General features: G+C 41.6%; 1 protein-coding gene and 1 long non-coding RNA gene across 2 annotated transcripts; both read right to left on the bottom strand.

Annotated features, from left to right (window-relative positions):
- Positions 1-32187: 32187 nt before the first annotated feature.
- LOC117257403 (high choriolytic enzyme 1-like) lies at positions 32188-34038 on the bottom strand. Its single transcript, XM_033627579.2, has one exon. It carries the CDS (start codon positions 34036-34038, stop codon positions 33268-33270), a length of 771 nt encoding a protein of 256 aa, XP_033483470.2. The 3' UTR covers positions 32188-33267.
- Positions 34039-52071: 18033 nt separating this feature from the next.
- LOC144459309 (uncharacterized) lies at positions 52072-69643 on the bottom strand. The gene is made up of 3 exons (XR_013488320.1): positions 69512-69643; positions 64108-64188; positions 52072-52403 (listed from the first exon to the last, which is right to left on the bottom strand). It is a non-coding gene; the product is annotated as an uncharacterized LOC144459309 (long non-coding RNA).
- Between the last annotated feature and the right edge of the window lie 2446 nt (positions 69644-72089).

Raw genomic sequence — 72089 nt, 5'->3', positions numbered from 1 at the left:
AGTGCATCTTTATTGTATTGGTTTTTATACACTAAATTGTTGTATTTTATTGCCTCTATTATCTTTCTTCTTTAGAATCTAATGATTTGATGACTTTTCTGTTTTATTGTGATGAACTTTATAACCTGGATTGTGAAAACTGCTCTATAAATAATATTACTACTAATATATATATATATATATATATATATATATATATATGTATACAGTACAGGCCAAAAGTTTGGACACACCTTCTCATTCAATGCGTTTTCTTTATTTTCATGACTATTTACATTGTAGATTCTCACTGAAGGCATCAAAACTATGAATGAACACATGTGGAGTTATGTACTTAACAAAAAAAGGTGAAATAACTGAAAACATGTTTATATTCTAATTTCTTCAAAATAGCCACCCTTTGCTCGCAAGTTAACAGCAGCTCAGATCAGAAACCAGATGAATGCCACACAGAGTTCTAGCAGCAGACCCATCTCTAGAACAACTGTTAAGAGGAGACTGCGCCAATCAGGCCTTCATGGTCAAATAGCTGCTAGGAAACCACTGCTAAGGAGAGGCAACAAGCAGAAGAGATTTGTTTGGGCCAAGAAACACAAGGAATGGACATTAGACCAGTGGAAATCTGTGCTTTGGTCTGATGAGTCCAAATTTGAGATCTTTGGTTCCAACCACCGTGTCTTTGTGAGACGCAGAAAAGGTGAACGGATGGATTCCACATGCCTGGTTCCCACTGTGAAGCATGGAGGAGGAGGTGTGATGGTGTGGGGGTGTTTTGCTGGTGACACTGTTGGGGATTTATTCAAAATTGAAGGCACACTGAACCAGCATGGCTACCACAGCATCCTGCAGCGACATGCCATCCCATCCGGTTTGCGTTTAGTTGGACGATCATTTATTTTTCAACAGGACAATGACCCCAAACACACCTCCAGGCTGTGTAAGGGCTATTTGACCAAGAAGGAGAGTGATGGAGTGCTGCGGCAGATGACCTGGCCTCCACAGTCACCGGACCTGAACCCAATCCAGATGGTTTGGGGTGAGCTGGACCGCAGAGTGAAGGCAAAGGGGCCAACAAGTGCTAAACACCTCTGGGAACTCCTTCAAGACTGTTGGAAAACCATTTCAGGTGACTACCTCTTGAAGCTCATGGAGAGAATGCCAAGAGTGTGCAAAGCAGTAATCAGAGCAAAGGGTGGCTATTTTGAAGAAACTAGAATATAAAACATGTTTTCAGTTATTTCACCTTTTTTTGTTAAGTACATAACTCCACATGTGTTCATTCATAGTTTTGATGCCTTCAGTGAGAATCTACAATGTAAAAAGTCATGAAAATAAAGAAAACGCATTGAATGAGAAGGTGTGTCCAAACTTTTGGCCTGTACTGTAAGTAATATCTTTCACCAGGTTGTCCACTTTCATATATATATATATGAAAGTGGACAACCTGGTGAAAGATATTACTTCTTATTAAAGGAATCCAGGCTATCAGTCACAAAAGTTAAACAAAATGGTTGTCACCTTTGATCACGTTCATTATCCTGTCCACTCATATTTATCCACATGAATGCCACCTAGTATTATTGCATGAAAATAATTGTTAAAAAAACAAAGCATATCGTTTGTTTGCATAAAGGACCAAATGGTGCATTGCCTTGTGTGTTGCTGCCACAAGGGATTGTGGGATGGCATTATTTCCTTTCCCCTCATCAAGGATGGTCCAGTGTATCCTATGCCAAAAGAGATAAGAGAGAGAGGAATGAAGTTTCTTTCCTTAACATTTAGAGTTCAACCAACTCTTGGTCGAATTCTCAACTCCAGGTCATTTCACTCGCTTAGTAAACTATCCAAGCAAAAGAGACTATTTGACCGCAGCCACATGGTGTTTCTCAAAGTCAAGGAAGGATCCTTAAATGGCTGAATTTCAAGGAATGCTATGTCATCGAATCCCACCAAAGGACTGTTCCAATGTCAAGGATCCTTCGAATTCTACCAATGACTAAGTCCTTCCTTCAGAGAATTTTCAAGGAAGCATGTGTGTATTCTCAGTGGGCATGTAGTACCCACAATTCTCTGTGCACAATTTGCCAGAATTTAAGGCGGGGCCTCTTTAATGACCTACACCTGGGCACTTGCCAGCCTGTTCCAATGTGTGTTCACTGAATGCTGGGAAGGAGTCTTGCCTAGCCTCTGAAATACATGACTTGGAAGGGCCCATCCTCCCAAAGAAGCATCACTGACTCTATGGCAATATAATACTTCCTCCTTGCATCCCCAAAGCATTATGGGAAATGTACTTCCAAAATTAGAACATGATTATCAAACAATTAGAGGTAAGAAAAATATTAACAATAAAAGTGACAAAAGCCATAAATATACACTGCTCAAAAAATTTAAGGGAGCGTTTAATCATCACAATATAACAGCAAGTCAGTTTAACTTACGGGGATATCAATCTGTCCACTTAGGAAACACAAGTGATTGTGAATCTGTTTCACCTGCCTTGGTGCAAATGACAGTGACAACAGGTGCAATGGAGAGGCAAAGCGAGACAACCACCAAAAAGGGAATGGTTTTACATGTGGTGGCCAGAGACAGTTCTCTCCTTATCCGTCCTGACTGATTCGTCTCTTGTTTTGTGTGCTGCTAATATCCTTGTCACTGCTGGTAGCATTTGGAGGTACCTGCAGTCTAATCAGATTGCATTGGTAGTCCAGCTTCTCCAGGGTGGCACATTCATATGTGCGGTTGCAAGATGGTTTGCTGCAGTGCTTAATTTGTAAAATTAGAAGTAGGGGAACACTTTGGGCCTTTAAGCGGCGCCCGAGCCACCTCACTGCGCAACTCCGAATGGAATGGTTGTGACATCTAGTGTTGTCACGGTACCAAAATTTGGACCCACGGTACGATACCAGTGAAAGTATCACGGTTCTGAGTAGTATCAGGATACCACAGCCAAAATGAGGCAGATGAGCTTTTTGACATTTATAAAAAGATAAATCATTTTTCTATAATACATCAATGATATTTCAATGGAATAAATTACTTATTGACTTATTCATACTTCAAAAACAGCATCAATAAGTGATTAACATAGGGGGGATCAAAATAAAATTAATAAATAAAATTAAAATCAACCATCCACCCTCCTCCCCTGACAAGCAAAGAACAGTCCCTTCATAAGTAAAGAACAGTCCCTTCATAAGTAAAGAACAGTCTCTAAAGTGCGGTGAGGTTTGTGGACCGTTACCTGCCACAGAGAGAGAAATGTGAATGGCTCGTTTCTCCTCTGACACGCCACATACCTGTGTGCCGCCACGGCTCGATTGTCCAGGTACTACTGGGCAGTCATGACACCAATGAAAGAGGAAATTACTGTAAGCTGTTATGTTGCGGCGCAGAGCACTATGGCCGCCGTATCCTGTCTGTGACCCCCGTTCAACCACAACCGGCAGGATTTGCCTTTCCTTTCTGCTGCTGGTTGAAATCTGTACTCGTACAGCATGCTGAATGATTTATTTTGCTTGCACAAAATGCTGGCATGTAGAGCTCTGTGGAAAACAAATCACTGCCGACAAGTAAAAAGAAATAAATAATAACTTTCGCTGCTCAAAGATACTCACGTCTGGAAAACAAACCACAACAGCAGCATATTGAGTACCAGGTGGCCAGCGCGCCGTTATTGACCAGCGCGCGAAGGGATGGCGCTTGGACACTCACCCTCTTGCGACAGGACTTTGAACTATCATATGTAGGCTACTGTGGAGTTTTAGTACCGCGGTCTACCATTACCAGTATACCCTGCAACACTAGTGACATCAGCCAATACTGTATGTAGTTTTTAGATGCGAAAAGTTCTAGACCCATGCAAATTAGCTCCGGAACGCACCAGCGCCTTTTCTGAAAAGATCCTGGTATGCGTTCCAGTACTTTCCAGCTCAAATTAAGCACTGGTTTGCTGTGTCTCCCACCACAGTCTTAAGAGCATGGAGAAGATATAAGGAGATTGGCTGTTACACAAGGAGAGCTGGACAGGGCTGTAGAGGGGCATCAACCCAGCAGCAGACCCGGTATCTGCTCCTTTGTGCGAGGAGGAACAGGAGGAGCCCTACAAAATGACCTCCAGCAGGTTACAGGTGTGCATGTTTCTGACCAAACTGTCAGAAACAGACTCCATAAGTGTGGTTTAAGGGTCCAATGTCCTCTAGTGGGACCTGTGCTCACAGCCCAGCACCGTGCAGCTTGATTGACATTTGCCAGAGAACACCAGAATTGGCAGGTCAACCACTGGTGCCCCGTTCTCTTTACAGATGTAAGCAGGTTCACACTGAGCACATGTGACAGGCATGAAAGAGTCTGGAGACACTGTGATGAACGTCATGATGCCTGTTACATCATCCAGCATGACTGGTTTGGCGGTGGGTCAGTGATGGTCTGGGGAGGCATGTACTTGGAGGGTCACACAGACCTCTCTGTCATGGCCAACTGTACCCTGACTGCTGTTATCTACCCGGATGAAATCCTCAGAGCAATTGTCAGACCTTATGCTGATGCAGTGGGCCCTGGGTTCCTCCTGGTGCAGGACAATGCCTGGCCTCATGTGGCCAGAGTGTATAAGCAGTTCCTGGATTGATGCCATTGACTGGCCCTCTTGTTCCCCTGATCTAAACCAAATTGAGCACCTATGGGATGTAATGCCCTGATCCAGGTCTGGGAGGAGATCCCCCAGGAAACCATCCACCTACTCATCAGGAGCATGCACAGGCATTGTCAGGAGTGCATACAGACACATGGGGGCCATACACACTACTAAGTCACATTATGAGTTGCTGTGATAAAATTCACACAAGTTGGATCAGACTGTCATTTCAATTTTGTACTTTGATTTTCGGTGTGATTTTGAATCCAGCCCTCAGTGGGTTGATGATTTTGGTTTATAATATGTGGCATGCCTGGCTAAGTCATATAGTTACTCTGCTAGAAGCCTGTAAAAAAATGGAACGAAATCTAAACAAAGAAAAACAATGTTTTAAATAATCATTGTAACTTTAAAAGTACAAATCTTATAAGACATCAGTACATCAATAAACCTGCACACAGCCACTACATCTGATGTGTAACAAAAAGCAAAGTTTTTGATTTATCCCTGTCTGTGATGAATGAAAAACTTTGTCCGTAATTTGTGACACAAGAATTTAATGTGGACAAATAGGACAAATCAACAGCATCTCTGTTCGACTCTGTCGGAAGGTCACTAGGTGTCTCACACTGATGAAATGGCTTTTACAGTACATAAAAGTGCTGCATAGCTTTAATGTTAACCAGTGTTTGTGTGTCTGGTAGATATGCTACGAGTGTGTGTGTGTGTGTGTGTGTGTGTTTGTGTGTGTGTGTGTTGAGAAAATGGAAGCAGGGGACAGAAAAGACAAAAGAACATAAATTACGTGTTTGTGCATACATGCATGTATATACAGTTTGTGCATAAGTGAGAGTTTTAATTAAGTGTGTGTTTATCTGAGTGTTAGCCAAAGTGGGCTGGGATGATGCGGGAGAGGTCCTGCTGGGGAGCAGCAGCCAGGGAAAACATCTGGTCTTCATCAGGCACGATCAGGCACAGAGGCCGGGAGCAGGCTGGCAGATGGTGGAGAGGTCTCTACACAATAGGGAAAGCCCACTCTCTTCAACACCAGCGCCATTACCACTCACTTACACATCCATGCACATGTACAGAGAAATACTGTAGGTATATATACACACACAAATTTGCACTTGCAGACACATGCGCTCAGATCTGATGTGTCCTAAAAACTTTTCAAATCACAGGTATCAACAATGGAAAAGGCAGCAGCACCGAAGTGAGTCACACACTTTCGATTCAAGCTGTGACCCAATTGGCTGTATTTTATGACAACAAAAGTCATCTTTTTTTTCAAGCTCTATCTCCTACAAAATATTTGCTGTAATAACTTAAATACAATGCTTTAATGGAAACAGAACTACTGCCTGGACCAAATTCACTGGCAAATGTTTTGATTTTTTTTTTTTTTAATTCAGGAAGTGTGTTCAACAAATCTCCAGTGGTTAAGGTCGTGGCTGCAGCTCAGGATCATAATCTTTCTTCTGAAGTAATTATAGTAGATTTTGGTAGTGTGAATGTGCAGATACAACCATGTTTGCATGCTCCATGCAACTGGCTGAGCAAGCTACTCCACAGTTACCCCTGTGAGGTTGTTAGCTGTGCTAGGCAAGTTACTTTCAAAATGTAACATATTACACATTATATAATTTTAATTTGAAAGTAATAAGTCACTTTACAGTATTACTGCCTGGCTCAATCCCAATACTCCCCTTGTCCCTACCATTTGGAGTGCTGCGTATGGTAGGCTGGCTTGTTTCTTTTGTGGGATCGAGGGGTATTGGTATGCAGCCCTCCCGGTAGCCCTCCTAATGGAGTCCTTTCAGATGCAGACTCCAAACAGAGTGGTAGAAGAAAATTCCCAGAATGCTTTGCAAACTGTCAAACATTTCAGAAAAATTGCTATTATGTAAACAGCCCTGTCAGTTGTTTCAGATGTTCAACATTTATCTTTTAGCTAACTAATGCTATTTCAACTGCTCACTGGTTACTTTGAGCTAACTGTTTCAACCATTATCTATTACTTTAGGCTAACTATACTTTATTTCAGCCGTTTTAGCTAACTGTTTTATTCATCACTTTCAGCTAACTAATACTATTTAAATGTTCATCAGCTACTTTAAGCTAACTGTTTCATCTGTTATCTATTACTTTTAGATCAAGGTGCTTGGGAGACATGGATTAAGGTGAGGTACAGAAGTCTATTTTCCTCATAGTCCACTTGAATTACAATGCACTCAAAGCTCATGATGAGGTTTTTCAACCAAATTTGGACTTTCACTTGGGAGCACGATGTTTGTGTCCCATGTGAAACCAAAAGTCAATAGAAGTATTTTAATTACAACGTAGTGTGCTAGTATATGTAGCATACCATGCTAGTGGCTTATACTACATGATGTATATTACGTTACATTACATTTGTAACAAAACTTATTTTAAGCCACACCATGTTGTTTTTTCTAATTTCTAATCCTAGCCACATGCCTAAGGAGGCAAACCTAAGAACTGTATGCATTGAAGGAGCAGAAACTGTACGTTTCCTATGAAATAAGTTAATTTTGAAAAGACACAATGCACATAACGAGCGTACGTTGACATGTCAACCCTGAGTTTGAAAAACTGAAGCAGGAGGGGTACCAAGTGTGCATCACATTTTGACGTGCAGGGCCACCATATTTGATAAATTGGGACTGAGAATGTGTTGGCCCCTTCAGTACTCTAATGATCCAGACTCCCTTGTTTTTATTTATGCATTAGTATGACTAAGTTTTCCTTCTTTTAGGGTTTGTGTTAATTATCACATACAGTATATTTGACGTCTGAACCACCATCACCATCGACTCCCCATGTTAGTTCAGCTGTGTGCTATTAGGTTGTCAGCTGGGTGGGTATCACCTGTCAACAACCGCTGGGTGTTTGCCTGAGTCACTCAGCCTCCCACCAGCCTTTAAGTTTGTGCTGCTGTGAAGTGATTGATGACAGGTCAGCCACCAACGGCCTCGCGAAATTTCCAATTCTTCCACAGGGAAATTGCTCATTTCTTCACAAGTCTATTTCAATTTTTGCGACACGGCACCGTGCTAAGTTTATGCATTATGCTGGCACCTGGACGCAGAATTGTGATGAATTACGCTGCACGTTGGACAGAGTAGAAAAAAATATATATATTAATTTGTTTTACTTTATTGTTTGCTTTTCTCTCTTGGATGGCTTGTCAAGGGGGGTATTGTTGCAAGGTAATATAAAAGTAAGCAGGCGTGACACTCTTATTTAGATAACCACCTCACTCCCTCTCTCTCACAGTTTCTACAAGACTAAAACTGCCACTGTGACATTGTCAAGGGCTCTTTTTTTAAGTCCCCCTGCCTTTTTAAAATACAGAAATGGTATCCTATTTGCTGCGGTGCGGGCTTCAAAGAGGTTATTTGTCATCATACAGATTTATGCTGTCATTCAGGGACATTTATATCACTTTAAGCTCTCTGGGTGTTCCAGCTCTGGTGCTGGGCAGACAATTCTGCAGAGACCCAAGCATCTCTCTGTTTCATTTTCCTCCTTTTTGTATTCCTCCCCTTTACCAGAGAGGAGTGAAACTATAATGATTGTTACTGCTTCAAATGGCACATGTTGCAACAGCACTAAAACAAAATGGGATCTGGTTGGGTGAGTGTGGCCGGGCTTTACCTGGAGAGGCCCTCTTTGGTGATTAGTCTGTGACAGGTTCAGCAAAAACAGGACAAGGGTGTCTTTTTGGGTTTGATACCAACAAATATGGTTTTATCAACTCCACATAACAAGCACAGCACAGAGCATTTCACATTTTTATGATTGACTCAAGTGGCTTCCTGAGGGCAAAAAGTGTTTGTGTGAATGCAAGCTGGAACAATTGCAACACTTGACCTCCAGATCTTTCTGTCATTTTATTCAGTTTAACTCTTTATATTTTCATTTCTGCACTTCCAGTATATAAGGCGAGCTGTGTGTTTTGGACATCCAGTTGTTGAGACTTCCAAAGGATACTCACATACAATAAGCATGTGGAGCCCTGATCTGAAAGGATCCTAAGCTTCTATCCTACTGATGCTCTGATGGTGCCAAATCGATTTCTGACAGCCTGCCAGTAGAGTTCTTGTCATTCACATCCACCGCCTGAAAGCTACAAAACATGGCAGGCAGAACAGCTGAATTTTCATGGAGCACAGGGGGACTTATAAGGAAGCAAAGTGGACTTTGTACTGCATATTTCCATTTTATGTGCTGCATTGTATTCTACTGAAATGTGAAGTATTTGCTTAAATATTATTTCTGTGACTTCCAAGGTCCTAAATAAATGGAAACAGTTTCTGGAAGGAAAGCCAGTGGGCTGTACACAGTGTGCTTTGAATAAACCTAATGGCATCATGTATGCATTTAATGAAATACTAAAGACCTGGCCTTTGCACTCCAGCAAGTCAAGGCCGCTCATATTTGATGCCTGAGAGACAGAAAACGAAGTATCCTCTCTGATTATTGTACAAGTATGAGAGCACATTGAGCGAAAGGATGTACGTACACAATGTACCAAGATGGCAGGGAATTTTAGAGTGGATTCAAAGAAACGGTATCAGGGATAATCCAAGCACTTTTAAAGACACGTGGATGGTGGGGTTAGCTGATCACCCCCAAGTGGTCTCGAAAAAAATGCAGCAAAAGGTTCCTCTACCCCTATGGTAGATGAAATATGATAAAGTGCAGTCTTGGGTTGCCCCTTGTACAAGACAGCGTGATAAATTGTCCTCTAAGATGCCCTTCCAGTGAAGAAAACTTGATAAAGGGCGGAGAGTGCCCTTCAAATGGAAAATAACACAACACAGTGCCATAGGTTACGGGCTGTCCTACATGCTAGAAAACTTTGTACTTGTTGGCGCCCCACCTCATGCAGCTGATGTCATTTTGATTTTTATTCCACCCATGCCCCAGCTCAAACAGCCTGAGTCCACCACTGTTTATATTGATCAGTATTAGCTAAAATAAAACCAGAACAAAACCTGATCCTTTCTTTTCTGTATTCTACTGTGTTCTCCTTTACAGCAGCTGGCTCTTTACAGTGCAAGCATCCTGCTGCACGCAGGAGTAAACATTATTTAGTCACACTGGTAACTGACTCTGTTCTGATACTTGGGCTGGCAAAAGACAAGGATTTACTAAGCTACAATGCTAATTACCAGTAGCAATGAGCAGTGTACAAAACACTCAGGCATCAGTTTCTCATTTTTAGCTGCCACTGACCATTACTCTCAGGTTTAAAATGACAAACGCCACCAGCAGCAGATCATATCAGCTGTCGCAGATTAACATTAATTCCCTAAATACACGGGCAAATTACAACACAATGGGCCTGTGGGCTCTTACGTGTAAAAGACTCCTCTACCTCCCCGGGACAGGTATAATATGCTGCTGTCTCTCTCCACAGAGTTGTATTGCCCATTTTGCTTAGCCTATTCAGTGCATCTAAAGTCCTAAAGATAAAGTGAGCGGATAGAAATACTCACTCACTTACAATGTATGATGATGCTTTCTTTCTTGTGACGTCTTTAAAGTGAATGTAAAGCTATTCCTTCAGTTTTTCTTTTTTTAGGATTTTTGGGGCTCTGTTATTGACATTATGAATGAGCGACAAGAAATGCAAAGTTGATAACAGTGACTACACGCAGAGGCTCTGGCTTAGGGGTCCATTTAGCCTTTGGGCTCTTGGGCCCCATAGGTCCGTTTGGTAATACACCTATGCAAAACAGGTCAAAATCAAAATTGGCTTTTGTGTGGTTAAAGTCCTCTCTGCAGATGATGCTTGTACCTGTCAAAGACAGTTTGTTAGAGAGGAACCTTCACTCTGTAACACCAGTTAATCTCTCATACATACCATATGAAAAATGTAGGTTTATAAACCTAATATTTTTTAAGACAGACCTCCCATTTAATGGATCAAGTAGCTTGTAAGAAAAAAAAAAAAAAAAAAAGGTGTGCCAAATTCAATAGGCTATCTTACTATCTTACTATATAATGACGAAAACTCTGTCTGTGTGTGTGTGTGTGTCTGTGTGTCTGTTCCACGTTTTTCTCCTCACTGACTTGGTCAATCCATGTGAAATTTGGCACAGTGGTAGAGGGTCATGGGAGGATGTGAATGAAGCAATATTACATCAATTGGCCAACAGGGGGCGCTATAGCAACCGATTGAAATTGTAAACTTTGAATGGGCATATCTCATGCCCCGTATGTTGTAGAGACATGAAACTTTGCACAGAGATGCCTCTCCTCATGAGGAACAAATTTGCCTAAGAACCCATAACTACCGGTTATATAGATTTTCCGCTATTTTGAATTTTTTGAAAAACACTTAAAATCGATCTCTTCCTAGGAAGTTTGACCGATCTGCATGAAACTCCGTGAACATAATCTAGGGACCAATATCTAAAGTTCCCTCTTGGCAAAAGTTGGAAAACTTACTAAAACTGAGCTTCTATAAGTCAATGAATATTGCGGAGGGCGTGGCTCATCACATAAAGGTGTATAAGATCTCAAGGGTTTCACCGATCACCACTCAACTTTGTAGGCATATGACCACACATAATCTGAGGGGACCCCTCCATTATTGACCCCATCAAACAAAATGGGGATGCTAGAGAGCTAATTTCTTATCTAGGCCTAACCGCCATATTGATTTTTACTAAACTTGGTAGATATGTAGAACAGGACGCCTCAAGGTGACTGGAGAAATTTAACTCTAATTGGCAACTGGGTGGCGCTATAACAACAGAAAAATGCTTAAAAATGGCTAAAATATGACCGATCACTGTGGCTCCCCCTGTGGCCGAATGTTTGTCTTTTTTTCTAATTTTTGGTATGACTAAGTCATGGTATGGTATGCTGTACATAATCATGGAAACTGTCAGTGTGTCATTCTGTCAGTCAGTCATTCTGTCTGTCCCACGTTTTTCTACTCACTGACGTGGTCAATCTATGTGAAACTGCACATAGGCACTAAGGATTGGCATAGGTAGAAGGTGACAAAGCTACCAATGGGTATGGACTAGTGACTATTATTCCCATTTGTCAGATAGATACAGCATAAATTATTTCTTGTGTAAATCCCTTTTAAACACAAAGTTGTCTCCTTCCCTTGTACATACATATTTATCTTCATATAGGTAAATGAGATAGTACTTTACTGATACCCCACATGTACAACATTAAAGTCTGTGGGCTGTTGGGGCGTCGGTGGCTTAGTGGTAGACCAGGCGCCCCATGTACAAGGCTGTTGCCACAGCGGCCCAGGTTCAACTCCAGCCTGTGGCCCTCTGCTGCATGTCATTCCCTTTCACTCTCCCCCTTTCACACTTGTCTGTCCTATCAATTAAAGACTTAAAAATATCTTTAAAAAAAAAATCTGTGAGCTGTAATCTAAAGTATTACCCATATCAGTGACAACCTTGTACTGACCCACAATTTGCAGGAACTATGCAAAGTGCTCTAAGTAGTATTCAGTTATAATAAAAGTGGTGGTGAAAAGTTTCTTTGTTTGAGCTGAGACAATTCAATTCCTTAAGTAACTAACTTAAAGATACTTTAAATAGACACCAAGCAATCATAAAAAGTGATATGTTTGCAATACTACTGGCTGTAAAAAGACTGTCAATAGCCTGTTTGCTGTAAACTTAAAGCCCCCAGATGCACCGTGTGCATCCATGACTGCTGAGAAAGCTGTGTTACATTAATGGAGTTCCCCATAGTAATTCAACAGTCATTATGCAGAGGTCCACTCTGATGTCCTGCAAATTGCCAATTGCTTAAGCTAAGTTATATCTACCTGAGGCAGGCAGACAGTGTTTAAAAAACATTTAAAGTAAATGACTTTGGGTGAAGAGGAGGCCATTGTGGGGCAGAGCCGCACTGACACCCCCACCGCAATCACACAGCAGTGCTGAAAGAGTGGCAGAAGAGTAGGCCTGCTACAAGCACTGAGTTAGCCCTGTGACATTTTCCACCTGGAGATGGAATGAAAGGAAAGTGTAGCCCTATTCAGAATATTCAAGCACTGTGCAGAATAAATGGATGACTTATTGTTGGCATTTGAGGCTGGTTCTTGATGTTTCAAAGAGAGGAATCATGACCCTTCCATCACTGTAAAACGTCAAGAGTCATTTTTTTTAAACCTTTTCATTTTGATAGGAAATAATACTTGGGATAGAGCACCGCTTGTAAGGGACAAAACAGAGTAGACAGCAGCTATATTACAACACAACAGCATGAAATACACTCTTTATTGAAATAACAGTATTTACTATTTGCTTGAAATATAATATTGACCCACGCTTTGTGAGGAGGGAAAATTGAAGCACGTTCAACACAACTAGCAGCGCTCCAAAAATGTTTATAGACTAAAAATCTGCTAAACAAATGTTCAGCATGTGTGCCTCTCCCCCATCCTTCATCTTGTGAATATCGCTTCCACTGCCAGGACGTCTCACTAGCCACCATGTGCCTCCGTCACCCCAGGAAATAAAAGTCATACTTGATTTACCTGACAAGGGCTCTTTGAGCTCTCCTTGACCGAAAACATTGGCGGAGCTACCTCTGTAGTGAGACGCAGCATTGAAATGTTTCAACTTGCCCTCCCTTGAAAAACGTCTCCTCCCCTTTTTTTTTTTTTTTTTTTTAGCCAGAGATCTTCTCTCTATTCTGGTGGTGTCTCCATGTCTGGCAGTTGCTCAGCTTGGCTTGGTGCTCAATCTTATTAGAGGGCGGAAGGTGGTTCAGAAGGTTTACGGTGACACTAACAGAATCCAACCACTTACTCCCCCCCTACCCGCTTCCTTTTTTTCTCGATACACACACGACTGCACACTTCACATATCCACTGACAACGTAAACATACTGCTAACACACCACACATGTAGAGTCAAGTTGACATTTCCTCAAGGTGTGTGTAATAACTGATTACATGCATATAGGAGAATCATTGTTGGCATGTTGCAGAAACGCCAGTGATTTGTAGCAGATCAGTCATCTGTAATGCAACTCAAATCTATTACATCTGAACCCCTGTGACTCCCAGGCCTGTGACCTTGGCTATATGCTTCTCCAGAGGCTCCTTTTCAAAACAAGTACTGTTGACTTGTTGGTCATTTGATTTGTTGAGGGCATTTGCCTTGAATGCGAATGTGAGCTGAGATGCTGGCAGTGTTTTCCAAGGTTATTGTTTGTCTTTGGGCTTTTTTTTATTTTCCTCCCAGATTTAAGCCATTTATAGAAGGAGCATAATAGCCATGTCATTCCAGCTGGAGTAATACAGCACATTAGCACATTAACTATCGCCAAAGCTCAGGGGTATCAGTAATCAATGGGTAAATGAAAAGAAGACCGTGGTAAATAATGAGGCATTGTGAGGAGGGCTATAAGCTGCTAATGCTACCAGTGAAGGCAGCAAGGCCATGCAGCAGTGACAGTCCACACAGCCACATTTCTGCCCCCGTGGCTATTCTATGCATTTGGCCCCTGACGCTTTAATCCACCACCTTCCTATCACTCAAGATCCAGCAATGGGTTGTCCTGCTATAATTGTGTTTTATCGATTCTGGCTTTGGTCTGACGCCTAGATATCTCCTGTAAATGGACCTGCACAGATACAGTGAGTTTACCTGTATAAATATTTCAATAAAAAAAAAGGCTTTGGGTATTAGGTTTTCCCAGGCCGACTTTGAGTTCCTGATCCCCCCCTTCAACCCCACCCCGCACTCCCCATGCCGGCGCTACTGATGGTGCCAACTCGCAGACTAATGTGGACCCACATTAATGCTTGTGCTTACCCAGGTTCAAAAAAAGTCTGGCTCCAGTTGAACTGAAGAGAAAAAACACACCAGCTTAGTGTTGATGTGTTATTGAATTTTCCTCTAAATATATTTCATACCCCAGGCTCGATGCGTAAATGACAGACAGACAGGCTACTATGCTAATTCTGGCTCCAAGTACAAAGGTCCTAAACAGGGATAATGTGATGAAATCTGTTTTCAAACAGCTCTGAATTTAATGGCAAAGTCCCAGCAGGTTTGTAGGAGAGGTGCAGTGGCTGGCTGCCTTTGAACCACAAGTCCTCTGTTCCCAGGCTGACCGTCGAGATGGACAACAAAGCGAATCATCCTCCACTCCTCCTCTCCAGACATGAATTATAAAGGCTATCTCTTCTCCGCCACCCACTCTTTTTTTACACCTTTTATTTTCCCTCGAGTCTTTTTCTTTTTTGGTCTTTAATGCCTTTGGGTAGGGCGGAGAGTGCTGCACGCTGCTTGTCTACGTGCAAGGCCTTCCCGTCTGTCAGCCTGTTGGCAGCGCAGGGGCTTTGTGCATTGAACGAAGAGAGTAGACGCCTTTTGCCAGGTCCCTAGATTACTTTTGAACGCAAAGCCACCCCACAATGCTCTCCTCCTCAACCTCCTCTGCTCGCTATCTACATCTTCAGGGCATCTACAAAGTGCCCTCCGCCCGGCGGGAGTGACAGAGAGTAATAAGAAAACCGCTTAAGAGGCAGGTGCTCAGACGCTTTCATCTTTGTTTATTGTCTGTCTGTGTGTGTGTGTGTGTGTGTGTGTGTGTGTGTGTCTGCATTGATGTCTCAGGTGATGTCTCAACAATGAAGTGTATGGACTTTGGTGACACCGCAGATCATTAATAATGAATTGAAGTTTGGGCTCTCAGATGGACGTCCAGTCAACAACTGAGAAGACTTTGCCCCAGAAACTCTCTGAAGCACGAACATATTGGCCTAACTGGCCATCAGCTGCTGTTACCTTACCCCGACCTGAAGCCGCCCCCCCCCCCCCCCCCCCCCCCGCCATTCTCTCTTCTTCACATTTACTCATCTTTCGAGAAAAAAAACAGCAGTGCGATGAGTTGTAATCATCAATTAAGCATGCTCATTCTGTTAGAAAACAAAGATTATTCCAAGAGAATGAAACTCCCACTGTTGCTCCCAGATTCATGGCTAATGTTTTGATGCAATATACATTCAATCTTTGTCTTTCCACTCCTTTGTTTTCTTCCTTGTGGCTAACATGATGCAAGTATTTCCACACTGATAATCATCTGTGATTTACAACCATGGCTGAGTTATCCCCGCACTGCACTTTGATATGTGTACAACTACTGCCAAACATTTGTCAAAAACCTTTTCATTATGTTTACTTTGGTTCTGTTCTGTTCAGCCCTTTTTGTTTGTCTGCAACTGAATGTGATTGTGCAGCAGGGAAGCTCATTTTGAAGAATGAAATCGGCCTGCTTGGACAGAGGTGCAGCCCCGCCGTGGGACACGCTGGGCAGGGGTCAGGCTGTGTATTCAGGGGGAAAAGTGGTGCAGTAGCATAAATTAACACCTGAGCCCTGAGAGGCTGGAATGCACTGTACCCTGCCGCATCGGGGGAAGAAAGCGAGGGTAGCATCTGGATGCACAGTGCCCAGCCATTAGCACACTGGGACAACACGGCAGTCTTGATGTGAATGTGTGTGTACCTGCATGTGAAATGCCACATCTCCATCCTAACATCACCACATCTCAAATGGAGGCGTTTGAAAATGGTGAACCCACATCACCCTATCAACCCTGCTGTGTTTGTTTGTTTGCTCATTCGTTTTCTTTCTTTATTAGCTTCCTTTATGTGTTTCCCAGAATTTTTTTTTCATTACGCCCATTTTGATGCAACCGACTAGCATGATTCTCTTCTGAGTCGTTTGAATGTGGATAATGTTACTCAGGGGTTCCCTTGTATCGACGCGTGCTGTTGGATAGAATTGGTGTTTGGCTAATAGACTATAGGAGTTAACATGGGGTAGGTCCTGTTGTTATTGAGTGTTTCATATTGGTAGGAGTAAAGTGCTGTAGGAAGTAATAGACTTGGTGGTTGTTATCGCTCCCTGGGGCTGCAAGAGGCAATCATCTAACTAAATGAGAGAGAGACCCGGAGACAGAGAGACAGAGAGAAGCAGACAGCGAAACAGGCATCCCTCTGGAAAGACTATTGATGGCTGACAAATCACTGCTTTTGATGTACTTTTCAAAGCGTGCCCTAACATCTACATTCTTTTATTTATTCACGTAGTTATTTCATTTTTTTTGCATGATGCCATAGTTTTTACTACAAGTTTGGATTACGATCAGAGCTTGTAGAACCAAACTGAACCCCGGGCCGTTAAGCGTAGTGCGCCTGCCTGGCCTTGTCATTAGGCAGGAATATTTAGCAAGAGCATGCTCGAGAACTAATTACCAAGCTGTCTCACTCTTGTACCCCCACCTTCCCCCAACCACCAACCCCACCCCCACTCGCCAAGGAAATGAGGGGCTTCAAGCGAAACATGCATGGATGGGAGAGACAGCGGGGCTAAAGAGGGACAAGAGTGAAGTCATCTTGACATGATAAACACAGAGACAGAGCTGAATTTATCAGACACGACAGGACTGTGTTGTAAATTGCAACAGGCCTCAGCCCATTTACATCAAGTGATTGAAGAAGGTGTCCTTCCCACACATATACTGCAGTCAGTGTGACGTGTGTGTGTGTGTGTGTGTGTGCATATGTACGGTATGTGTATGTGGACAGGCCTTATTGACCTGACTCTTTTAGACAACTGATATAAAAAATCTACGCCATCTACACAAGAGAGAATAAAATTGTTGTTTGTGTTTGCAGCAGGTTCAGCATTCATTGTACATTTACAATGCTTCATGTTACGCACATAAGTATTGTCAAATTAATGGAGATGTTTTCTTCATTTGATCATGTTTTGTCTATTTGCACGTGTGCATGTGACGGTGAACTTGCAGTGCAGTACTGAATGGAATAGAACAGCCTTTTTTAGTCAAGAAAATCAGTTCTTTGCAATACTTCATCAAACAGCCCAATAGCAGTCTAACTCTAGGGGGATAAGTGCTGCACGCACATTGAACATTCCACAAGAGTAATGTGAATTGATTAAATCCCCAACGATTCCTGAACATAGCGCGCGTTTGTGTGTGTATGTGTGTATGTGCGTGCACGTACTGTATCCCTGCAGGTAAACACCCTGATTCATGAGACATTAGAGTGAGACAGTTGGTTCAAAAAGCGAGCGTCCTTGCAGATGAAGAGGCATGGCTGAATATCGCATGGCCAGATATTATTCCCCGGACCATTTATTACCCTGTCCGCCTTCCATCTCATCTATTATTCATTACACAATCATTTAACTAAGTGCAGTGATTACTTAAATGTTTAATGCTGCCATAATCAATATTGGCCTGAGCCTTTCAGGTGGACAGAGTTTTTCTAGCATTAAAGTCCCATCACCTATTGAGTCGATCAGGTTAAATTGCACATGGTTACAGTAATCGCCCCCATTAAAAAGGTCCTTTTATCAATGGCAGCGCAGACATGCGGTATGATAATTGTTAATTTCTGCCTTTGCCACTCGGGTTATCAGAGTCACTGTTTGCACTTTTCTATGAGGACAGCGCAGCGGGATAATGGTCTATTCTGAAGTTGGCTGGCTGATATGTCCCTGCTCGACTCTATTAATGACTGCCAAGTCAGTCAAAGAAGAAAGATTCGGTTATAAGAAAAAGAAATGTTGCACTCCCACATAATGACATAATGAACATTGTGGTCGCCTTATGAAAGGGATTTTTCATTTTAACGATGACTGTTGAGAAGAGGTCTATCAAAAAGATGTAAAGTGAATTATCTTGATGCATCAGCCCACGTATCACCCGGCCTGTCATCCATTCTCCCTCCAAGAATTTTAGACAATCAAATCAGATAGCAACTGCAAGACACACAGTCAGAGTGTGACATTCACATTCACACTGTGTTCACACAGATATGGGTGCCATAAACATGCACTTTCCACCTGGATTGTGTGTCAGTGTCAAAGCCTGGCTTATAGCACCTTAATCATATCATCCATATGTAAGCAGTGGGGGTATTGTATTCCCTTTGCATCACTTACTCTCCCTGATAATCCGACCTCAATGAAGGAGCCCGGTATGAAATACGGCTTTATGTCATTGTCGCGGGCTCGCTGGTGGCATGGATTTATCTCACAGGATTTATATTTCTCTCCCTGTGCTCTCTGAAGGCTTTGAGACGGTGGCCGTGTGCTGGCAGTGTGTTCGCCGAATGTGATGATACAAGGCAAATGATGTTGTGAAGCTTGTTCCAGTGAAGGATCATAATCTGAATGGTGAGTTTTTTTGAAACTGTAAAAAAAAAAAAAAAAAAAAAAAAAAGTTATTCAGTTAGTACATAGAGTAGCATTTAATGTTGGCATCAAAAGGTAATATGGAAGTATATGAAGTGGGACATTCATTGTTCCCTTGCACCATATCAAATATGCTGGCAATTTCAGAGTTAATACTGCTTGTAATATATCAGAAAAGATACACAGAAATATAACTGCATGCTAAACCCAGCTTTCACAGAACTGTACTGGATGTCAACAGCTCACCACTAAGTGGTTAGAATATTTTTGACCAGTTATGCATGTCAGTCTATAAGTTGATTCTGCCATTCCTTAGTTAACTGCAGTGTGCACCACCCGGGTCTGGTGGCTGACAGACAGCCATCTAGCAGGTGCAGAATCATATAGTGCTTAGTGCCCACTGCCGGATCAGCTAGTAGCACCATTTGGCAAATTGGCCACTGGTAATGTTGTCCTGACTAGAATTCTGATCAGGCCCAAAAAAATCAATCCTGACCCTATATGGCCCCGCACAATTTCTGTCCAAGCCCGACTTGAGTCCAAGCCATGGCAGCAGTTTTAGGCCCGAGCCCAATTAAAAACCCAAATTTCTAATGTAAAAGTAATATGTATACATATACATATATATACAGTATATACATATATATACCATGCATGACAGGTTTGGCAGAGCAGGCTACCCCATGGGTACGTCTAGTGCACAAGGCAGTCAATGGCGATTTGATGTATAGATGATGATCACCTTTTTCACTGTATGTCACACACATCTCTACAACTGCTGGGTAGGCAAAAGGAAATACTGCCAAATTGGCAATTTCTCAACTTGATTCAGGCTCGGGGGCAATAATGAGAAAGACAGCCAGGCCTGGCTCAAACCTGACGGGTCGGGTTGGGCCCAGACAGGCTGAGGCAGAGAATCAGAGCTCTAGTCCCAACCCAACAGCGCTGCTGTGGAGACAATAAGCCCACCCTGTGGTCTCCCCCCAGGTCGCCCCAGTTTTGAGCTGCAGACCCCCTTTAGCGATTGGTAGCTCCCTTAGCACCATTGTGACAGCATGGCTAGTGGTGCTAACATAACAATTAATGAATAAAACCATTTACTTACTACAGACTACCATGTCTCGCAGCAATTCAAATAAACACAAGAAGTTTGTGCTCTAATAAAAAACAAAAAAAAAAAGGGATCAGCACTCAGTGAATAATCCTCCTAAGCCCTACGATAAGCTATTATGGCAAGGCTTAACTATATAGACCCGTGAGCAGTGATAACTAACATGTCTTTGGGGTCATCGGGTGGGAACCTCCTTTCACCGGTGTTTCGTCTAGTTAGTCCCACGACACCTCCAGGAGGCTAGACAGTGATCTCTGGCGTCCCAGAGACACTCCCCTAATGCCAGGTCTCACTGCTCCCCACACTAACCGAACAACCTCCTTTACCTTACCTATACTACCACAGAGGAGGTAGACCCAGGGAAGGAAGCCTTGTTAGGCTATCACACTCCCCCGCCGGGTTAGGCTGTACAGTCTACCTCCCCAGGACGAGCCCTCACAACAATGACACCTCCAGGAGGCTGGACAGTGATCTCAGCCCAAACAGCACTGCCAACTTCAACCAAGCCCAGGCTCCGTTTATGCGAGCTCCAGGCAGAAGCAATGCTGATACTACCTTTACTAGCACATTCACCATACTCTATTTCACACGCTACATAGCATAACTACAATGTAAGCTAAAGTTAAAGGAGATAAATGAACTCACAGGATCAGCAAACACACTCACTTTGCAGCATGGTCTCAAACAAAATGGATTCAAATAGGCCACTCCCACACTTAAATAACCTTCCTCTTCCTGGATTTCCTTCTTACTTACACATGGCTTTCTCAGCCCAAACAGCACTGCCATCTTCAACCAAACCCAGGCTCCATACATGCGAGCTCCAGGCAGAAGCAATGCTGATACTAGCTTTCCTGTCACATTCACCATACTCTATTTCACACACTACATAGCATAACTACAATATAAGCTAAAGTTAAAGGAGCTAACTGGACTTACAGGATCAGCAAGCACACTCACCTTGCCGCATGGCCTCAAACAAAATGGATTCCAAAAGGCCACTCCCACACTTAAATACTTCCTCTTCCTGGATTTCTCCTGACAGGAAGTGGATCTCTCCACCTGATCTCAAGGAGTTATGTGCCCTGCTTAGTAGTTCCCCCTGCTGGCCCCCAGCTGACATTATTTCTTCTGTAATAGATAAACTGGCTGCATTTAATTGCTTCATCTGACATTTCCCTCACTGTCTTCCTCAAATTCTGTCCCCGCACTCCGAGTTCCCCCAGGAGTGAGACAGTTGATCTTGCTATGAATCCCCTACACCCCACTTCCACTGGACAAATCCTAGTCTTCCATCCTCGCTGCTCAGCTTCTGCTCCTAAGTCTGCATATCTAAGCTTTTTTCTTTCATAGGCTTCTTCCACTGAGTCTTCCCAAGGAACTGTCAGCTCAATGAAATAAACTATCTGTTGACTCACTGACCACAACACTAAGTCATCATCCCGTCATCAGGACACCATTACCAGCATTAATCACAAATGAGTGGTGCTAAAAGCTCCCACTCGACCAGGGTGGTGCCGGTGCACAGTGGACAAAGCTAACGTTAGCTAACCAGTGGAGTCCAAAGGATCAGCAGTGGACAGACACTATGTCTCTGCATGTTAATGCAGCTAGCTGTCTGTCAGCAAAGAAAATAAAAGGCAAGACATTTACATCATAAAACATTTAAATTTCACCATTTCTAAATGGAGAGCACTTCAAAATGGAGAGTCAATGGATCGCTGGACCGAAAGTAAAGTATTTAAAATAAATGTATTTCATATTATTTTGTCTTTTTTTTAATTAAAAATCACCCTAGTTGCCATTTAATAGGTGTCCAGCTATCAAAAGCAAAATTAAATCTAACTGACATCCCTAAACTGTACTGTGAGAAACTACATTGAACATCAGTCAAAACACAAAAGTTCTTATAGTAGCAGACATAGGTTTCGCAAAAAGCAGATGTTCCTGGTTCTTTTTTTGTTTTATTTTCTTTTTTCAACAAACAGATGCCCCCAGGGCATCCCAGGACCAAGTGCCAGCCGCCGACACCCATATCGCATTCTTATAGTCCTTAATTCCCATTACCCGTGCAGTGGACAGTTCTAGGTAGACAATATCTAGGAATGTTAGAATCCAATTGTTACCAATAGCTTTTCAGGGTGTTTCCACCTCATGGCGACCAGCTTCTTGGCTGCAGTGAGTCCAGGAAGAATAATTCTTCTCTGATAGATTGGGGCCGGCGGCCGAGACAAATCGTTAAGGAGCATAGCAGTCACAGTCACAGGTATATTCACAGAAAATATTTCCAATAACTGACGGGCAACGTTCTTCCAGAAACCAGTAACGGGGGGGCATTCCCAGAACATATGTATGAACGTACCAGCGGCATCTTGAGAGCAAAGTGTACAATGAAAGACGGTCACAAGACCCATCACGTGGAGCCTTCTTGGGGTGAGATAGGTCCGATGGACATAGTTCAAGTGAATCTTTTGATGATTGGGGTTATGTGAGGTCAACAGGATGTTGGACCATACTGAGTCCCAGTCCACATCTTGGTTCAGTTCTGGCACATTGTTCCTCCATATCCTGTTCAGGGGGAGGTCCTTGTAAGAGGACTTTAATAGAAGGGCATAAAAGGTGGAGACAAAGCCCCTGGAAGTGCCTCTGCTTGTGATGAGTTTATGGAAGGGATGCTGATCCAGCGGCCGATTCCATGGGACCCCATGGGCCCTGAGGGCTGCTCTCAATTGTAAATAAAAAAAAGAAAGAGGTACCTGGTAAATTGTAGTGATCTCTCAGATCCTAAAAAGAGCGAAGACCTGTGTTATTCAACATATCTCTCAGAGTGCGAACGCCCTTTCTTTCCCACTGGGGTTAAGTTTATGTTCCCAGTTCTTTTTGTGTAATTTGTAATAATGTTAAAGTAGCGATGAATGGTTTTTGAGTGAAGAGGAGCCACAACAAAAAAAGGCACTGTACTTGAAACACTTCAAACAAAAATCTAAAATGTACTGACAGATTCCTCCATAACCTAATAACTAAAGAGGAGGGAGAAACATTTTTTCATTAGAGGCTGTTTTATGTCACAGCGGAGCTTTTCAGAAATGAACTGGCACCCATTGGGCATGATCACCTTGACGATCAGTGTTTTCAAAAGCACAAAATGACAAAGTACCCTCATGTAGAAATAAGCACAACACTAAATTATTACAAATATGCTTCTGCTTTGATTAAAGGAAGAGTGTTTTCATTCTTCGCACAAGGACTGCAGATTAATGAAAGTCATGTCCAGGGGCACTACCCTTAAAGAAATGCTCTCAAAGAAGCTCTTTGTCTGTTATGTCAAATAGCTTGACCACAATTAACATGTCTGAAAGCAACTTCACATGCATGAATTTTAATGATTCAATCAGACAACAAATCTTACATCAAGCTCACTTGTACGCAATTATGAGCCAGTGTGGGCTGAGCAGTAGCAAACATTCAGACTGTGATGTTGAGGAAGAAACAGAGAGAAATAATGGCTCTGTGATGTAGACCCGAGCACCATTAGAAAACAGCATTAATTCCCAGTAGCATCTGCAGGCCCAGCTGTATGTGCAGACCTCTGAGAACTTCAACCCTTTATCAATATGACTACAAAATGTGAGTGTATATGTGTGTATGTGAGCGTGTCTAGAGGAGTTTTCAGCGAGCCGGTAATGAATGTCTCTCTGGTGGATCAGCATGTAAACACTGGAGAAGAGTGAACTCTGGCAACAGCCATTCCCATTTGGCTCAATTAGGCCCGAAACTGAGACAATCAATGGTGCTGGCCTTTCTGCTGGCCCGCCTGTTGGCGACGGCGCCGCACTCAGTAAAACAAAATGGGAATAATCAAAGTCCATAATTAGTTGGCCTGAGAGGGTGCAGGAGTACGTTTTCACTCAGCTATAACCAGGCGACAGCGCGGTGACTATGGCGGTGCAAGCAGTACATGGAGATGAATGCGCACAGCCTCGGGGAAAAAGGACAAAACAAAACGCAGTGTGAGCTCTGTGCTATAGAGTTTTCCCACTGCTGCACTGAGAGAAGCCCTGCACTACACACAAGCAATGGCCCAAAACTCTGCTTGGCAGCAAATGAAACACCAAGGGAGATGTTGGAATATGATGAAAAAGTAACAGTGACATTTTTTTTTTTTTTTTTTTGATCAGGAGGATCACTCAGTTGGGCATAGGGACATATAGAACACTCTGGGAAGGAAAAAGAGAGGCAGAGAGCAAGAAAGAGAGTCAAGATAAAAATGAGATGTAAAAGGGAAGAATATATATAGTAAGGGTGTCCTTTCAAGTGGTGGTGGTCTGGGAATTTGACAGCTAACTGGGCAGGGAATGTGGAGGGAATGTTGGGAAAATGGCCCAGATTCTCATGGAGAATATCTGAGAGATCTGGACAAGGATGTAAGCCTGCTGGATGGTGACCCGCAGAAAGATCCAGAAATGGGGAGAAATGATAGCAGTCCAGTATACTGCTCTGCAAGATGTAACAACTGGACCAATTCATTTTCAGTCAGTCTTTTGCTGTAAAATAAAGACCATTATCCAGTCCATGGCCCATCTCTGGTAGCTCCTTTCTTGTAAAAGCTGTTGTTTTGATTTATGTGGATTAAAAATAATACTTATCTAAATAAAAATAAGAAAAACCTCAGTTGTCAGCATAAGCATGTGAAACTGATGGTCAACATATTTGGTTTTTCTTTTTCATTGACAAACTTAAATTTTAAGACAAAATCTTGTGTTGAAGACTCATATTCTGGACACACTACTGGACTGTGACAAATTCAGCATAAAGCACCATAATAATGAGCACTTAGCACCATCCACACAGATGGAAACAAATATCATAATTCATGAAGTACCGGCTGAGATACAACATCTCATCAACTAGTGTCTCCACACATCCGAATGGCAACCCAGTGCAATTTCACCCTCAGTCTGGAGGTGCAGTGCCTGGCTGCGCTGCGGTTTTACGCAGTGGGGAGCTTCCTGGACGTGGTGGGAGACGGCACCGGCCTCAGCGAGGCATCTGTGTTTTTTTGTTTGAATATAATATATTTCCTCATGATTCTCTTACCAAGACTACTTCTTATTTAGATGTAGTCTTGTTTTCGTCATGAAAATAGGTCATTAACAAATATTTATCGTCTTAGTTTTTCATTAGAATTATTAAAACACACATATACACGAGCAGCAGGGAATTAGTGCGTTAGATAGCAGGGTTGTGTGTGACTTATGTGCTGATGAAGTGGTGGGTGATCGATGTGCCTGATGTCGATTGATTTAGTTTCAACACCGCGGTAGTGGCCAGCTCCTGTTAAGAGCGTCTTAAAGAGCGATCGTAACGCCAGGGCCACATTGCCAACAAAGTGCTGCGAAGCGCAACGCACCGAAATTCTCACGCGAACCCGTTCACATCAGAAGCGCATTTCTCCACGCCGGTCGACGAGCGCTTCTCAATCAATTCAATCAATTAATTTTATTTATAAAGCCCAATATCACAAATCACAATTTGCCTCACAGGGCTTTACAGCATACGACATCCCTCTGTCCTTTGGACCCTCACAGCGGATAAGGAAAAACTCCCCAAAAAAACAATTTAACAGGGGAAAAAAACGGTAGAAACCTCAGGAAGAGCAACTGAGGAGGGATCCCTCTTCCAGGACGGACAGACGTGCAATAGATGTCTTACAGAACAGATCAGCATAATAAATTAACAGTAATCCGTATGACACAATGAGACAGAGAGAGAGACAGAGACAGAGACAGAGAGAGAGAGAGAGAGAGATGCAGGACAGATGGTAATGACAGTAGCTTACAACAACGTTAATGAAAGTAATAATATTATAGTTATAGTTCTGGCTACTGTGGTACAATATGTTGAAAGTATGTATTAATATCTGGCAGTATACATGTGTGATAATAATCATGTGTGTATAATAACAGTAGAAGTATGACTAATGATAACAGCAGCAGCAGGAGGCATCTGGCAGGACCATGGCAGCAGCACAACCACACACGTCACGCTGTCCAGGCACCGCTGCGGTATGAGTTAATCTGTGACAGTGGAGCACAAAGGCTCCGGAGAAGAAGCCGAGTTAGTGACATCCAGAATGGCCAAGTTAGCAAGATGCAGTAATAGAGAGAGAGAGAGAGAGAGAAGGAGAGAGAGAGAGAGAGAGAGAGAGAGAGAGAGAGAGAAGGAGAGAGAGAGAGAGAGAGAGAGAGAGAGAGAGAGAGAGAGAGAGAGAAGGAGAGAAGGTGCCCGGTGTATTATGGGGGTCCTCCGGCAGACTAGGCCTAAGTCAGCCTAACTAGGGGCTGGTACAAGGCAAGCCTGAGCCGGCCCTAACTATAAGCTTTATCAAAGAGGAAAGTCTTAAGTCTAGTCTTAAATGTGGAGACGGTGTCTGCTCCCAGCTGTTGTCTCCGTCACATTTGGGGCTGTTTTTCCATCATTGGAGTCTCTCTCTGTTTGCGTGTGTGTGCCCCGGATCTCTCTGTCTCTCTCTCTCGTGTGTGTTAGTGGGTGTGAGTGTGTGTGTGTGTGTTCATCTCTCTCGCGCTCTGTTTAGATACCACTGAATAATATGTATATAAACACACATACATATATACATCGCATTTGTCAAACGGGGTGTATTATTTTGAAATTTGTTTTATTCTGAAAATTGACCGGATGCTGTTGTTGTTCCTTTGTTTGACTTCGTGCCCAGCTTGACACATTTGCTCACGGCTCACGCAGAAAATAGACCAGACGCCGTAACGATCGCTGCAGAACTGGCAGCGGAGCTGCGCGGCACGGCCGGTGTGGATGACACAATCGGTTAACATGGGCGCCGAAAGGAAATTGGCTTCGCTTCTCGGCGCTTCGAGGCTATTCGCAGCACTTCCGCGTCCGGTGTGGCCCACGCGTAAGAGCGATCCTAAGAAGGGCATTAAGAAGGCATCTGGGAAACACTCTTATCTTAGCGACCCTTCTTACTAAAGAGTTCTTAACTGCGCTCTTAAGCCCTAAGATCGCTCTTAAATGGGAAACGCGGCCAGTGTCATTAACAGGCGGCTCACTCAGTGTGTGATGTGCACTTGTAGATAAAATATAGGCCTATATAATAATGAAGGTTCATTTGTACGGTTTTATATTTCTCTGTAATGTAACACAATGTTACTTTTCTTTCTCAGACCTTGAACTCAAACCATCGTGTTGCCCCACCAAAAATATAAAATTTAATTGGGTAAATTAAACTGCATAACTGCATAAAACATGTAGGTGACAAGTCGACTAATGGCCCTAAATGACGACTATTGGTCTAGTTGGAAAATTCCTGGTCAGGGGCAGCCCTTGTTACTTCTTTTTTATATTTGTTACTCATTAAGTCTCTCTTTCAAACTTGGTGACAACTTATTTTGAACGATGTTTGAGTGCTGCTTGGATGGAGACAGGCAGTACTCACTGTGACAAGTACTAGCATCATGTAGGAAATTGGGTCCACCCAAGTTTTGTATTTGTATCATCAGAGCTGAAACCAATAAATACTCATAACTACTGCAAAGTCATTTTACTCGGGAGTGAATGCCAATTGTAACCTTTCCCATTAAGGCTTTAAAGGAGCACTTCATCCACAAAATTATCTTGTGTTTCAGTTAGTCATGCCATTTTACCTTGAATTAATAAAGGAAACTGTTTTCTCACGTGCCTTCATGAAAAAAAAAATTGATTTATTGATGGATTTGGGACCACGTTTAACAAAAAACTATTTTTAAACATTCATTTACAAACTCTAACACAAATCATGCAGTATAATCTAAGTCTAATTTATCTAGTGGAATGCTCATTACTTCTCATACATTTTCAGTTAAAAACTTTTACTGTTACTATTTAAAACTGAACTGAAAGTAAAACTTATCTCTCCTCAAAGCCAGACTCCAATTCTAAGGTTTTTTAGTAAAAATGCATGTGTTTGGGAAGTACTGAGCATACGACTCGAAAAATAAGACATGGTTTATACTGCACAAGTTGTGTGAGAGTTTATAATTAGATGTTTGGCATGCGAGAAAAACAAAGATTTCTCTACAGATTCAAGGTAAAATGGCATGACTTATTGCTATATAACTGGTCATTTTATTAAGTATTCCTTTAATGATAAAAAAAATCTAAATGAACGCTGCACATTATCACTTAATCATATCCAACTCAATCAAACAGATCCAAAGTCCAACCTGTCAGTTACATAATCCTGAATGGTCTGCAGTAACACTGGCAAACCTGTTTGATTTCAGCACCAAAACATCTTAAGTTCTGCATGTATGTAACCAGAATCCTGGTAATCCTACTATTATGACCTAAATATGGTCCGAACAAATAGTTTCCAAAGTTGTTCCAATCTGAGTTTTTGCCTTGCCATAATCTTTTTTTAATTTGTCCTCATTCAGGTTGGTGTTGAACTTGGCCACTTCCTGTAAATCTCTGTCAGTAAAATGCTTGCTGGGCACATTCAGGCAGACTATGGCACTAGGTAAAACAATGACTATTGGACTGTGTTGCTGCAGTGGGAATGATGAGAGGGGGAAGGTGACGCTGGCACAGGCCAGGGTCACACTGCCCCTGGTATTCTCACAGAAGGTGGCCGGCCTAATGATGAGGAAGATTGCTTCTGTGTAAATGGCTGCCAAGTTGAAGTTGGATAGGGGTGAGGTGTGTGTGTGTGTGTATGTGTGTGTGTGTGTGTGTGTGTGTGTGTGTGTGTGCGTACGTCAGGGGGTTGTTAGATGCCTTGGTATCTGGCCCCAGATCAGAGAGATAGATTGGCAGACAATATCCATCCAATCCATGCACTCCCACACATCCCGCTAACCCTAAACCACACAGCAGGCAAGCAATTATGTGCACACACACTATAAGGAGACTTTATTCAAATGACTACCAGGTAATTGGAATATACTGCAAACTGGACATATGGATGCATTTAGTAGTTTTTTTTTGTTCCCAGTACTTTAATTGGATTCATTTATGTGTAAGATGTTTGGATAATTTGAACTAAATGAGTGAAGGAAGTTGTTAGATAATGTGCTTCCCCATTAGACTATTATTTCTTGCATATCACTAACAGCGTGGGAAAGTGAGAGGTCAGAAAAAAGGTTCAGTGAACCTGAAATCTTCACGGATTCATGAATTTCTCAACATCACCTCAAGGGTAGTTGCGGGCAGACAAGTCTCACAAAATTTGTAAATTGTGCTCAAACTCTGAGGGCATGTGTTGTGTGGACTAAATTATGTGAAGATGATTAGTTGATAAATTGGAGCCCCTTTGAAAATGTTAAGCAGCTAAAACAACTGTCAAAGTTAAATACACTTTATATTCCATAGCTACAGACACACTCACTGCTTCTGCTGTGGTGGGATTGCTGCAGCAATTATAACTGCAATCTCGGCATCATTACTTAACCTAGGATATAAAATATGATATACCTCACTATTGCAGGTGAATGATACACATGTAATGCACGTGATTAACATGCACATGTTTAAAATATTTACAATCCAATCAATACTAGAGACCATCTTGAGCTGCTATAAAATGATCGGCCACTTAAACAGAATGCGGGCCAGGGACATAAAGTGATGGGGCAATGGCCCCTCCCTTCCTCTGGCCCCCTTGCTCGGACCACACCCATCTTCAAACTTGGCCTCCATTGCAATCTTAACTACACACTTTGCGACTGAGATGCTATCATGCTGACAAAATTCTATCCACAGACAGACATGTTAACACCTGGCAAAGTACTCAAAACACTTTATGTGGTAGTTCCCACTACAAAAGGTGTCTCCAGAACCACATTTTGCCATGATGACACACACACACACACACACACACACAGATTCACAAGGTGGAAATAATACTAGCCGTAGTGATGTTGTAGCGGCTGGTAATAACAATATTTCTTACAGTGGCCTATGTGTGCTCTGCATGTATATGGGCACAATGAAAGGAAAGACTTTAATGACCCACCCAGGCTATTATTGCCCATCCCATATTGATTTTCTATTTTGGGAGCTGCATGCCCTGCTCTCGCTCCGCTGTAAATGACCGTGTAAAAAGGACTGCCCACCCGTAAAAACCCTGTGCCCCCTTGCTGTTCATTGTCTGGCACAGGCACTGCATTGGGCTGTACTTGGGCACTTGGAGCTAAATGCTAACATCACCATGCTAATATGCTTACACTGACACTGGGTACGTTTACATGGACAGTTTAATTCCCTTCTCATTTGGAATGAAAGTTCATTCCTATTAAAAGTGATCTTGTAAACACCTAATTTGGAATGAAAATGGCCAATGCGATTGAAAATTCAATCCGATGTAAGGGGCTGGAATATTCCATTTCTAATTCCGAATGAAAGAATTTCTCGCACTTGTATACACTCATTCCTCTTTAAGTTCATTCCGGTCTTTCTGCACATGCTTGTTTCCTTGCCCTTCTGGCGCGATGACATATATAGCGCACATAGCAACAGGTTGAGATAGAGCAGTCGGACTCATTGCACTCACCAGTTTCCATTCACCACAGCACGGTCTTCTATCTCCCTTCTTCAACCTTCTGCCCCCCTTCTCCTCCTCAACAGAAGAAGCATTAGCAGAAGAAGGTTGTTGTCGTACTGCTGCTTCAAGAACATAAGCAAAACAAGCCTGAAAAAGACACTAAGAACGGCGGCGTCAAGCCTCTTGTTATCCGGAACAAAGACTACAGTGTTTTCTTCCGGTAAACGTAAACACGTAACATCCACCCCGCCCCCTATCCAATCAGAAACCTTCCCTGCCCCAAACCTTGCGCAGACCCGAATACAGGCGATTAAAAGGCGATTAAACTGATCTCCTGGGTAAACCCTCACTTGGAATGATTATTTATCATGTAAACTACCTGGAAAGACTTTAATTCTGAATGATTTCATTCAGATTTATTTCATTCTGAATGAGAAGCCATCATGTAACCGCACCCAATGTTGACACAGTGACGCTTAGAGGGTGTCATGTTCAGGTACAGGTTCACCGTCTTAGTTTAGCATTTTATAATGCTAATACAAAAAACGTGTGGCCAAGGCGGATGTGAATCTCATCAATTTTGCATGTATTTTACCAAAAGCAAAAATATTGAACTAACTGAAATTTTGACCCAGTGACCTTATGATCAGATAATGAAGCACCCTGTGTGACTTGACAGCAAGCTAAAAACTGACAAGCTTAATGCACAAATCCCAGGAGAGCTTTTCAGAATTTGTTGATGGCTTTCTCTTTTTTTAAGACACTTCAAACTGACTTAATTTTCATCACAGTTGCTGATGCAGTGAAAGTAACTTTGCCTTGGCTCAATTAAAGCCGCTACAAGGAACTTTTAACTGGATATGCAAAAGTCTCTCGTTTCTGCTGATGTCTGTGCGTGACCTACAACAGCAAATGAGAGCATCAGTGTGAAGATAAGCTATTTCTATATAGTGTATATCCATACCTTTAGGAAACTGTGTCCGGGTCCGCCCCAGGTCGCTTCCAGGACGAAGTGATTTACGGCACTCAGACGGCACACGTCATCTTACCTAGCTGCTTACATTTATAGTGACTCTTACAAATAGTTGCTATTCCTCCTCCTCGACCCGACGTCCGCAGGGAGTTAAAATAGCAGCAATCATCAGGTAAAAGTTCTGTAAAAGCACTGGACTCACCAACAGTCAGCCACGTCTCAGTCACACAGAGAAAATCCAATCCTCGGGAAGTCAGGAAATCCTTCAGGATAAACGTTTTGTTTGCTAGCGATCTAGCATTTACCAGCCCAATCCTGGCAGGAGCCGGCGGGTCCACGGCGTTAGCTGTCCGGGGAGCCACACACAGAGGCCGCAGGTTGCGCAGATTTACCCCGCGCCAGCGGGGAGGAGGAGAGCAGGGGCCGCGGGGCTGGAACACCTCATCCGGGCCGACGACAGGTACCAGCCAGGCATCGACGGGGTCCAGCGAGTGCCGAGAAATAAAGAGGTGAGGCACCACTCCATACTCAGTCCAAGAAGCCGTGGAAGTGCTCGCCAAACAGGCCTTCAGCCTTACCAGCCGACCGCTGTGTTTACCCCGGCGGCGGTGGCGCTTACGCCGGAGAGGTGGAGCTGGGGCGCGGCAGAGGTGAGCTGGGATCCCCGATAGGAGCGGGGGCAAAGTTTTCCCATCTTGTTGTTTCATTCATCCCCAAAACAAACACATGCGCGAGCCAGGTAAGCGTCTTTATGACAATACGCGCTACAGCTCATGGGAAATGTAGGCTTCATTCCAGCAAAACACTACCGCTTTTGTCCACAGGGTCGCCAAAATCAACTTAAATGAAAGTTCCTTGTAGGGGCTTTAAATAATCCATTTATAACCAATTAAACAATCAAACGTGATAATATCTAAAATAAGATGTCAATACAGGGAAGGGTTTATTAGAGGGTCTTGTCATTGTACCCTAGATATGTTCATTATTAGAGGGTCCTGTTTGATCTGACATTTGGACAACTAGGCTGATGAGTTGTTTTCATTTCTAAAATATTGTGCAGTAACTTGTGTGCTGTAGTGTTTAAGTCAGAGCTTTTGGCTATAGATTCCCTTGGAGATGTAGTACAGCCCACTACTTTCATTTTCTATCCTATGAGCTGGTTCACTATAGGATATATTGTGCATACATGTGAAAATTTCAATTTTGGTGCTGACATGTTGGGAAAAAAAGAGAGAAAGAGCATGTGCATTTAAATGTTTTCCCTAAGAATTATTTGTATTTTGTTATTATTTTTGAGCATTATTTTTTACTTACTGTATGACAATATTGTTGTTTTGTCATCCTGAGTGCATGTTTTTTGGTCTGGGCTATTTTCCTAATTGTTTGAACAACTGGCTTTTGTGTCAGTCCCTTGAAGTCAAAATGGAAGAGACCTCTGCTGCAATTATTGAGCGATCAATCCCTTTGTTAGGTGATTGCACACCTGGGCTACATGTCAAATTTTTGCAGGAACACAAACAGAGAAAAATAACTAGCAATCATTTTGCATTACCTTTATTACATATAATTTAGACATGTCATGGGAGTCAGATAATCAGTTGTCTGACCATTTGAAATAATATGGTTAAAAGATACTGAAATCTTTAGCATTGATTCTGTAGGTTATAGTAGCTTTTGAGTAATTATAGAAAAAAAAAACAGAAAAGTAGGAATTAGCATCAGCATTGTTATCAGCAGCTATAGAGTGCGTTGATCCTTACGATGTCCCAGTAGGACAGTCCCTGCCTCTGGCCGATCTGGACGTTGGGGTCGGGGATGGGGGTGATGGTGTCCATCCCGTACTGGATGGTGAAGGCTGTTCTTCCATAGTGCATGATGGAGGAGTAGTCGTAGGGAGTGTTGAGGTTGTTGGTGGACTGCTTGTAGAAGTTGTAGGCCATCTGCGGGTCGATGTTCTCCCAGTTGATCCTGACGTAGTAGTCGCGGTCGCTCCTGGTCTGTTCGTGCTGGAAGCCCAGAGCATGGTTGATCTCGTGCTGGATGATGCCGTGGTAGAGGCAGCCCTGCCTGTTGAGAGAGAGCACCTGTTTGCCTCCTGCTCTGCCCAGAGCGGAGAAACATCCGGCTTTGTTCTCAATGCTGATGTAGTCGTACTCGCTCTGACGGGGGACGAAGCGGAGGCAGGTGCTGCTGTGGAAGGCATTCATGGCGTAGTCGATCTTCTGTCTCTCCCAGCTGCTGAACTCACTGCTCACGGTGAAGGGGATCATCACCATGCCGTTGGAGGCTTTCTTCCACAGGCAGCTATTGTACCAGCACGTCATGGCGTTTCTGGTTGTGGGAAGCAGCAGGTCTCCTTCCAGCAGCATCTCATTGGTGCCATTGTTGGTGGTCAGAATCCTGGTGGTGATGTCCACGGTGTCCTGTCCTTCCTCCTGGAGAGGAAGTGCCTGAGCGAGGCCGAGCAGCAGCAGCAGCAGCAGGCTGGCAGAGAGAGTCATCTTTATGGTCGGTCTGGAGGCTGTGGAGCTTCTGTGGAGAGCTGCTGTGGAGAGACTCCTTGAAGGTTGATGTCTGACTCAGTTCAGTCCAGGGTCTTTATACTCTCCTCTACAGGTGTGTCTGCAGGAGGATTATGGGTTGGGGTCTACACTGCTAAGCCTGAACAAACCTCTGAAGGGAGGACTCCACGGACAAACCTACTTTTTAAGCATGGTTTGTTTTCTCTGGTCATTAGGTGGATAAACACAGCTTTACTAGGTGGTTTTGGTTGGATTTGTTAAGATACACACTTTTGGTCTTTAATAACCAATAAGACCGTACATTAGGGTCTCTTTGTTGAATCAACCTTTATTTAGGCAGAGTAATGTGCAGTGTATGTTACTTTAAAACTTCCTTTTGAGATATGTTTCACACAGTGGAATTGCTTGCATAATTAAAATTTAAGGATCTAAACAAATATACATGTATTGTTTTGATAGCAACAGATAGACACCATGGTATCTACAACCAAGAGAACTCACTCTTCTCATAACTTCAGCTGCACATGTTAAACATGTTTACAGTCATTGTTCAGCGTGCTAACATTTGTTTATTAGTGATAAACACAAAGTACAGCTGAGGCTGATGGGAATGTTATTCATTTTGGAGGCATTTGGTCATGAACAAAAGTATTGGATCAAAATGTTGGCATGATGCTGGTGCTAAAGAAAAAGTCAAAGGATGAACGATGTCAGTAGGATGCATTATTTGGGAGCCATGAATGAATGTAAAATATTTCATGGCAGTTCACCCAGTAGTTGTTAAAAAAACCCTGCAATATTTTTGCTGCTACCTACTTGTCATTTTTTCTGTTCATTCACAGTAAAATAATTTTAAAAATTCTTGCATGACTAACACTTTAACAAATTATCCCTTTTTATGAAATCTCATGAGACCAGAGAGCTTTGTTAACACTACAGATTTACTGCAGCTCTGGCAACATTTTTGTCACCAGTTTCCAGCTGAGATAAACATTTCTGTTTGTGCTAAGAGATCAATTCTACAGCAACTTTAAGGTTTAAGGTGACAGGTCAGCCTGCTTCCTCCTGAACAGACCTGAGCATTCTCAGTGAAATGAGGGCATTACTGCCTCAGAGCACTATCTGCTTCTCAACTCTGAATGGAAAACAAAATCTACAGTATATAGATATATAAAGTATACCTGTACATACCCAAAAGCAAGCTCTTGTGACATAGGTCACAATGGTGCCATCTCTTTTTCTTTTTATCACTGAACACTTTCATTACCAGTGTCAGTGAGTAGAGCTGTAAAAGAAACTGAATTTGTTGCACTGTAAGTTTAAAAGAAATCTTCCCTTGATGGTTTCAGCTTTTGCTGTACAGCCTTCCTCATAAGCACCACAAGTTGTGCACAGAGAAATGCAGGAAATGACAAGACTTTTTAAGGACAGCATCCCAGGTGTGAAGTTGTTGGTAGAACCATTTATTCTCGTTTTCTATCCGCTGAGCCTGGTTCCAGTTTTATTTTGCCTCCTTCATCCACTTTTTACTCTCAGATGTGACACATCTGGCCCTCTCCCAGTCCAGTGTGCTACACTTTTTCAATGATCTGAGATTGGTTATTGCCGACCTTTTTTTTTTTGGACAACGTGGGAGAGCGAAAACAAATCATAAACATATAACAACATTTTAAAGTTGATTTGGCAGACTTGTTAGCAAACAGTTGAGTATTTCTACATCCAGCAGATAGGGCAATGATTTGGTGAATGTGAGTCAAATTATCACTCTCTGTTAGCTGTTTTTGGTCTCTACCAGATCCTAATGGAAATATCTTGATCTTAAAGAGATAGTTCAGGTCTTCTGAAGTGGGGTTGTATGAGGTATTTATCCATCATCAGTGTATTACTTAGAGTAGATGGAGGTTGGCACATCCCCAGTTTCAAGAAGAAGTCAGGAGTCTGGTGGCTTTGACAAGAGCATAGCTGGGGAACTAAAGCCAATAATGCTTATCCCTTTCAAAACGTTGTCATAATAGTGTCCACTTAAACTTTCCTGATTTTTTTTTAGGTGTTACTTTTTGAAATGGCTGAAATGTGTTTTGCTGTTGACCCTGTCCAAAGCAGTACATTGCTTAGCTTCTGTGGTGGCGGCAGTAGCTCAGTCCATAGGGACTTGGGTTGAGGACCAGAGGGTTGCCTGTTCAAGTTCCCGTCCGGACCAAAATATGGAGTGTGGACTGGTAGCCTCCTGGGCACTGCTGAGGTGCCCCTGAGCAAGGCACCGAACCCCCCAACCGCTCGGAGCGCCTGTCATGGGCAGCCCACTCTGACATCTCTCCACTTAGTGCATGTATAGGTCCAGTTTGTGCATGTGTGTGTTCGGACCTGTGTGTAATTGACAACAGAGTGAAAAATTTAATTTGAATTGGATTAATAAAGTATATAAAAATTAAAAAAAAAAAAAAAATTCTCCAAACTGGGGTTGTGACGACTGACATCTAGCATATGTAAAGGAGAGCGGGTCACAACCTAACACATTTTAGTTTTGACTAAATGGTATTAAAACTGTTTGAGATTGTTTTACTGTAACAACATGCACATCTCTGCTACAAATGTTGAACAGTTGCTTTTTTTCTAGAAATTACCTTTCTTCTACAATTGCACTGAGAAGTGATAGAAGTGAAATGTTGCAATGTATCCCATGGGTGGGGTTAATTGTGAGAGGGAGAGGGTAAATTGTAACACTTGCTGGAAAAGTCTGTTTAATTCAATACAATTCTTTCCATATACTATAGGATGATACTGTTTATGGATCTATCTATGATAGCTATCCAAACACCTGTAAATCCATAATCTAACCACCAATGCTTCACGAATGGAAAGCTCAACACATAGATGAATACATGGTATGTGTGGATACTATGTATTGCATTAATGGATAGGTATGTAAATACCTATCGTCTGATCTACATTAGGGGGAGGACAGGTATCCATAACAATGGAGAGATGCAGATGGCAGATACCATATGGCTTTCGCCACTCCTCTTATAGACCTGCCGCTATCCACATCCCTGGCACCAAGCAAGACACAGTACCTCCCTACTCAACCTCCTATCTTTTCGTTTATTTTCAATATCTCATTCTAAAAACGAGGAGCAAAAATGAGCTGTTTTTGTTACATTATGTATTGTATGCTATCGGCGGCTTACTTGTAACACCACATTATTAAAATTTTATCAAGCTTAGCTAACACTTGCTTGGAGTTGGTTACATAGTTGGTGCTATGGTTTAGGCAACAAGACAGTTAGTAAGATGATATATGGTTGGATTCTTACATAGACGCTCAGTAATCAAAAAACAAGTAAGACAAATAAATGTACTTATGTCAGCCGAAACGCTCTTTGTTGCTGAACTCTGCTAAAACACGCCCAAAGTCTGTAGAATTTCACAGGTCACTGTTTGGTAATATGATGGTCAACTGGCCGGAAGCAGAAAAGGATTGACCCTGTGTAACCACTTAAAAGGTCTGTGTTAAATTTTGCCCTGTGTATGGAGGTTCCATGTGCTACCCGAATACACTTACTTTAGGTAGATACTTCATACAAACCTACTCCTAATTTTCCAACTATCCCTTTAAGCTGCTACAGTAAATGCTTCAAAGAATGTGATCACCAGCTGGTCTAACTGTATCTGCCTGTTGTTTGGTGTTCAGCAAGTGGTGAAATGTGGGTTTTTAGAGCTTTTTCCAAAAAATAACTTCCTGCTGCTACCAAAAACAACACTGTGAGAGTGAAACAACACAGTAAAGTTGCCGCTGCACAGCTAAACATTGAGCTGAAAGTCAGCTCTGTAAAGCTGAGTGGAGCTGCAGATTCAGATGATAATTCTCTGTAGATTCATTACCTTGAATGACCCTTTTCACATTGTTGTAACATAGTTATTTGATAGCTTTATATTCTAAAAATATTGGCTTGTTCTTCTTTGCCCAAGTGTACTGTCTGTGTGACGCCCACTATATGTGGTCACAGGGTATTTTGTTAATTGTTTGTATGGGATTATTGACATGATTTATATCTACCTGTACCCTAAAATAGTCAGTGAAAGATGTTTTTTTTAAGACAAGGATTGACACGTTATGTGCACCTCAGACCAGTGGGTGGCACTTTGGGGCTGTGGCCTGGCCAGGGACGGTGGCCGATTGTGAGTAGCTCCGTTTTCCTCTCATAACGCCAGGGCTGCGTCCGAAAGGCCAAGTAGTATGGATTGTAGTAGACCAAATTAGTATGTAGTATGTCCGAAACCGTAGTAGGGAGGAGTAGTATGCTACCACCCCTACTAAACACGCCTACATTGTAGTATGATCGCAGAGCATACTGCAGGGCTACTACTTACCCAAAATGCACCGCAGGCTTCTTCTTCGTCTTCTTCTTCATCGTAGACGTTGCACGGCATATTACCGCCCTCATCAGTGTCCTATTTAAATGCAACATGCTCGCTGCCTGGCAAGATTCAAAACATCATGTATACATATATACATATATATATATATATGTATATATATATATATATACATATATATACATATATGTATATACAGTGGTGGAAAAAAGTTTTCGGACACCCTAAAAATTTTACACAATCTCATATATTACCATGAAATATTTGTGGAAAAATCTTTTTTGTGTTTCAAAAGGTGTGGCTGCATTAGACAGATACAAACAAATACAAATTATATTTTTTTTCTTTATTGTTTACAAGAAAAACTAACAAAACTAAATTCTTCACAGTTTCCATATGTCAGTTCTCAACATTGTCGGTATCAAAGTCAACAAATAACAGAGAATGTGTTCAAAACTGAACAAAAAATAAATAAACCATCACATCATCAAACTAATATTTAGTAGTCCTGCCACTGACACGTAGTAGAGCTCTAATCCTGGCTGGCATGTTCCCCACGAGCCTTTCACACTGTTGAGGGGTAATCTTGTCCCATTCTTCTTGAATTACTGCTTTTAATTCTTCTAAATTCTTTGGTTTATGCTTTGAAACAGACCTTTTGATAATCCACCACAGATTTTCAATGGGGCTCATGTTCGGGGATTGAGCTGGCCACTCTAAGACCTGGATACTGTTCTCCTGCAGCAAAGTTCTACTGGCCTTGGATGTGTGGCAAGGGGCATTATCTTGTTGTCCTGGCTGTCCAGTTCTTGTGTGCCTGGGCCCAACGACGCCAGGCAAACCTCTGTCTCTCATTGATCAGGGGCTTCTTGATAGCCTTGTAGGACCTTAAGCCATGATATAAAAGTCGGCCACGTACAGTGCGGGTGGAACACTGGACCCCAGTTTGGTTTGACCACTGCTCCTGAAGCTCCTGTGATGTCATTCGGCGGTTTTGCCTACACATGCGGATCAGGATGCAGTCATTTCTTGCTGAAGAAACCCTTGGACACCCAGATCTTGGTTTGTCTTCCAAGCTGTTGGTTCGTCTGTATTTCTGCAGAGTGTATCCAACTGCTGAAGGACTGCATCTGCACTTCCTGGCTATCTGGCGGCAGCTGTACCCTTCCTGGCTGAGAATCTTTATCTTCAGGCGTGTTTCTTGCGTTAGGTTCCTTGTTTTAGCCATTTTTGTGTCTGAAGAACTTTCAAATGTGCTGGCTTTATGTAGAAACGAAGCTTGGCAACAAAAATTCTGTCTTTTAATAAAAAGAACGACCTTCATCACTGGTACCAAAATGACCCAATACTCAAAATTTCTTATGTATTTTTATGGAACCAATCAATTTTAAGTTTTTAATGGCTTTTTTAGGATTTATTTAGTATTTTGGCTGTGACTGTACTAAAAGAAATTGCACTTGAAGACCTAAGAGTGACTCTTAATGCAATATTTCACAAATGCATGGGGTGTCCGAAAACTTTTTTCCACCACTGTATATATATATATATGTATAATCTGTTTGACCATTTCATGTATAATGTCCCATTGTTGTGGCTGCACAGGTCTGTATGCCTCCTTCATTATGTGCAACAAGCTAAAGATTTAAGTTGCACAAATAGGCCTATACAATTATCAACACACACAGTTTTCATTGGTCAAAAATGTATTTCTGCTAATATGATTATGAACAAAGCGGTCTGTTTTATACCGGTATTAAGTTTGATATTAGACATTCACATTCGTTTGACATTCAAAAGAAAAGTAAATAGGCTATCTATTATATGCTAAAACCATTTGAGTGAATGATGTCAAACCAACTGTTTAACATAGAGGCTAATATTCCTCACATGCCACAACACTTCTTTTTGAAATATATCTTATGTAGCCTATAAGTTTTGAGGACTTTTTTAAACTCATATAAAGCTATTATTGACCATGGGACCTCTGGATGCCAAACCAATTGTGCAATATTAGAGGAATATTAGACTATGTTAAACTTAAAGGCCTCAATTTTCACTAAATTGATTCATCAACTTTCAATACTTTTTAAATCTCTGCAGACACCCTGGATGTAATATCTTGCAAACCTTTCACAACTCACCAGCACATGTGCAGTAGATACAGATATCACTTAGCACAGGATCATTTCTAGTAGCATATGCTATAAAGACTGTAGCACTGTACAGCCCTGCTGTAATATTTAGCGACATTTATGAGGCCAAAAATCAGACATCAGAAAAAACACTATTGTCACATCACAAGTGTACAGCTGTAAAACCTCATGTTACATGTTACATGAGTGAGAGGGGACAGGGGACAGACCCAAAGAACAGTCAGGTTGGTAAAGAGTGGCCAGCTTCATTTTTGGGTAATTTCAATTGTCACAGGTGCGTTCAAATTGTGGTGCAGTACCTGAGCCAAACCAGCAGATGGGGTGCTTTCGTAGGCAGAGGTACGGCACATATCTGCCAGCAGATAGAGTGTTTTCCCACCAATCTTTTAGTATGTCCGAATGGACCCAACTTGTTTAGTAGGTAGGAGTAGTATCTAGTGGTAATACGTAGTAGTAGTAGTAGTAGTATGCGGTATGCCAGTGGGCCTTTCGGACGCAGCCCAGATGACCTGGAAGAGAGCAGCCACACCTCCAGTGTCTTATTTTGTTTTCCTGATTTTCAGGTTAGTAAGGTGCCCAACTTACTTTAGGTTATGTGTCATCAAGCACGTGCACGTTTTAGTAATGGTAAAAGCCGTTATTTGAAAGGAGAAGGTTTGTTTACATTATATGAGCCGTGTGTAACGACGGCGATGCTAAGTTGTTAGCAGCTAGGCTACTAGTAGCTCTGTAAACCCCAGTATTGTTATATCCATTTTGGCTTACCTGGCTCCATCATTGCATTAGGTCATGTTATAATCTATTGTTTGAATGTATAACCAAGCAGAATTATTTTGGTTCAGTGTATTTATGAAATTGTGTAAGGTTAATGGTGTTAAGTTTACTTCCTCTCCAGTGTCTGTAAATAATAACCAGCAGGGTTAGATGAGATGAGTATTCTCAGAAATTAAGTTACAGCTTAAAGTGTGATATGTCCAGATGAAACTACTGACGGAAAGTATGGAAAAGTTGTTGTTTATTTCATATATGTGTTTACATGTTGACAACATAAATGATATGTATTTCTGTGAAAACGGGACATTGAATATGATTATACAAGTTATAGCAACATATTACAGATGCACTGTGTGAGAAATATGGTGATGACCTGAAAGAGAGCAGCCACATCTCCAGTGTCTTATTTTGTTTTCCTGATTTTCAGGGTCAAGGCTTTTGTAACTGCTACATTGGTGCTGTCCAGCAGTACCTGTAACATCTGCACAATGTAAATCACTTAATGCACTATCATAATTAAGTACCTATTTTAAATTTATGCACTGGGATCTATGCTTGTTTGTGCCTTCAAATACACCCACACCCAAATTGAAAGCAAACATGTGCAATCCAAATATAAAGACAGACACCCTTGCACACATGTGTCGACTGGGTTACAAAGGTGTTGAAAGGAGAGGACTACTGAAAATCAAAGTAGACCAGCCTTGCATTCCAAGCATGGATCTGTGGGGATAATAGACCCACTGAATGCAGAGCAGCTAGCAATAAGGTGCTGCACTGCATGAATAGAAATGGAGTGTGCTTCATGGCCCAATCATAAAGAGGCCTCCGTGTGCACGGCTGTCATTTCAGCGGGAATTGAAAAACTGATAATGTGAGATAATGCTGAAACACAGAAGTACTTTCTGCCAGTTCTAGATGCTGTTAAGCAGTGAAATAACACAAACACAACACAATGTAGAACCACGCTGATGTGCGAATTTGCCTTGACCTCGACTCCAGTGTGTCGGGTGGTGCTCACTTTATGAGAGGACCAGACAGATAAAGGATGTTGTTTTCCGTGCCGTCACATTTCCTTGTCTCCCCATTGGCATGAATAATAAAGGCCATTCACCTTGTTTATCTTTCAATTCAATATTTACTCCTTGTCAGATGCATTTGGGGGCTTTTCATCATCACTGTTCTCCAAGCGCAACATTTTCCTCTATGGTATTTGTCCTCACTGTTAATGTTTGATGAACACTACAATAAAGGGTTGCAGGGGATGTGGGGTGGAGGGGTGGGGGCGTTCTACCTGTGCCACAGTTGTTGTTGTTGTTGTTGGGGTTTTTTCTTCACTCTCTATTGATGTTTATAGCATCTTCCTCAACGTCACGCTTCCTCCCCAGGGATTCCTTCTCTTTCCGGGACTCCCTTTTCTCCCCCTCAAGGTAAATTTGGGCTAGACTGAATTAGGCAAGGGAAAGTAGGTCATTGGCTTTGATCAGTCTATTGCATTGTTAGTGTGAAGGTTAAACCTGCACTGGTACATCCCCACCAGCAGCCTCAGACAGCAGCCTTGGCCGGCCAGACGGTTTCTCTCTTCCTGTTTATTTCCTCTTCGTTACTGTGCTGTGTAAAATGTTTTCTCCACTGTGTATTTTACACACATGCACACAGACACTGGCAGACAGATAAGCACATGTTGTTACTGTGTCTTCCTGAGGCAATTTTCATTTTTATTTATATTTCAAGCATTTTTTATTGCTCTGCTTTCCACCTTTTTTTTTTAATTCTCTCATTTAATCTTGATTATGCTGTCCACTTTAATTTAGTCCAAGATATGTTCATTTTGCATGAACATATATATCTTTGAATGTTTTAGCCATGTAAATGTTGCCTAAATACAGCACACCAAACTTTATTTCCGCATTCATTCACAGTATACTTTTATTGGTCACAATATGTCCTGGGTATTCTTAGACATGTATACCAGCAATCTTTATTGTTTTACAACATCACTGTGGACTTAAAGATCCCGTGTGTAGGAATTAGGGGGGATATATTGACAGAGATGGAATATAATATAATATAACATGTATATTTTCTTTATGTATATTTTCTTTTCTTTTCTTTTCTTAGAGATAGGGTGAGGAGCTCGGAGTAGAGCCGCTGCTCCTTTGTGTCGAAAGGGGTCAGTTGATGTGGTTCAGGCATCTGATCAGGATGCCTCCTGGGCGCCTCCTGCTGGAGATGTCCCAGACACGTCCCACTGGTAGGAGGCATCCTGAGAACAGACCCAGAACACGCTGGAGGGATTACATATCTCATCTGGCCTGGGAACACCTTGGGGTCCCCGAAGAGGAGCTGGAAGGTGTTGCTGGGGAGAGGGATGTCTCATGGATGGATGGATGGATGGATGGATGGATATTTTCTTTAGTTAATAATTACCTGAAAATAAGAATGGTTGTGATTTTCTTACCTTAGAATGAGCTGTGTATATCTACATAGGAAGCAGGTCCTTGTTTATGAAAATCGCCATATTTCTCCAGTAGCCCAGAACAGACAAACGAAACACTGTCTCTATATAAGGCCATTCAAATTTTTGCCTTTCCTCATAGCCCATCTGCAATAAGCACCGTCGGAAAAACACTGATTTGTAATGTAAAACTGCTTAATTCAGTGTTTTTACTGGTTTTAATCACAGGGTGTGTTTGTTTTGATGAGGAAGACACCTCTGCTTATAATTCAGCTCAGAGTGCAAAGAGTGCAAAGCAAAGAGTGAGCACACATTAGCAGGTGCTGGGCAAGCCACCCATCCCGGACATGCCAAACAACATCGGAGATACACTGATTTGTAATATGAAACTGCTTTATTCAGTGTTTTTACTGGTTTTAAGTACTGAGTCCATTTGTTTTGCAGAGGAAGAGACCTCTGCAGATAATTTGGCCTCCAGTAAAAACCTCCTGAACACTGAACACTGAAGGAATTCTGACCAAGACAAGTTCAGCTGGTTTCAATCTGCAGTCCTCATTGACAGATGCCACTAAATCCTCCTAAATCTTTCACACTGAACCCTTAATTGACAGAAGAAAAACGCTCTTTATAGGGTAAGTTTGGTATTTTTCAACCTGGACCCTACTTTCCCATGTTTCTGTGTCCAAGTGAGTAATCCGAACAACACTTTTTGAAATCACTTCAGTATTGAGCAAAAGAACTGCAGCGGTGAAACAGGCTGACATGCAGCCATTCAGGGCATGCAAAAATGCTGAACTTACCCTTTGATGTAAAGTGGATCCTACGAAAGACCGATGTAGCCAATTATTTTGTCACATAAGTTGAATGGTGATTGGATGTGTGTTAAGTAAATGGTGTCCCAGGTGATTTTTGCTTAAATGCCTGTATTTGGAAGGTCAGTTCCCTGGAAAAAAGAAACTACATCATGAAGACAATAGGGAACATTCCAAACAAATCTGTGCCATTGTTGTTGGAAAAGTACCAATCAGGTGGAGGACATGAAAATGTTCGAGGCAATGAATGGAGAGCGGTAAGGTCAGCCATAAAATAATCACGGGGAAAAATGGCACCACTGTAAATCTGCCTAGAGCAGGCCATTAGACAGAGAAGGGAAGTGGTGAAGAAGACCTCCAATAGGCCTGTGACATCTCTGAAGGAGCTACAGAATTACACACATACAAAAACTATTGTTACAGTTATTCAGAAGTCGTAGTTATGTGGCTGTTGAAACAAGACAAGCTATTATAGTTTTTGAGAATGGTTGTCATTGACTGAAACTGATGGCCACTTTGGTGCAAGAGGAACACCAAAATCATTAAAATGCATCCTGATGAGGACCTTGAATGTCTGTACTGCCTCTCAAGAAAATCCTCACAACAGGTGCTACACTGTTTCTTTCAATGGCTGTGTCTAAAACCGCTCCCTTACTACAACAAAGCACACACTCCACAGTTACTCCTACATTGAGATATTAGACACCTATGAGTCATCATCATTTTGCACATTTTACTGAGTTTCTGGCCATTGTGGGTATGTTTAAAGGCAACATTAGTTCAAACATTTTACTCTTTGAACATCAAATAAAATGGCACAAGGCAAATATAGTGCACTATGCAGAGAATAGAGAATGATTGTGTTATTTAAGGGCAAAATGTTGGACAATATCATTATTTTCTCTGGTTAGTATGTGACATCTTAGCAGTAGAATCAAACCACAGCCTAATGGTTATTGTTATTTCTGACCATCGACCCTTTACACACATAAGACCACGTCTCCTCCTTTTATCGTCAACACAGTCATGAAGGAGAGGGCGGGTGTGGGGGCTTGGAGCAGACGCTCCACAGACATGTTGCACACAATTAGCCAGCTGCAGAGGGACCGTATGGCTGTCATGTCTCCTGTTGTTCCGAGGTGAAGACGAGGCTGTTTCTGAAGGCAGAGTGCCTGGTAAACAGAGGTACCCTCTCACACACACACTCTTTATCCACACACGCACACACATACACACACTCACACCCCTTGAGGAGCCCTGCTCTGTTTAGCACGTTCAAAGCCAAGACTGCAGCCCTTAAAGCTAAACAGTCATTGGCCAGCCCCTTTACTGTCCTGGTGTCGAGCCCGTGTCACATTTACAGTGTGGTGGCACTGGGCTGGAATGGCCTACCAGCTAATTGGGTGAAATAGCAGCTTTATTTCATTTAGCCCATGGCAGCACAATCTCGCCATGCTTTCCTTCTTATAGAAATAACTGTGGCTCTATAATAAATATTAGGTGGCTACTTGTATGTGTTGTATATTACAGCCAAATTAAACCATACAATGCCTCCAGAACACATTTTACTACCTTGACTGTGTTGGAAATTACTCTCTATTTGATATCTAGTGCACTATATTTACTTTGCACTATTTTATTTGAGTGTCTGGAGAGTATACAGAAAATGTAGAGACGATACTATGCCATTTAAAACTCACTCTATAGAATCAAACACATAGTTTCCATGACATCTACCCTTCTTTTTACCATAAATCACACAAATGTTAATCAGTAATTCAGTTCAGAGTAAGCTAATGAGTGTTTTTCATGCTGGGCTGGAAGAGTGAATGAGAGAAGAGAGCATCTTTCATTGCTTTAATCTTAAAGGTTAAAATGTAATGACTCTGAACGTACTATTCATCTGAAAAGGCACTTAACATCAGTGTGACTGTTTTACAACCAGAAACATCTCAAGAGTTTCACTGATGATAACACATGTCCAAAAAGCTAACATGGCTACATTCTGCATTTTAACATGTATTTTTAGTATGTAACATTTAGCATGTTGCACTGTCTCGAATGTCTGTATCAAATTTCATGGCAACCCCTCCATTTCTTTTAAAATAATTCATAATGGATACAAGTGATGGCCCAACAGATGGTCGGTTCAGCTGATATTGGGTGATTTCAGTTTAGAAGAACTTTTCAATAGTTCTAATAACCTTGTTCTGAGAACCTCCCTTTTTGTTGTGTCCACACCAGAATAACTGGGAACGATTGTGGTTCTTAGAATGGACATGTTTAATTCCTATTTTGTCAATTACACCCCAAAGCTATGGAACACACAACCTATAGCTATCAGGCAATAGAGTGTCGATACCCGACCCGGTTCGGATAGCAAATCAGAAATTTTGCTCGTGTTCAGTTTGGGTTTGGCCTACTTGACATGGTGCTGTGTTGTGCTATAGCCTATTTAAGTGCTGGAATTTGTTATTTACTTGACAACACCTGAACGCAACACAGGCCAATAGTTGCATTTCAACTTTTGGCCAATGACAGTGCGTGGAAGTACAGTGAGGGCCTGCCCGCTGTTACTGTAGTGGGAGAGTGAGCCTTGAGTCTTGTGAATTGCGTTAGCATCATGCTGAACGAGGTGGATTATTTTAAATGCTGTCCATCGAGCGGGACCTCATCCAAAAATCATCGGACTTAAATGACTTGGTGATTAACCTGTTTAGATCCCAGAAAGGCCATCGATGTGAACTTCTCTTCAAATAAGGTAGGCCCAAGTAGGGCTGGGCAGTATTCACGGTGACGGTAGGGGGGGCCGGGAGCCGGCAGCCCTCCCTCTTTCCTCTAAGGTTTATACATACTATATAACGTTTTATACACAATAATAGATGGATTAGAAACCGTTTTACTTATGACGATAAATAGTTTCCATCCTAGACTTGGTTTTAAGGTGTAAAAAAAAGAGAGAAGACGATACCGTGATATCATACCGTCACCGCATCCCCCCAAAATAATATGGTGATATTGATTTTAGGCCATCCCGCCCAGCCCTAGGCCCAAGCCCTAACCTCTTATTAAAGGAGCATTACTCCTTTCCTTTCTTTACCTTTCCTGTCTGTACAGCGGAAGATAGTCAGTGTGTGTGTGTGTGTGTGTGTGTGTGTGTGTGCGCGCGCGTGCGTGCGAGAGAGAGCTTTTGGCATCAGAACATTTTTGTAGTTAGCCTATTTCTCTAGTTTTGTTGTAATGCATTGTTGCTGTCACCTGGTACTGTATCTCGGTGTAATGTTACTGTTACTGCAGCTGAACTATTGATCATTAACAGTTAGTTCCGACCGAGTAATTTGATTGGACGAGAGGCATTCCATGAGTGCTGATATAGAGTATAACATCAGTGGGACTTGTAACAGTAAAATCACTCCGCTCACAGGTGTTATAAATATAAATACAACTGTTAATTAACCAGCTGTCACACTCGCTACATTGACACAAACTGACACCATAGCGTTACACCAACAAGATGGATATTTTCCCCAAAATTACATTTGAATTAAATTATGAGTGGTCGTCAGGAGAGGACGAGGAAAGGGAAAGCCAGGACTCTTCAGTGCAGACCTCCAGGTGTGTTTGAATCCGGCCGTGCCAATCCAGGTTTGCCAACGTTTCATCAGCCAAACTGGATGAAGTTATACAGTTGCAGATCAATGTAAATACAAAGTAGCTTGTGACTTCCTGGCGTGTGTGCTGCGTTGCCTGGCAACAGACTGGGGGAACTGTTTTTTTTGGGGGGGGGAGCTACATAACATACTTAATTAATTAATTTCATCACCTTTTGTTAACAGCATTGCTGTTTAAGCTGTTGTTGAACTGTTGTATAACAGCAATATCACACTCGAGGTTGTGACGTTGTACTGTATATCGTACCTATGACCGAATCACAGCCGTGACGATATACAGTACAACATCTCTCCCTCTCGTGTGATATTGCTTAATAGGCCTAATGCATCAGCCCTCCCACCCATTTTCACCACGAGCCGCTACTTATTATTATTATTATTATTATTACATTATTTCAGAGTAGATACTTTCCCATCACAAGAGGAACCATGAGCCAATGCAGCCCATGCAGCACCAGCAACTGCCATTTTTTAAAAATCAGTTAGCCTTGTAAACAACAAACACAAAACACTAACAACAGCCCATAGTAAAAAAAGGAAGAAAACATGGAGAAATGGGCTGACAGAGTTCCAGACTTTACTGTGCATATATGATGGTGAAAGTAAGAATTTGACTCATCAAAGCTAAAGTGACCGCTGGCTGTCCTACATTATACCACTTCAGCATTCTCATTGGTAGTGTGAATGCAAAAAGAAATATAGCCCCTTTAGGTATGTAGTTCTCGAGGGAGCTTCCCAGTAGGCAATTCCTCTCAGGGAGTCCCCAGAACTGTTTGGTCAGGAAACACTTATTGTCATCACTAATGAGCTCCTGGAGAAACTAAAAATTAAATTATTTGTAGAATTGGTTTTCTCAATAAGCAACCCTCACTACATAAGGTCAAAAAGATCAAGGCTTATGCCTGGAACACACTACACGGTATCAGCCCGATTCTAGCCCAACGCAGCGTTGTACAGTGTTGGCATGGATCGTGAACAACAAAGAATGTCTGACGATAATCCATCGTTTCATCTCGTGTACTGTGTCATAGGTAACGACAATTAACGCCACGTCTGGGATGCCTATTGACGTCCCAACAAAAAGTCTAGCATGTTTGATTTTCTTTTTGTCGTTCACGACTGCTCCCATCACACCTGTCACTTTGACCAATAGGAACACAGATCTGCTGCCATAGAACTGTATGACAACAACACCCCAGGGTTTTAGATAGTTCCTCTAAGGACATTACCACACAGAGTAAAAAGGTAAAAATAATGGTGTGAAACAGCAGAGGCACTTTATCAACCTGGTGAGTACTGTCATTAGCATCAAGCTAGCAAATAATGTTACTTCTTCATAATGGAGAGGGACATAAAGTAAGAAAACTAAAAGATAGTGGCGGGGCTTTTACTCACCACAACTGCAGAGGCTCCCAGCTTCATTTGAAACAGACTACATTATAAACAGGCTGTTATTTATCATTCCCTCTGTATTTTTATATTTTTAACTTTTAATCTGCTCCTGTTGCCTTGATAAAGTTAATGCATCGCGCCATAATTTCAAACTCAACACATCCTGTATCTGTTTCAAATTAAAAGCCCCTTATAACTTCACTTGAGAGAATCCCTTCATTTTCTAAATAGGCTTTTATTGTGAAACATTTGCAGGAACTTGTTGTAGAGAATGCAGTATGTTTGCTTCCAGTACTTCAAATGTAGTTCCTGCCATCTGATGGTGCTTTTTTAGGTGACTACAACAACATTTTGGCTGGCACATGAACCAACACAGTGACTGAAATAATAGTAAAAGTAATAAAAATAGGACAAGAATAACCCGATGACATCACGCACGTCGTGAAGGACGACCAGGGATGATTGGTATGTACCATCGTGTACATGGGTGCCTAACTTTGTGTAAAAGTGGGGGGGTGGGGGGGGGGGGCAAAATATGACCTGAGTAAGGATGTGCGAAAAACCAGAAACAAAACATATTCCAATAAATTTATTGATTATGAGTCTCAATGCTATGTCACAGGACCAATTAATTTAAAGAAATGAGACATTCAAATACCATTTTAACAGTTTACAAATTTGATTACAAAGGCAGAAGTTACACATTTTTTTTCAAGTGTCCAGAGCAACATAATGCTGGAGGGCTCTGCATTAACGCTGCATTGGTCACAACTGTAGGTAGGGTGACTAGGTCCCAATAAACCAAATGTGGGACAAGGAGTAGGTTTGTGAGGAACAATGTGGGACACCCACCCCCAGTGCGAAGTTTAGTCATCAGAGACTAAATACGTTCATCATAAACTATACGTAGTCTACTGTATATTAACACTGGATTGTTTTGTTTATTGAAGTATTTAGTATTTGTGGTCAGTGGGATTTGAGGATTCTTAAAATAACATCTGTAGCCTACAGATGTGAAGCTCTGACTGTATCTGACTGAGCCTTAATGAAAGCTGTTGTCTTGTATTTTTTTTTCCTCTGAAAATATGAACCTTATAGTCAAACACAGTTTATTCAGCCTGTGTAGTTGAGGGGACAGGTCAAACTGATATGATGCTGATTTACAGGAGAATTCATGTCAAATGGAGGATAAACCATGAACATTAAACTACAGATCACCTGTAAAGCATTTTAATAAATTAATCTATCATAATTAAAACAACTGGAGACCGAAAACAAACGGATATATGGGTCTGATCACTTTTTTAATGAATTGACATCATTCCAGACAGGATATAAGTATGTCTGTGACTTCCTGTACGGACTGAAGGCTGCTGGAAACTGTCCGACTTCACCACAGCTTTTTGTCACCGGCCCCACTGTGGCCGCCTGCTCTCGTCTACTTTTCTGGCGAGGCGCACTTCATCTCCAACGAGTCTGACACTCGCGCATTAGCTAACGAGTGTCACCTGTTGCGATCAAGGAGGTTGAAATAGTTGCTATATGGGGCGGGAGGGGCGAGCCCTAGGGCTTAAATGCACATGCGGTGTTACTATGACAATAAACAGAGAGCCTACGTGGGCCGACCGCTGCATGCAGCTTCTTCTCATTGAGGGTGAATGCAAACGCAGGTGACAACCAATCATGCGGGACATGATCTCAATTTGCGTGACGCGTGAAAACAGACAGAAATGCTGTGCAGTCCCACGCAATGCGGGACGTCTGGTCACCCCACGTGTTTTTTCCTTATCTTATTGTTCCATAAGTTATGGATAGTTAGCTGCCGTTTCATGGTTGGTTTTTCATGTAGGCCTACCCTACAGTCTGTGGCACGCTGTACCGGACTGTACAGCTTCTGCTGCAGTATGCGCGTGCAGAGAGCAGCACCAGATGTCCGGAGTGAAACACGCAATCAGACAAGCTGCTTCTCCACATCTTCCCCGTTTTTATCATTAATGTGTCTCAGACTACAATGGCAAAAACGTGAAATGCATCCACAACTAAAACAGGAAAGCTAACTACCAGTATTTGAAAGCAAATTTACAGAAATACAAACAATCCAAACTCCTTCTAATATGCGGACATGCAACCATGGTGCACTTGCTTCGTACTGCCTGGAATATGCCACTTGGATTGAAAATGGGGTGCAGAATAATTCAAATACAATTGTTTAAATGTAAATAAGATTAATTTATTTAATTTTTAATTACATTTTATATTGAAAATATTCAATTAAATATTATGCAACAACGTTTTGACTTAAAAAGAGTTGAAAAAAGTGGGGGGGGGGGGCAAAATATGAGTTTTGCCCCCCCACCTTGAAAAGTGGAGGGGCAGTTGCCTTACTTGCCTATAGGCGTAGGTCCAGTGATCATGTAGTGTGTCATGTCTGTCGGTCAAGTCATGGCACAATTTTATGACTCCACAATTGCTTTATGTGTCAAAGTGACTGTCGGAATGGACAGAAATGTCTTGTAGTGTGAACCAGGCATTAGACAAAGACGCAACAAATCTCTATCATACAGTTAATGGGCTTAATAGTAGTTCTTGAAACTACTGCAGTCTTTCACATTGAGTACAATAATTGTAAACTAGGTATCATCCAAACAAAGACACATCAAACTGATGTCATGCAGTGGCAGGGATTTTCGTCAAAAACTGGGGAGACCTGAAAGAAAAGAGACAACAAAAGATGAAAAACAAAGGCCATATCTTCAAAAGAATCCGCCAAAAATATTTTTTAGGAAACTGTCCGGGACAAGTAATCTTAATCATACAACCAAATCTACACTCGGATGGCTCCTGACAACGACTATGAAAAGTCCTTGAGTCACCGAGCTAGAACTCAGAGTTAAATCCCTTTGAAAATCTCCGGAATAACTCAAAGACAGATCGTCACATATGCTCCTTATCCAGCTTGAGTATAAGCTTGAGCACATCTGCATCTTGAGATGGGAGAAAATCACAAAATTCTTGTGTGCAGAGCTGGTGCAGATACCCGTACCCATGGGAAGTAGAAGCTGGAAATGAAGAAAATATTGACCTGGGGCTTGAACAGTATAATTTAAAATAAAGTTGTTGTTTTTTCTTAATGAATAGAAATATGTTTGTCACTATGTGATCATTTTTGTAGAATTTTAGACAGAAAAAAACAAAAAAATGTTACTCTCTTATCTACAGGTTATTATAGCAGTGATAAAGGATATAAAAAGTTACATATGGGCAGTACAGTCTCCACAGGCACAGATTATTCCATACAATTAGAAAATCTATAATGATTTTCATCCCAGCTTAGTTAAAACTGGAACAGACATGTGAATGCCATTGTTTCCCTCTATGCATTTGTATAGACATGGAATTTGTAATGGTTTCCTCTAAATGCTGCCAAAGTGGTTCATATTATCCCATGAATAAATGCAGCCAAACATAAATCTCTCTCTCTCTCTCTCTCTCTCTCTCTCTCTTATGTCCCTTAGTTGAGATGTCAGTGCTATCTCCGGAGTGACTGAAGAGAAGCAGTATGTGGTGTGACAGCCAGCCTGGGTCACAGCCCCCCATTTCAGCAAATGGGCATGACTTATTTGCAGGGTTGGGGGCTGTGGGGTGTGGGGCGAGGGCGATATTGACAGGATCATTTGCATGTCTGCCAAGTCGCAGGCAGGAGTGTGGCTGAAGGGGAGCTACAAGGGAATAGATGGGATGTGATGGCTTCTATAATCTCCCTCGGCCCAATCGGTCGGAGGTGCTGTGCAAAATGATCATCCGCTGGCTGCGGCTGGACCGAGAACGAGCGACGACTTGGACGAGCTCCGACAGGATGTCTCTGTCAATCCAGGCAGAACTACTTTTTCTCCAGTGTTCACTCATTAACTGCTTTTGTGGAGAATTGGCAGGCTTCATCAATCATAAAACAATAAACATTGCATTTTTGTCAATTTATTCTTGATTTCGGCTTCTGTTACCACAGACAATCCTAAACTGGTGTTTGCCAATAAAAATAACAAAGGAAATGTTGCCTGCATGTCGCATACATAATTTGTTTTTATTTGGCGCAGAGAGAATGAGAGCTCAAAGTGTTTGTCAGACAAGAAAAAAATGAGTTTTATGTGTGACATAAAGGTGCTGTTTTAAATTGGAAGCTGTGGTTTGGTTTATAACCTGTAAGACTTTGATCAGATAAGTATGACTGCACATAAATTTATATCACTTGTTTTTCCTTTGTTGCTACTTAAAGTCCTATTAAATTCATGGTTGTTACACCTTTAGAGCAATTTATTATTTCTGTTATGTTATTTTTATGTTAACCTCTAAAAGATAATTTATTATTTTGTACATGTTAAGATACATTTCAGTTTTAGTTTTTGTAAATTTAAAACCCACATAACTGATTTTAGGTCTTTTTCATTTCATCTTTAATAATACAGTAAGCCAGTCATAATATAAGCTATCACACTGAAATTCACCTGGTCTCTTCCTCAGTTAGTCTATAATGTGTGTGCTGAGTATTGGGTAGATGGACAAAAAGTAAGTGAGTGATAACTAAGGATAGACCGATACATCGGCCGGCCTATATTTGAGTTTTTTACTTGTATCGGCATCGGCCGATACGCGCGTGGGTTCGCGGATTTATTTTTCCCTGGCATGATTTACAGACAGGCATCCACGGGCAGCTCTATGTTGCCGGAAGACCCTGCAGTGCACATGCAGCGAATCCTACTGTGTACAGTAATTGTTATTTTATTTATGCTTCAGCTTAAATATTTGTTTATTTTATAAAGACATTACTGGAAGATTTAAGAGCACTGAATTCTTTTTTTTATTTGAATGTATAATAATAATAATAATAATAATAATAATAATATTCTACCTGTTCTACCTCAACTTTCCATCTTGTTTTAGTATTTTTTACTGTTCAATAAATGTTTCTTATTTTAAACTTGAGACCTGTAATATTTGTTATCATTGTGTCATTTTTTTTATGTAAATAGAGGGAGCAAAAGCAGTATTGGCCCCAAATATCGGCTCAAGAAAATCGGCAGTCCATAATCGGTCATCGGCTAAGGGTGATGGAAAAAAATCGGTATCGGCATCGGCCCTAAAAAATCCATATCGGTCTATCCCTAGTGATAACTCAACTTATCTCTCAAGCACACCATCCCTAATACCCTCAAAACGTCTTGTGAAGCTCTCAAAGTACAGCTCACCACACCAACGGAAATACACCTAAATAAAAGGCTATGTTTATCATGAAAATTTTAACAACTTTATGTTTAGAAGATATAGATTATTGTAAGCCTAAAGCTATCTCCGTAATGTCACAGAGCCAGCCAGAAAGTCTAATGTCTTATGTGGGTGATGGTAAGACTCATCCAAGACAAAGCTTACACATGTTTGAGAAGGCAATTTTGTTGGCTACCATCCCAGAGTGTTCATGGTGTAGACTTAGCTTAGATGTATCAAACTGTCAATAAAAGCCACATAACGGCATTTTTAAGACTGGATAATTACCCTTAAAGACATTTTAGGTTGAAGCAAGTGGCAGATTGTATTGTCTTTCTCCTGGACATATAGTAATGTATGCAGTACTACATTATTGGTCAAATTGTTCATCAATTTTGACCCACAAATTCCTCATAGCTACTCTGCAGCACGATCAGATAGCAGCAGGCTAGCAGGCAAAACTGTGTGATGCCACAAAGTATAACTTTGCTCCTATTAACCTTTTGTAGTATGAGTAGTAAAAGTATAACCTTGTCAAAAATTTTCGAAAGGAGTTCTAAAGAGCCTTAGCTTTCAAACAAGTGTGTTTACATATGGAGAAGTGAAAGGCATTGATATGAGGATGGAGACTTTTAGCATATAGCAGTTATTCAGATTTTACGATTGCTCACTTACTATTGTAAAATAAACCAAATTCCAGAATACATGCTGGCATTGTACATTTCGGCAAGCCACATATTTGTAACATTTGTACATTATTAAGTTGAGGATATGATGAAATGTTGCATTTCTTTGCATTTCAGTGATGCTGTGGTTAATGTGTGGTTATGGTTAGGCACAAAAAACACTTGGTTATGGTTAGGAGAAGATCCTGTTTGGGCTTAAAATACCAAGTCTGTGTGCAGTAATCATGACAATCACAATGCCCCTGATGTCTCGCTAAACAAGGCTAGGTCAAATCCTAGTATATGGCTGGACCGTGTATGAGACACTAGAGGGCCTTTAATTTGAAAAAGGAAGTGGCCGGCGTATACCCAGTCAAACTTTTTTAGCTCTGACTTTCGTTTTACAGAGTTGGAATGAGCTGTCCCAGTTGTTGCAGTACTGCCCAAAAACTCATGTGAATATATGGTAAAATGAAGAACAGTGCACTTAGCCACAGTCACACAGCAGAAGGGAGCTGCTTTGTCTGGAGCTGTACCCACTGATCAAACTCTTTTTCTCTGGATTTAACACAACCCTCCTCTCCACTCTTCAGCTCCAGTCGTTGATATAAAGTTGCGACCCTGCATGATGGAAGCTGCACAGCCTTCGGCCATTATCACAGCCAAGCTCCGTCGATAATGATAGCTTGTAAAACATCCCATTGGCGCCGATTACCAAAAAGAGAAGTTTGTTATTGCGGCAGCATCCATTCCAACTTTTTAACATTTAAAATTCACTTCAATTTCAATCAGTGTCTTTTTTACATTTTCTTATTAACAGTTACAGAACCCATTCTGACAATATAGTTTAAATAACTTTAAGGCTTGTCTGTCACACAGCCAGGGCTTTCCCTCAAACAAATTGATGAGGTAATCCTTCCTTTTCTCTTTCCAAAACTGCCGTTTTGCCAGTGGGTGGCTGGCTAGTTAACTAGCTAGCTTGGTAATATCCTCATGCTTTTATTTTTAATGTTACAGTGGCTACAGAAAATAAGCTAGCTAAGCTAATAATAAGCTAGCTAATAAGCTAGCAAACTATCAGCAGGCTAGCTAACTAGCAGTAGGCTAGTTAGCTAACAGTAGGCTAGTTAGCTAGCTGCTAATTCCACCATGCTATCATGCTATGCATGACAGTAAACAATGGCTGAAGCCGCACCTCCTCATCGAAATGTGGAGGATGCAGAGGTACAGAACAGAGCGGGAAAATTCAAACCCTTGGCTTGACAGTGTCGCTGACAATGAATATCAAGCCAACTGTAAATTGTGGCGGCGAGTATTTTCTGTGGCGCATGGTGGCCTGTCAGATTATGTAAAAGTCCATCTTATCTCCTGCACTATGTTTTATTTTTCTAAATTGATGTTTTAAATGTCAAAGCAGTTGTTTAATTTACAGTTAATAAGTTATGAGAGGGGCGTTGGTAGCGTAGTGGATGGTGCCGGCGCCCCGTGTATTGAGGTGATGCCTCGCTGCAGCGGTTTCGACTCCAGCTTGCAACCCTTGCATGTCGTCCCCCCACTCTCTCTCTCTCCTCATCTCCCACACTGTCCTGTACATTAAAGGCAAAATGCCCCAAAAAATAATCTTTAAAAAAAATAAGTTATGAGAGTATGAAATCTATGGTACTTGAAGTAAATAGAGATGAAACAGTGTAATGAGTGTGTCATCATTCTTACATTATTGTTATAGGCCTATCTGCCTTTCTACTAAAGTTTTGTGATTACATATTTTATTCAAAGTCTTTCTCATCACTGCCACACCACAGGGCCTATGGTGATTGTTTCCCCGAGGAGTGTGGCCCTCACTGCGGGGGCTGTCCTTTTTTCTGGATTTTTCTGTATAGCAGGTGGCAACCCTATGCTACACTGGTTACAGAAAATGAGGAATACAGTACTACAGGACTGTCAGCAAACACAGCTCTGTCAGCATGTCAGTGCATTTATTTCAAAAGAGCAGATGCCAATGAGGAAACACCAACTCTCACATCATTACTCACTAACTTCATCACACAGTCACTTACTCACAGACAGACTTTGCATTCATTGGGTTGGCCTCGCCTCTGAAATCCAGCCAAAAACAACTGTTTTTGTTGTTTGTTGGTCTCAGCATGGCAGCCGTCTCATCAAGGTGTCATCCACCACCCCCCCTTCCAGAGCTACATCACTTTAAACATTAATATGATACATATGAAAAGTACAAATAACGTAAAGTAACGTATTTGTGGGTTGCAGAACGGTACAATGGCAACATTTGTATGTGTATAATGCAGAATCACTATAGTTTGTGGTTCTTAAAGAGTACAAGAATCCATCTGCATTTGAACTGCAATAACTCTTGATTTAGTGCTGCATGAGTACCACCTCAAAACATTAATATCACAGCCTGTCTGAGGTGACACTGCTTACAAATGCTAGCAGTAAGTATATTTACTGGGTGACTTTTGCTGCATCGTCATATTGGCTTGTAACTACAGGCACTTGAGTGCTGATGAAAAGGGTCGGTGTAAATATTAAGGACACTTTGAGTACTTCCAGGAAGAAGAAGACGCTCCTCGAGAGCTCCTTTAGCACATGGAGAGCTACACCCTGTCCAGTTGAAAGGTCAATTGCCACAGTGAATGCAGGGCGGAAACTGCTTTCACCATGAACACCTCCTTGTGTGTTTTGCCTCTTTACACTCTACAGGACACACAGCCAAAGGCTAGCCAGCTTTTTAATGGTTAATCAATAGGCCCAGGAGTCCCTGGACTATGTGTCTCGATATTTGGGGGCTGAACCAAAATAATAAGCCAGCATCTATCTGCTGAGGCTGACAAAGAAAAGTCAATACTTTTGTACTCGGGTTCCAGATTGATGGCAGCTGACCAGCGGTTAGGTGGTCGGCTTTTTGGACAAAACAGAAAGAGACAAAAGAGAAAGAAAAGGAAATGAAGACAGGAGCAAAAAGAGATGTTAAGATGATCAGCTCACCTTCTAAAGAGCTCAGTCTCAACATCTGGAGTGTGATATATAGCAGATAGATCATATCACACTACAAAAAACAAAGTGGTCCCTTTACAATCCCTCCTCCTGCTCTGATTCTTGCTCCATCCTCTGTGTTTTTTCTATAATACTGCAGGTTTATCCTCCTTATCTCTCACCTTTCTATATTTATCTGTATAGGGCTTCCATTCCTTTAATGGAGGTCACCTGCTTATCCACAGTGGAGCATCTTTTAAAGGGAAAGTTGCAGCTTGCTGTGTCTCTCTGCTTACAGGCTTAAAAATCTTTGTGTGTAAGGAAAAATAAAGTAGCCCATAATGATACTTCAGCTATTGTGCACATTTTTTTTTAAGAGATGATAAAAACTATTTGGGGCATATTTGAGTAAACAGGGTCTTCAGTTCACTGAGTGGGTGTTTCCTATGGTAGAGGTTGGCTGACATTGAGAACTGGCATTGCAAGGAGAAGCCTGTCAACTTCCTTGGCACGCTGCTGACTGGAGCATGTCATAGCCTTGCATAGCCGACAAACAATACACAAGACGTTTTTTCCAACATTTACAACAAAAAAGCCCTCACAGCTAGTTTATTATGTACAGCTCACGATAAGTTCTCAATGACTGTGAGAACTGTTAAGGCCCAATCCCTATACAAATCTTGCCCCTACCGCGTAGCTTTTACCCATCTGTTTTGTGTGTTCACATCTAGGGGTAGAGTGTCCTAGTTCTTGTTGGGATAGAGGGGATAGGGCAAAGTGTAAGGGCTACTTGACCCTCCAAACAGAGGTGTGAGAAATCATTAGCAAGATGGCTGCAGCAGCAACAAAAGAATGCCTGAAATTTAGTCCAGCAGTGAAGCTGCTTCACTTGTCACTACTCTTCTAATATCAGTGCACACTGGTAGGGTAGGAGCACGGGTTACCAGCATTAGCCTACACAACACCTCTAGTTGCCTTGTAATGAAGCAGTATTCTTTAGTTTGATGACTTGTTTGATTTATTGATAGCATGAATCTTAAGTTGTGAATACATTGCAAGCGTCCTGACAACCACAAAGAGATGTCTGTGGCCCACATACGACAAGTCACCACTACCAAAGACTGCACTCTGAGCCCAGTGTGGTTTATTGTTCTATTTGCACAAAAATTCATAATATGAGACAAAATGAAAAGACACATTTTCCCCCTTGTTTTTCTCCAGTGGAGGTTCCTTCCTGGCTGTCGCCAATCTTGGCCAGTGTCTTGCATTTGACACCGCAGCTACCTGAAAGGGCTGAGCTGTCCTCCCTATCTGTCTCCACACTGTTGCTCTCTCTCTCTTTATCTGGGAGTGGTCTTCATCCTCTGTTACATCCAACCTTTTTGTCCTCGTCATTATCATCTGCCTTAATATTACTATCTGACCTGTTAAAAGTAGGCCATCTGAGTCATGAAATAATACAGTGCATCCCATTCCTCTCTCTTGCTGTGAATTTGTCCCACTGGTCAAGTTTTTTTTTACTGCCTCTTAGTAAAACAGCTATAAAGGCTTTTGATGGATGCAAAAAATGCAGAAATCAAAAGATTTACAGTCTGTATTTAAACATGATTGACACTATGTGAGGGTGTATTTATTTTTAAATGTTGGAAAATTTCAGATGAAAAATATGGACTTGGTTAGCAAAGTAGGCCTTTAATCTCAGTTTTTTGTTGTTGGTCCCACACTACGCACTATCATATGCTGATGCTTGGTCAGTAGCACTTGGCATCAGACATCAATGTACTGAGGCACCCTTTTGCAGCAGTATGAGGCACACCCGCTGGCAGGATTTTTTGACACTCCAAACAATTGCCATAGTATATATAATATATAGCCTAATGAATGAGACAGTCGGCATTGGGTGGGTGGTGGGGTCAAACAAACTCTGGACTTTCACCCAAGATGCTGCTTTTTGTCTCCTGTGTGAAATCAAATTCAGTCAGTTCTGAAATACCAGTGCAGTGTGTAGCATTATAAACTTGTGACTTATGTCACATGACGTTAATTTACAAACGTGTTTATTATAAACCAAACCATGATGTTTTTTTCTAAATTTAACAATGAACTTCTGTTGTCTAAACCTAAGGAAATAAACTTCAAAATTAAGTTTTTACCTATGTACGTTCTAATTTTATTTTTGAAAAGAGACTGTATACATCTAACGATTCGAAACTGTACATAACAAACAGAAATTGACACGTTGCCCCTGAGTGTCTAAAATTTATGCCAGACAGCATCATAGCCTGATGCGTAGGGCCACTGACCAAGCATCAGCATTATACGAGTTGGGAGTGAGAATGTATTGGCCAATCTCTCTTTCTTGTGTTCATTATTGTGAAGTGACCAGACTGTCAAAACTTACAGCAACAGGAAGTCCTCAGCGCTCTGCATGTTACTCCATAATTCAAATCAAGACATGGAGCAATGGGGTCACAAAGAAACGTAGGGAGAGTTAACAACGACTTACAGCATTAGCCCTCCAGCTGGTGAACTGCCTCTGAATTAGAGTTATATTAGGCTACTGCTTTCCAAGCCCCCCACACAGCATTTGCACCAATTAAATTGCCAGTACCATCAGTGTCAGTCAGTACCAAACATTCACACCACAAACACTAATGAAAGGGGCTCTTTTGAAAAAAACAAATATAACTTAAACATCTTGTGTTAGGTAGTCACAGTTTTGGCCAATTAAATAAACATGTCAAAAGACCAAAGATACACATATTTCTTTACAAAAATGACTTTGTCAGTTCAGTACAAATAAACTGCTCCCTCTAACTGACAGAGTGGAAGGCAGTTCCTTTCATGCATAGGCTAATCAAAACCTATTGCTTGTTGCTTATGGTTCTACCTTTCCCTTGTGTTGATTTGACTTTGCTGCAGTTTCACATGGTCTGTTTATAGCTGTATGTATCAAACATTAAAATAATCTATATGCCATACTGAAAGTAGAATGCACTGTTCTAGAGTTGGCAAACACCACAGAGGCTTCATCATGAGCAGCAGATATTGTACCCATCTTGTTTCGACCAGCTAACATTTAGCATCTGTGTGGGGCTGCTGGCTCTTGCAGACTCTCCTATTTGATCTTTCCCAAGAGAGTGCCTTATCTCGCCGGCTTGATGTATATCCGGACACTTGCCAACCCATTGTATGTCATCGTCATTCAGCAACAATATGGATCACATGCTCTCCGTGGAGAGCAGCTGAAGACGTGTTCAAAGGCCAGGATTGTCGTTAAGAGGACTAAATAATGAACTCATTTGACTAAAGGCTTTTAATGCCCATTTATCCTAGAAAATGAGAAATAGGCTGAGGATTAGACTCATGCTTAAAGAATTGCATGTTGGGGCTTTTTTTTTTATTATGCCATCCTCTTTCTTTTTTCCTTTTTTTTACAGCCATATGAGGGTAGCAAGGGATTTGAGGCGTGTTGTCCTCATTTTCAACAAACGATGCAGCTGCATGAACAAAGGATGAAGCTGAAATTATCAATGCAAAGTAACATGAGACAATGGTGCTTGCGTATCACTCAAAACACAATTGAAGCACATGTGCACCCACATAAATACTATGTCCATGTCTGCGCATGCACACTCACACACACACACACACACACACACACACACACACACACACACACGCACTCAATGAGATCCACACTGTTCCAGTCTTCAAACACACACACACACACACACACACTTACCAAAGCCATTGTTTCTTATTCAGCCCAAGTTGTCCAATCAATAAGACCACGTACAACTCTTTGCAGCACATTATTAGGATTGAAAGACGCTACTATCAGCTTTTGTATGCTTCAACTGATACGTCTTTCACTTCAAAGTCCAAACAAAGAGACCTGAACGTGTCCAGGAGCCGGGTTCTCTCCCTCTGGAGTAAAAGAAACCAAGGCGGTACACTGCCATCTTGTGAGAGAAAGAAAGGCAGACTAACAAGCAGCAGTAACAGGCAAATAATGGAATACTTGCCTGCCTAATGACCATCGCAAATAGCTGGTGGTGAGCAGTTGAACATTTTTGTCTTTTTTTCTTTATAGCATTGTCTCTGCCACTGCTAAGTAGCTCAAATGTAGTCTCATTTATTGGCACTGTGAAACCACCTGAGCATACGAGCAGACACACACGTACACTGAAAGTACACACACACACACACACACACACGCACACACACACACGCTAATATCCATACACTTATGCACATAGACATGCGCATAGGTGAGTCAGAAATGTATTATCTGTGCGCTTTTCAGCAGAATAGAGGGCTTAAGCCGGGATGAAAGGACCACTCTGAACTCTTTTGATGAGCATTAGCATGCTAATAGCTCGCTCCCTTTGTTACCCCTCTCATCTGCGAGAATGTCAAGGCTAATCTGTGTGATTCCTAATGACGGCAATGGGGTGATAAACACTTCGCGCCGTGTTCTCCCCTAAGTCTGTAGTGATGGCAGTGGAGGCAGCAGAGCTTTGGAGGATATGTGCTTATCAGATTTCTGAATGGCCGAGACACTGGAAAGAGAGAGAAGCATTTTCACTATGCCCTTTTGTGGATTTCATTTTCTCCCTCTGTTTGTCTTTATATTCTTATTTTTTCTCTGTACAGACCATACTCTGAACCTCTCCAGTGTTTTATGGCATCAGCTTTATCATTTTCACTATTTTCTGCCCAATATTTACTCCTCTATCCCCATCTTTGTCTCTGTCCTCTCTCTTCCTCTCTGTTTTTGGCCCATCTCTCCACTTCATCCCTGAAGGCTGCAAATTATCTCATAACCAAGCCAAATCAAGTATCTCAGGGTCATCTCACTTTTGTAATGAGCACATTTTTGTAGCATGTACTGCAGCACATTAAAACCCCAAATAATGCAATACAAATTTCTTGCACTGGTACCTGTGCATGTCATTGTCTGGTTTTCATGCGAGTGGTGCTGCCTTTTTGTATCTGAAAAGTCTATTAAGTAAGAAAATGACAACTAGGTTAACAGCATGACTACCATGGAAAAAATTACGACTACATCCGTAGTATGCCAAATAAATCAGAAAACCTTATATTTCTCCACATTTTGGCCCTTCATTCACAACAACAGAGCTTTTTGAAAACAGTCTCTTACATGGATACATCTGAAAACAATGCATTTGCATTATAGTGTGGACAAGGAAAACTGAGCTTTTTGGAAAATGATGACAAACTGTAGTCTCAGATACTCCTGGGCAGTATACAGGGCTTGACATGGATAATAATTCCAGGTGCGAATCTACAATAGCCCCAGCCCAGGCCAAACTCCACACATTCACAACACATCACATACACTGTAACCATTCCATTTTGTTACTGTAACTGTTTTCTTTTTATGTCAGTAACATATAGGCTACAGGTTACAGGAACAGGTGTTGATATATGTATTTTTTGTGCACTTTTGGATTGTTTGTGATTCACCTGACATTTTTTCAGAGCTCTGACTGGACTTCTCTTTATCACCACGAAGCTTTGGTAGTGCTGAGTAACAGGTGCTGCAACCTGAAGAAGAAAAGATAGAAAAGAGCATACAGATCTTTATTTTCCATATAATTTAAACATTTCCACGTATACGCTTCTCCTGCTTTCCTACATGATAATTAAGTGTCAATGGAATTTACTGACTTTTTAATTGAGACATAAAATGACCTTGGGAAGGCTAGTTGTGTTGTTACGCAATGGCAGTTCTAGGCCATTTCAAATGGGGGGCCAGGATGTGGCCACATGTGATATTAAGGGTACCTGCATTAAGCAAAACTGTTACATACCACCACCACTTCCATAAGTTTTGTTCTCCAAAAGACTAATGATACACATGTAACAATAAAAACAAGAGTACTCATTTAGTTTACATACATTGTATTTATCACTGTCCATGAATAGTTACAATCCCCCCTCTCTGGGGATCACTGAAGGGTGAAAAAAGTATTAAAAAATATTCACCACAGTTAGGAGGCCCAGAGAGGGGTCCAGGTCCCCCTTGCCCTCCCTTAGGACCTCCCTTGATATTATGAAATGCTGAGTGGCCCAGCACTTTTTTAAACACTGACCATATCCCTTGCTTGTGAACATATGTATAATTTGGCAATTTTGCTGCACTTTCCTCTCACACTTTGCTCTGGTACTTTTCTCTTTTCAACGTGCTCCATCTCAGCTCCATTCTTTTCTTTTCCTCGTTTTCTTTTTTTACCTGCACTGTCCATGGCACTTCACACACTGACTGAACAATGTGTTAATGCATCCGTGTGTACGTTCAACAGCATGTGATGACAGGCAGAGACCACACCATCAGGTTAAAAGCAGGCAGCGGGATGACAACCAACTGATGACAACTTTCTCTTCTCTCTAACTTTCTTTGTGGTCACCCATATTAAGTATTATTATAGCTGAACACACGATGCAGATATCAAACCGGTGCCTCAACAGTCTGGAGTGATGACTTTTAATACAATTTTTAACAGGTAATGTACCTTATTTACATATATATATATATATATATAAAACCATGTGCTCCAGAACTCATCACTCCAGATCCTGTATTTATGTTTGATTTTGACCAGATGACATTGTGATCATAAAACTAGGGATCTGATCAATGTCTAACTGTGGAGTTACTGCACTGAGACATCATAAAGTAGACATAGACAGGTAGCACATATTTTTTTCCCTCATTTTGCTGTTGACAACAGAAACAGAAAAATATGTAAATGGGAACAACTACATTGTTAGTTTGGCTGTATTATAGCACAGTTTGGGTGATGATGGGGAGCCAGCAGAGGCTCTAACCAGACTGTGTTTGTCCCCCTTCTTACCAGATGTTGGCTGTGATGCACAGTTTTGTCGTTTACTGACAGAAAGAGAAGAGGCAGAACAGATGTAACCATATTCCTATAGTTTCAGTGTGGACATAGATTTTAACAAAAGCAATCGTTGTCATATGTAAATGGTGTTTTCAGATTTAGGCGGCTAGAGATATACTCCAAAACAGACACAGATGCAAACAGCTGGGCTTCTACAAAGGTGTACATACATTTTAAATGTTGGGTTTAATTTGAACTTGTGTCTGAGTGTATTAGTAGTAACTGGTGCTTAATTACAAATCAAACAATATTTCACATCACGGAATAGCATATTTATGACTGCCACCCAACAGCATTGAGTGAGGAAAGGCTGTGAATTTGAGATCCATAATTGCAAAGTATTGAGTAGTCAGGCAGCCCTCAAGTCTTTGCCAAGTTGTGGCGTTAACTGTCTTTGTGCTAATGTCAGATGTACTGCTCTGCTTTGTGCTCTACTTTTCTTTTAACTGGAGCCAACAAACAATATCATTTTGATTTTGCATGCATGTCAGCTTTAATCACACCTTGCAGAGCATAGTCCAACCTGACAGAGGCTCCTTTAAAAATCCGATCCAGATCTGCAAGTGAATCAATTCAGTGCGTTCATTTCCCAAATGAATGATTGATATGTGAATTGACGTGTGACTAGTGTCTGCTGTCTCTCACTCTGTTTCTCCCTGAGCCTAGTACCCTTGCCCACGGTCTGTTGGTATATCAGGCTGCAGAAGCCATCAAGTTAATGCCCTCTATCAACACCTTATTATCAGACGCGGCCATGCTCCCTGCAGCAGATGAGAACTATTCCAGTTGTGCCTAATGCCTGTGAGTGGAGGCTATCTGCATGGCCAGACAGGCTTAACAGGGACAGGTAGCATTTAACACCCAGCCCACACAAACATTACATCCCTGCTCTTTATGGCTACAGTATGCTGCCACATTACGAGCCAAAGAGCGGCGATTGGATCGAAAATTAAAACCCTTTCAACCCCAGCAGATGGAGCCGGGGACAGAATGAGAGAGAGTGGGGGTTGCTGGGAAAATGGCAAACACAAGTAAGCATTGTCAAAGTGTGTGTGTGTGTGTGGGGGGGGGGGGGGGGGGTGGGGGGGGGGGGGAGTGAAGTGGGGGTTGTTGCCCACCTGCCACCACCTTGATTTTAATGCCAATAAAGGCGTGGCGGGCTTGAGCACACACAAAGCCAAGGTTAACACAAAGATGGAGGGGGCCGATACGGTCACTCACGCTTGGCTGAAAGGAAACCCTGATGACTTTTCATTTCCAATGTTCATCTTGTTATCTGTAATTGTTAAAGGATGGGGCTCTGTTAGTCGCAGGCTGGGCCTTAATAGTCTGAGTGTTAGCCGCCACGCAAATTGATGCTCGCTGTTAGAAGTGGAATGGAATGGTGGACATGTCTGTGGGTCTGTGTGGGAGGTGGGAAGGTGTCTTTTTACACCGCGAAGGAATGTATGTATGTAGTGGGATGGAGGTGGCGTGAGGGTGGGACATGATTATGAAAATGGCCCTTACGTCATGCTCTTTATCCAGTGTGATGAATAGACGTGCTGCTGATGAGGCACAGGGATAGAAATGATGATAACGGCGAGATATGAAGGTAGTGAGGGCACATTTCAGAAACACATGTGCTTACACAAGCATGTAGATAGAGACACATGGGTGTCAACACAAGATAGGTAATGAAAAGAATATTGATTGAAGAATTTACTGAAATTCTTGCATCTCCCAGCTTGCCCATGAAAATCATCATTGCAGAGGGGCTGCATGGCCAAATGCTGTTAACATTAATCTCTGGGGATTTTACCTGGCCGATCATTATTCATTATTAACAGGTTGGATTGAGTCAGTACAAGTGTGCAATATCACAGAAATAGCTTTGTTCAGCACCGCCTGTGGTTCAGCATTTATTCTTATTCAGCTCTCTGGTCCTTGTGTAAACCTCACTTTCCCAAAGGTGACAAGCAGCACATTTAATAGTGGCTTTTAATAATACTCCATAGGAAGTGGTGCACTCTGCTCTCTTTGTCTTGTATTTCAAGGCTATGGAAGACCCAACTAAGAACCTGACAGTTTTGAAGCACCTCTAGGGGAGCATCATCATCACTGTGCCATCAGTTGAGTTTATTTAGTTGTGACAAAGCAAAGTGTTATTTAATTTTGTGTGTATCAACGTTCTCTTTGCCTGTCTTGTCTGTGTCTTGTATCTCTGTATAATGATTTCCCAGAATGTCTTGTAATACCTGAAGGTGGATGGCAACTTGGTGCATTATATTCGTGAAGAGAGCGCTACTAAAAGGAAAGTAGTGGCAGAGTTTTATTTTCTGTTTTCTTTCTTTTTTAAATGAGACACAGTGATAGCTTTATTAAAGACATTATGGGTAGGATTTGAACATTTAGGACTCACTGCCCACCAGGGATACAATGAAATAAGAGTCTACAGCCATGCTGACAGCTATTGCTAGGGATAATGGTGCCTTGAGCTAAATGCTATCATCCATGCACGCTGGAGCTGAGTTTCATTGAGGGAGCAGGTTCATCTTAGCATCTAACATTTGCTAATAAGCACTCAACAGAAAGAACAGCTGAGGCCAAGAGAATGTTATTAGTTTCGCAGTTATTTGATCATAAACCAAAGTATTGGACAAATGCAAATGTTGACTTCATGATGGTGCTAGAGAATAGAGTCAGGGGATCATCAAAGTTATTTGTTCTGAGGGGGACAAAATTTCATTTGTTGAGATAGCTTGTTCTCATCCCCAGGGCATCAAATAACGCCCCTCAGCGAATGATTTTGACAAAGGAACCCTTTTAAGTCCATCTGTGGTGTACTGGCTACAGGGAAACCCATCTGCAGCATCACTTGACACTGAGAGCAACTGACTTTGAATGAAGAGCAAGAAAGTCCCATAGGACTGGAGGGAGGAAAGGTGGATTGGTCAAATAAAACTGGACTTTCATCCAGGAGACCACAGTTTGTGTTCTGTTTGAAACCAAAAGTCACTATTGTTTATTGCTTACATCATAATACACATACAGTCGTCATGTGCTGATGTTACATTACGTAACATATACACTTATTTCTACCAAATTTTTTTATCTCTTTTCTAAACCTAACCAAATAGTTTTGTTGCCATAAATCTGACCGTGATTCTTTCATGAAATGCTAAAGGCTGCCCTGTGATTCACTAAAAGATGCAGAGGGGCATGACAAATCACCAGTATTTGCCGACCTGGGAATGAAAACAGATTGAGATATTACAGTCCAGACTAAAGTGGAAAAATGGACCAACCACAGGGTTGGCAACAACAGCAATGACATTGCCATCCCAAGAGCCATGCTGCTACCATGATTAAAAAATTGTGGCAGACAACAATGCAAGCTGCTATGCATGAGCTGAATGCTACACAGGCTGCGCTGGTTTGCAATAGGACTGTATCCTTTGTCTGTAAATAAAAGCTTTTGCAGTCAGAATTATTTGAAAAATGCTATAATTACATCAAAACTTTACACTTTCATAAAAACTCAACACAGCTTGTTTATATTGCATTCTGGTCAACTGAGGGGTCTTCTGTAATGGATTTATCCCTGTGTGGTGGCTGAATAATAGTACAACGTGATGTTGCAACAAGGAAGCCAAACAATGATATTAACCAGTGATGTTTCACACATCTGAAATATTGCCAGATTCCCTTGTTCCATGACAGACAGGTATGCAACATAATGCTGTCTACAGTACATTTTGTCAGTTATGTAAGTAACCAAATGGACCCAGGTGTGTAAGCCATGTTTCATTAAACTGTATATTCACAAGCAAAGACTGAGAATTGTCTGACAAGGTCAGATCTTCTACACAGAACAGGCACGCTTACAAGAATTAAATACAATTAGATTTTACTTCCTCCCAAAAGGTCTGTAAGATGTGTAATTATTTAAATGAAAATAGATTTGCTTTCTCACAATGACTCACCCATGCAGAGAAAAGGCCAAGTAGATATTACATTCCTACAGCTTGATTGACTCAGTTCTTGCCAGGTTTTACCGTAGCTACAGGTCTTTATACACAGGTCATTTGCTGGGAGTGTGTCAGCAGAGAGCTATCAGCAGAAGTGAAGCAGTGAACGGAATCACCTACCCCTGTCTCAGGTGTGACAGCAGTAGTCAGGTGAATAGAGGGGGGAAAGGTCGTTTTAAAGCGACACACAAGGTGCAAAGGTCTTAAAGTGTGATGGAAGAGCTGGTTAGAAAGAGTGGAGCGAAACTGTGTATGTGTGTGTCAGTGTCTAGTGTGTGTGTGTGCGTGTGTGTGTGCGCGCATGCATGGGGGACACAGATGTTGGAAGTGAGAAAAAGCGAGAGAAAATTGCCTCATAATATCAAAAATCAAATCTACAAGAGTAATTCAGTACCTGGAGATTCACTTTACTTTTGTGGATTAGTGCAGTCTTCCACGCTCAAGTGTCGCTTTTAGTCTTTGATACATCACAGGGAAGATTTGATTTAATCTCTCCCACCCTTTGGAAATTGAGAAGAAAAGTAGCAAAGAGGCCCTTTTTATTTTTAATTCAGTCTTCTAGAGATCTGGGATTTAGTTCTGAAAACATTATCCGTTGTAAGAAAGGAAGTTTCTATTATTTATTTATATGAAAATTAAACACTAAGTAAAAGAGACATAAAGCATGTGCATGAAGATCCAAAAAGTATTTTTTGTACAGAAATAAGTAATACTAGAAGCAATACATTATAAAAGAGACTTGTGAATATGAGCCTCAGCAGTTCATATCCTTTTCATGAATGAATTTAATCAATAGCCTAAATAAAACTACAGAGGGTTATACTATTAAACTGACTGACAGTTTTGGCTTGCAAACAAAGTTAACAGATTGGGCCACTTTCCACCCATTTAGGGTACTTTTGATTTGATTTAGTGCATACATTTTGGTGCTTTTCTCCAATGGATAGTTAGGATTTCTATTAAAATGAAACCTCTCCTCCATATACAATTGATATTGCTAATGCATTGAGCTCAGTAGGTCCAACATGCAATAATTTAAAATCATAATAACTGATGACCAAAACACAAAAACATATCTCAATTCATTATAGGCTGCACCTTCTTCTTTGTGTTATTAATCAGTCATGTGGTAAAAGTCAAGCAGCAATGTCCAAGCCTGGCAAATGAAGCTAATGCTGCAGTTCTCTGAATGGCCCTTGAGGCTGGCTCCAAAACAGAGTCAATCCCCATAAACCCCATGTTAAAATGCACAACTTCACAGCAGAAATAAAATTTTTACAGCCTGATACAACAAACGGTTTTGGTCTCTGAAGCTAATTTCAACTTTCATGACAGCTGTAAGTAGGGTGACTTTTTTATAACTCACCCGTTTATGATTTCTTAAGGCCCAAAGTTATGTATATTTCAGGGCATGGCTGCTTGAGTGAAAGGCTGTCTGTGAGGCATTGGTCATTGGCCTTGACAAACCAATGGGTGACATCACAGTAGCTACATCCATTATTATATACAGTCTCACACCTGCTGATTTAGGTAGAAATGGCTTCTTATTTTGAATATGTTATCCAAAAGACTCAATGGAGGTATTTTTTGCTTAATGTAACTGTGGTTTGGATTCACCTAATGTTACTTATAACACAGGGAACCTATCACCTTAAGAGAAATTTAAAAATGTGGCTTCTTTTATGATGATCGAGTGGCTTTAAAGCTCTGATTGAGCGATTTGTTGTTAATCAAATCTGACAAAACTGCCTCTAAATTTTCTCTACATAGGTTTTGAAGCTCCATGACCCTATCTGTATTTAGGGTAAGGTTTAGATGAAAGATCATGTATTGGGCTTAAAATATGTATATATATATATATATATATATATATATATATATATATATATACAAGACACAAACTACAGTCTCCTGGGTGAAAGTCCAGTTTTGTTTGACCCATCCACCACCTTACGCAGGGTTTCTCGCTCTTAATATTACATCAGTTGCTTGCAGTGTTATGTATTGCTGAGGTTTGGTTTACACTGGAATTGATTGAAAGCCTGGTGCGTCTAATAAAGATGCTAAAGGGTGCCTTTGGCGTCAATATCACATGCTGAGGGGGGTGACAAAGCATTGGTATTTGATGACTTGGGAATGAAAACCGGCTGGAGTCCACCCAGCAGCATGTATGGTGGACCTTAGAACTCAACACACTGCTAATTAAGAAAACATATTCACCAATTTGAAAACACAACCAAATACAATACTCATTTTAAACCTGCCAGTTCAAATAATCAAACAAAATACTTGCTTACTTTGGCATGCTAACATGCCAAACTAAGGTGGTTAGAAGGGTACACATCATAACATATGTTAGCATTAATGTGCATGTTAACATTAGCATTTAGCTGAAAGCACCTCTGAAGCTCCCAGAACCTTCAGTCTGACATCGCCTCCACTGAAGGTGATTTACAAGGGGGAGGGAATTTGATTTTTCCCTAACCAATCAGTAGAGATCAACGACTCATCCAGAATCTGACGTCATTAGTGT

Source organism: Epinephelus lanceolatus, chromosome 2 (assembly GCF_041903045.1).
Source record: "Epinephelus lanceolatus isolate andai-2023 chromosome 2, ASM4190304v1, whole genome shotgun sequence".
Lineage (NCBI taxonomy): Eukaryota > Metazoa > Chordata > Actinopteri > Perciformes > Serranidae > Epinephelus > Epinephelus lanceolatus.
The sequence above is the reverse complement of the archived record's forward strand: the minus strand, read 5'-3'. Positions and strand labels throughout refer to the sequence as shown.

Coding starts and splice junctions, on each gene's coding strand:
- LOC117257403 (XM_033627579.2), bottom strand. CDS start 34,038: ATGACTCTCTCTGCCAGCCTGCTGCTGCTGCTGCTGCTCGGCCTCGCT.